At 51.3% G+C, this 70,016-nt stretch overlaps 2 protein-coding genes across 5 annotated transcripts; one reads left to right on the top strand and one right to left on the bottom strand.

The window, feature by feature from the left end:
• Window positions 1-23,225: 23,225 nt before the first annotated feature.
• Window positions 23,226-32,408, bottom strand: UBXN10 (UBX domain protein 10). Of its 3 annotated transcripts, none has more exons than XM_052656828.1 (2): window positions 32,321-32,408; window positions 23,226-26,251 (listed from the first exon to the last, which is right to left on the bottom strand). In XM_052656828.1, the coding sequence occupies exon 2, from the start codon at window positions 26,234-26,236 to the stop codon at window positions 25,391-25,393; it is 846 nt and encodes a 281-aa protein (XP_052512788.1). In that variant the 5' UTR covers window positions 26,237-26,251; window positions 32,321-32,408; the 3' UTR covers window positions 23,226-25,390. The 3 variants fall into 3 exon arrangements, with proteins under 3 accessions (XP_052512788.1, XP_052512782.1, XP_052512794.1); XM_052656822.1 differs by lacking the exon at window positions 32,321-32,408 and adding an exon at window positions 31,052-31,115; XM_052656834.1 differs by lacking the exon at window positions 32,321-32,408 and adding an exon at window positions 30,714-30,809.
• On the top strand, window positions 30,567-57,181 carry PLA2G2C (phospholipase A2 group IIC). Of its 2 annotated transcripts, XM_052656843.1 has the most exons (5): window positions 30,567-30,822; window positions 41,075-41,190; window positions 43,999-44,143; window positions 46,047-46,150; window positions 55,637-57,181. In XM_052656843.1, exons 1-5 carry the CDS (start codon window positions 30,587-30,589, stop codon window positions 55,801-55,803), a joined length of 768 nt encoding a protein of 255 aa, XP_052512803.1. In that variant the 5' UTR covers window positions 30,567-30,586; the 3' UTR covers window positions 55,804-57,181. The 2 variants fall into 2 exon arrangements, with proteins under 2 accessions (XP_052512803.1, XP_052512811.1); XM_052656851.1 differs by lacking the exon at window positions 41,075-41,190.
• The last annotated feature ends 12,835 nt before the right edge of the window (window positions 57,182-70,016 follow it).

Raw genomic sequence — 70,016 nt, forward strand, 5'->3', positions numbered from 1 at the left:
GAAAAGCATCTCAGTGAGGCTGAGAAAGGGAATCTTTAAAAATAACTCAGAAACAGTCACACTTGATGGAAATTCTGACCTTTGGGCAGAGAACTTGAAAAGGATTTTAAAGCAGAAACACATTTTTAGGGATATACAGGAAGATTTTTAGAAGTCAAAAGACCCTGGTCTATTTAGGGAACTGCTACTGGTATTTCTCAACCATCAGAGCAAAACTAAGAACATTCTAAATAAGAAAGAAAAATTCCCCCCAAACGCACAAATGCCACAAACCAAACCATCTTTGGATCTGTTCCTTATACTCTAATATTTGCTCACACATACACACAAAATTTAACGTAGCTTTAGATACATTTATTCAGCTTTCTTCCCACAAAAAGCTGTATTTTTACTTATATTGTACAATACTGTATTATTTAATGTATTCAGAGAAGGATTTACTGACTACACTTAAAAACATGGTTATTCTGGCACACTTGTTGACTTGAAATATCTGACCTCTTAAAAAAAAGAAAACAAAAAACCATTGAGATTGTCGCAGAAAGGGAAAATATGTCAGTCTTGTCGTGTTTGACTTGAATAGACATGAGGAAAGGTGCCAGTCCCAGGTCGCCTGGACCCACACCACTTGGGAACTCCGTGGCAGGGATTCTGCGGCAGGGGGCACTTGACCTTAAGGTTCTTCCTGAAGCTTCTGAGCCTTTGTTTTGTGTGGCTGACATTCCAGAAAGCTTATCTGTAAACGGAGCTCCAGCACAGAGCCTGCACCATAATCTTCCGGGGACTTGTCCTGGTGAAATCCGGGTCCACGTAGCAACACAGGTTTCCGAGGGCAGGAGCTGTCTTAGGAGCCTGCCTGGCTTGTGCAACCTGAGCCCGGGCGCCATCCCTTAAATCACGTTGCTTTTTTGAAGTGTAAGCTCATGACCGTTTCCTGCTCTCCCTGATTCAACCTGCCGAGCCAGATCGCACCACCTCTCTCTGGTCTTGGAAGAGCGAACCCCGTCCCCGCCCCGCCCTCGCCATCGCTGTGCTGGGCCAAGAGGAACCGCTGAACAAATACCCGCCAGATTGCCGCAGGCCCCGGCCAGCTGCAGTTGGAGACACATCGCCATCTAGTGGAGAAACAAAAGAAATCCGTCCCCCGCTTAAAAAAAAAAAAAATCAGCAGAGCATCCTTGAAGTACACCAAAGAAATCAGTTGCCCTCATTTGATACCAAAGGAGCCTGGAAATCAGAGAAGGAAATGGGCTTCCCGAATGTCACACAGCCGGCTCGTGGCAGCATCGACCCTGCAGAATCTCATCACCGGAGCCTTGGTTCAGCATTCTTTGCACTACCCAGCAAAGAAACCGGAAGATAAAAGAGCTTCCAGTTTCGGTGGAGCATTTCAGACCTCTTCCAGGGTGCAGGTGAACACACGTAGGGGCCGATGTCTGATGAGCAGGCGTGGTTTTTTACTGTCCTAGAGAATGCCTTGGCTGGGCTCCTAACAAATTCAATCTCCCCGCCCCCTCCACCGCCCACAGACCCACCAAGAATTCAGCGCAAGATCAGACCATGCCCATGGCACGAGGTTACGGAGCAGAAGATGCCACAGGTCACCTGCGCCCAGAGGGAAGAGACTAGAAAGGGCCTGCGGGTTGTCAGGCCTTCCCCAGAGGCTCAGCGGTAAAGAATCCGCCTGCAGTGCAGGAGCCTCAGCAGGTGCAGGTTCGATCCTTGGTGGGGAAGTTCCCCTGGAGGAGGGTATGTTAGCCCACTCGAGTATTCTTGCCTGCAGAACCTTATGGACAGAGGAGCCTGGCGGGCCACAGTCCATGGGGTTGCAAAGAGCTGGACACGACTGAGTGACTTAGCAAGCATGCATGTGGGCTGCCAGTCGCCTTTCCACTGCGTTTTTAGAGCTAAGGAAAAATGTGCACCTTCTTTCCAGGTCCCGCAGATCCCAGAAGAGAAGTGGGAGTGGAAATGGGGTGCAGCACCCCTGTTTCTCGCCCTCCAGAGACTTCTGTGAGGAGCTGCACAATGTGTGGGCTTCTCAGCCGGTCTGCCGCGAAAAGGCAACCAGATTGGGTAGACTGTGGAGGGGAAATGCAGGCACATTATTCAGTGTCAGCTTGCGGGGTGGAAAGAAAGGTGAGAGCCGCTGCCTAGCTTCATTCCCTCGAAATAAAGTCCTAAATCCTGACTTGAAACACATGGCTGTGCTTTGAGGTAGATCTCGAGCCTAGTTCCTCGTGGATACCCTAAAACAGCTAAAGAATTTCTGGGTCGCGTTCTCTTCCTCTGAGCCTGGGCCTCCCCTTGACTCCTGGGTCATCGCTTCCGCAGGAAGGACGAGCGCATCTTGTCTTAAATCCTAGGGCGCTGGCAGAGCCTTCAGCTGTCAGTGCGGCTGTGAAGGCCATGCTGTTAACCTCCGCGCTCACTCTGCATTTAATTTCTCTGAAGCTGATTAGGGTAAGAGGAACCTTTTTCATTTGTTTTTCTAACCCAGGGAATCTGACTCAGGGACTTTTGTGGACTGGAATGTCCTGAACTGGCCAAGATTTGATAAAACCTTCGGTGCCCAGGGCCCTTGGTGAGTCACTGTGCGGCCTCACACGGCCTGGCTTACCCCAGGCGAGAACACCTAAGTTCCCTGGATGACGGAACAGCCTCTGAGGCCAAGTGCCGAAGCCTGTCCTGCAGCCCTTGAAGAGAAAGTCCAGCCCCCAGCAAGGTCCTGCCTTCACCTGCTTCTATCTCTGCCCTAGCCTCACTGTCCTGCTGCCCCAAAGGCACCGTCCTCTGAAGTGTGTGGTCACACCTGGGCTGTGTGGCAGTGTCCAGGAGTCTGCTGAAATGTAGAAGTCTTGCTTTATAGGCCAACGCATTCTTAGGAATGCTTCCCTCATGGGTTCAGCTGGTAAAGAATCCAGCTGCAATGCAGGAGACCTGGATTCGATCCCTGGGTTGGGAAGATGTCCTGGAGAAGGGAAAGGCTACCCACTCCAGCATTCTGGCGTGGAGAATTCCATGGACTGTACAGTCCATGGGGTCACAAAGCGTCAGACACAACGGAGCGAATTTCACTTTCACTTTCATCCCTGGGAAAGGGGCTACTGAGAGTACTTTATGATGGAGCTATTTCCCATGGGGACACTGTTATAATTGGGTGTGCTTCTGAGCAGGGACCTGGTACCGCACGAATCACCGAGATATCCAGCTGCAAGGCGTAAAAGCCAGTATGTCCCCAAGCCTCTGTAGTCATCCATCAGAGGACAGCCTCTGACAAGTCCTCCCCTCTGGATGCTGGCAGGGCCCCCAGCTCATTACTCGGTGCTCCTGAACTGAGCTGCCCCTCCCAGCACACACGCCCGGGTCCCTTTATCTCCTCTCCGGGCTTTGATCTCCATCCTTCAGTCGCTTCACACCGTCCGGCTCTCCTTTTCTCACCAAACGCCCTTAACTGAAAAACCTCCGAGCTCAGTTCACAGTCTCCTCTGCCCTCCTTCGCCACCAGCCCCGACAGTGACACCATCGTTGCTGTGACAAGCAGCCCCCAGATCACCCTAACAGCCCCCCTCTCCATGTTATTGATCCTGGACCGTGATTAGCACGTAAAGAAGCCCCCTGGTGGCTCAGAGGTTAAAGCGTCTGCCTCCAATGCGGGAGACCTGGGTTCGATCCCTGGGTCGGGAAGATCCCCTGGAGAAGGAAATGGCAACCCATTCCAGTATTCTTACCTGGAGAATCCCACGGACGGAGGAGCCTGGTAGGCTACAGTCCACGGGGTCACAAAGAGTCGGACACGACTGAGCAACTTCATCACCACCACCACCATATAATGCACTTCCAGGTCACTCAGCTTTAAGAGAAAAGTATAGCTAAATGGGCCATTCATTTACTCTGAAAATATTTATCGATTTCTTTCTATGAGCCAGACACTTTCCAAGGCACTCAGATATAGCTGTGAATAAAGCAGATACAAACCCACAGACAGCTTGAGAGGGGAAGGCATAAAGGCATCTGTCTAATGACTGGAAAGACCATTCATTGGCTTGGGAGCTGGGAAGTCTGAGGAGCCGGTCCAGATGCTTCCACCTACCGGCTAAGTCGCTTCTCCGCCTCTGGTTCCGGCTCCTCACCGGAGTCCTTCCCAGCGACCCTGCAGGGGCGCTTTGATCTGTGGCCCTGCTTCCACTGTGTCTTTGGCTTCCCAACTCCCCTGACTCTCCTTAAGCGGGGTCATCGTTCCTGCCAAGCTCCCCATTCTTCCCTCGTAGCCCTTTCCTGCTTTGACTCCATTTTGCTCTTCAGAAAGAAAGAAAGGAGAGCGCCCCTGCATCGGGTTACCCGGCCTGCCTTCCCATCTCATCCCCGCTGCAGCCTCCCTTCTGGGTTTCCCTGGGCTCATACATAGCTTTGAGCAACAGTCAAGTGACCCCTTCTTCAAAGAGGGCTGTTGCAGGAGGGTGCCCCTTTGGGGTCATGGCAGTGCCTTTGGGGGGCGTCTGTTCCCCCTAGACTCCCTCAGGGTAGCCAGTGGACTGACCCCAGAGCGGGGTTCTGTATGGTTGCTGCAACAGAACCACTGCAAACCAATCAACCGGCTGGAAACCGGAGAACAGCCGGTGGCCGGAGAACAGGCTCCCCGTGGTAAACAATTACTTGTGTAGGCAGGGGCGGCGATGTAGGTCAGCTCCCAGCCGGGAAGTCGTTTTCCAAGAGCAAAATGCCAGTCCCTTCTGGAGGCAGAATCTAGGTAAAGGGTTGCTTTCTATCTTTGGGCAGATGACCACCTGGTTGCCCTGCAACTGCCCTTGGTTTTGGAGACAGCTGGGCTTGACATCTACCTCCCTGCCAAGAGGAAGTGGCTCAGGAGCCGTCTAACCTTGACCTTCTTGTGGACGGTCATGAAACGGGAGGGGGGGGCCTCCATCCTGCTCTATGCACCGGGTCCAGGTGGGGGCGCCTGGATCATACTCCCATCTCCTGAGGACACGGGATGTTTTCTGGCACGAATGTGGGAGATTCTTTCTCATTTGTTTCTGAGTGCTCACCCTTGTAAAGATTTGCCAGTTTCAAATGAGTATTTGGGGAACTCAGAAATTAAGATCGACATCCAAGCTCTAAGGACTCTCCTGGCAGGGATTTGGTCAAGCAGAACGGGAGGCTCTGGGGCTCCTGTTGAGTCCCGTAAGCCCCTCGGTTCAAGTGACCTTCAACCTCTGTGACCTTTAACCTCTTCACATGGCATGGACACAGGCTTTGACAGGATACAACACGCTACCATACTTATTCTCTCCCTTTGGTTCCAGAGAACAGTTCTGGAAAGTGGGCCGGGGAGGTGGTAACATCTTCACTTTGTAGAGAAGGAAATGGCTCAAAAAGGCTCCAGGCAAATGGCATTATTTTGTTCTTTTTTATCCTGGGTAATACTCCAGTGTGTATGTGTACTGTATCTCTATCCAGTCCTCTGCTGATGGACATTTAGGTGGCTTCCGTGTCCTGGCTATTGTAAATAGTGCTGCAATGAACACCGGGGTGAATATATGCTTTCAAATTATGACTTTCTCTGGATATACGCCCAAGAGTGAGATTTCTGGGTCATATGGCAGTTCTACTGTTAGTTTTTAAGGAACCTCCATACTGTTCTCCATCAGCTCAGTTCAGTCGCTTAGTCGTGTCCGACTCTTTGCAACCCCATGGACTGCAGCACGCCAGGCCTCCCTGTCCATCACCAGCTCCTGGAGTTTGCTCAAACTCATGTCCATAGAGTCAGTGGTGCCATTCAACCATCTTATCCTCTGTTGTCCCCTTCTCCTCCTGCCTTCAGTCTTTCCCAGCATCAGGGTCTTTTCAAATGAGTCAGTTCTTCACATCAGGTGTCCAAAGGATTGGAGTTTCAGCTTTAGCATCAGTCCTTCCAGTGAATATTCAGGACTGATTTCCCTTAGGATGGACTGGTTGGATCTCCTTGCAGTCCAAGGAACTCTCAAGAGTCTTCTCCAACACCACAGTTCAAAAGCATCAATTCTTCGGTGCTCAGTTTTCTTTATGGTCCAAGTCTCACATCCATACACGACTACTGGAAAAACCATAGCTTTGACTAGACGGACCTTTGTTGGTGAAGCAATGTCTCTGCTTTTTAATAAGCTGTCTAGGTTGGTCATAACTTTTATTCCAAAGAGCAAGCGTCTTTTAATTTCATGGCTGCAGTCACCATCTGCAGTGATTTTGGAGCCCCCCAAAAGTTTGTACGCAGGTCAAAAAGCAACAGTTAGAACTGTTCTCCGTAGTGGCTATACTAGTTTGCACTCCCACCAGCAGTGTGGGAGGGTTCTCTTTTCCCCACACCCTTTCCAGCATTTAGTTTGTAGATTTTTTTATGATGGCCATTTGTGGCAACATGGATGAATCTGAGATTGTCATACTGAGTGAAGTAAGCCAGACACAGAAAGACAAATATCATGTATCACTTACGTGTGTCACTTACGTGTGCTTAGTCACTCACTCAGTTGTATCAGACTGTTTGTGACCCCGTGGACTGCAGCCCGCCAGGCTCTCTGTCCATGGGATTCTCCAGGCAAGAATACTGGAGTGGGCTGCCATGCTCTCCTCCAGGGGATCTTCCCAGGGATCGAAGCCAGGTCTCCTGCATTGCAGGCAGTTTCTTCACCATCTGAGCCACCAGGGAAGCCCAAGAATACTGGAGTGGGTAGCCTATCCCTTCCCCAGGGGAACTTCCCGACCCAGGAATCCAATTGGGGTCTCTTGCTTTGCAGGTGGATTCTTTACCAACTGAGCTACCTGAGAAGCCCTATATTGCTTCTATGTGAGATCTGAAAAGGGGGGATACAAATGAACTTATTTACAAGACAGAAGCAGAGTCACAGCTGTAGAAAACAACCTTATGGTCGCCAGGGAACAAGGGAGAGGGAGGGGTAAATTGGGATTGACATACGCTCATTGCTACACATAAAACAGGTGACTAAAAGAGCCTGCTGGATAGCACAGGGAACTCGACTGAGTACTCTCTAATGGCCTGTACGGGGAAAGAATCCTTTTCTTAGAAAGCGAACATATGCACACGTGTGACTGACCCAGTCTGCCGTTCACTTGAGACTGACACAACATGTGAGCCAGCTGTTTGTTGTCGGTGTTGTTCTATCTCTCCGTCACGGCCTGCAGCCCACCAGGCTCCTCCGTCCATGGAATGGCCCAGGCGAGAACACTGGAGTGGGTGGCTGCTTCCTTCTCCAGGGGATCTTCCTGGATCAGGGATCGAACTTGTGTCTGCTGCATTGGCAGGCAGATTCTTTACCACTGAGCCACCAGGGAAGCCTCCCTTTTTTTTTTAAAAAAAAAAAAAAAGGCTCTGGGCTGCTATGTGACAGTCAAGCTCGGAGGTGTGGGGTCTCCTGCTGAGGCTGGAGTCTTTGCATCACCCCGTAGCGTGTGGGGTGTCTCCTGATAGCCCGGGTCAGTTCAGCAGTGGGACTCACGAAAGCATATGTCTGCGGTCTCTTCCCACCTTATTCGGGAAACTCTTTAGGTTTATTAGTAACTCAGAGGGGCTGTCCCGGCACATTTCTCGATAGGCCAGGGCCACAGAACCCTGATGGGCATTTTTCCAGGCAGTTCCCGACTCTGCTTCAATAAGACCAGAGCAAAACCGGATCCCCTAAGCATCCCAAGTTTCCCAGGGAAGCAACAGTTACCATGTGCTAGGAGCTTCGGAGGCTCTGCTCCCTGGTCCCCCCTCTGCTGCAGTGACGCCCGGAGGCTGTTTTCCTCTCTGCCACGCTCTGTCTTCTGACTTACGAGGAAGTGTTGACCAAACCCCAAGACCTTCCCCTTCTCCCCTTCTCAGGCATGGCTCTGGACAATCTCTGGCAAACAGCCCTAGTGAGGCTCTGATCTTCTGCTGGCCTTTTCATAGAAGAACAAAGAACCGTCATCCTCAACTTAGCAACACAAACCTCCATCCCTGAAAAGCACCTGTCAACAGCTAATCCTGAAGCCTTCCTTCAAATGGCACAGGAGGAAATTAGCCAATACAGTTGTCTGGAATCCTGATTCTGGTTCTCTTTGCCAGCTGAGCTGTCTTCCTGAGAGAATCACACTGGAATCCTGCTTGGACTCATCTCTGAGCAGCTGGACCAGCTGTAGCTCACACCGGCGTCCTCCAACACTGCTCCATGCAGTAAACTCTCTGATGAGACCATTCGCCCCCCAGCCCCTCTCTAGGGGCTTGTTACAGAGGGGTGAGATTGTTAGGGGCGAAGAAATTCGTTGTGTGCCTGTAGGAATCTAATGTCTTTTTAAAACGAAGAATTGAGAAGTGTAACTAATGGGCACACTGGAAAAGCCGCAGACCACCTCATTAAAGCTCAGAGCCGTGGCCCAGATCGGGCAGAAGGAAAACATTCTCAGGGAAAGGCTACCCCATCCATTACTGAAGAACTTAAAAGGAAAAGTGTGATAGGTTTTCAGCAGACATTTTGATAGACAGAAAGCGTTCACCAGGGGCCTTAAAAATAGCCCCGATTTCTGGTGGGGTGTGGAGAGGATGAGAGGGGTGTGGAGAAGATGAGAGAGGTGAGGAGGAAGGAAGAGGCTTCTGATGATGTACCCTGGACATCAAAGAGCTGCTAGTTTGGGATTTCTGGGTTCAGATGATTCCAAACTGTCTCCCTCTTCTCGGCAAGGACCCTCCTGTCATGCTGGCGTTCGCTGACTCTTCTGGAGCCACCCCTCTGGGGTTGTCATGAGGTTGAAAGAGAGACTCTGCACAAAGCTTGCACCTGAGAGCCTGGCACGCTGCCAGTGACTAGGGTGTTTGTTGTCTAGGAGATTCATGACATCCTCATTTAGGGAGGCAATGTGTCCCTCTCTGTGGCCCCTCTCAGGAGGGGCCAGGGAGGGCGGCTGCCCACGGCTCCCACAGAGGGCCCCAGCCCCCTCAGCCTGGTGTGTCAGGGGCCAGGGTGACTGCAGCGATGGTGCTGGACGAAGCCCAGCCTGCAGGGTGATGAGCTGCCTGCTGGGGTCTATTTCACGGCAGCCTGGCCCTCCTCTGAGCACCCTGGGGGTCCAGGTTGCCCTCAGGCAGCATTGCTGGCCCACCAGCATGGTTAATAGAACAGAGCCCCCGCTGTCCTCTGTGAAGGGGCTCGTCGACTGCCGAGTGCTGGGAGCCAACCCACTCTATGCGGCAACAGCCTTAGCTCAGGCCCTCCAAGTAGACCTCCCCGTCTCACCCTCCTCCACCCTTCACACAGCCACCAAGAGGCCTGTCTAGAATCAACTTCTGATTTGAGTCATGATACACTCTTCTTTGATGTGAAGAGCTGACTCATTGGAAAAGACTCTGATGCTGGGAAAGATTGAAGGCAGGAGGAGAAGGGGATGACAGAGGATGAGATGGCTGGATGGCATCACCGACAAGATGGACATGAGTCTGAGTAAACTCCGGGAATTGGTGATGGACAGGGAGGCCTGGCATGCTGTGGTTCATGGGGTCACAAAGAGTCAGACACAACTGAATGACTGAACCAAACTGAACTGAACTGAACGCTCCTCTTTGGGGATTCCTTGGCGGCTCAGCAGTAAAGAATCTGGCTACAATGCAGGAGACATGGTTTCGATCCCTGCGTCAGGGAGACAGACCCCCTGGAGGAGGGCACAGCAACCTCCTCTAGAATTCTCACTTACAGAACCCCACGGGCGGAGGAGACTGGCGGGCTACAGAAGGAGGGGTAGGGGACAGCCTGCCAGGCAGTGGGATGAGTTTGGAGCCAGGAAGGGCCTGCCCTGCGTGATGATGAGTGCAGAGGACCCAGGCTGGGGTCACACAGAGTCAGATACGCCTGAAGCGACTGAGCATGCACACATGCATGCTCCTCTCTGAAAATCTCTGCAGGCTCCCCTTTGACCTCCAAGGGTCAAGTGGTCAAGTGCACATGGCTGTCAGGGCCCCTTGACAATCACCCCACATGACATCCCCCAAGAAAGACACAGCCCGGGTCCCCTACACTCATCATTCACGCAGGGCAGGCCCTTCCTGGCTCCAAACTCATCCCACTGCCTGGCAGGCTGTCCCCTACCCGCTCCTCTCTGCCTGGAACCTCCTGTTTCATCATTTAAAACTCAGCTGCAAGGTGAGCCCCATCTACGTGGTCTCCTCTGACGTTCTCAAGCAGAAGTTCGCACACTCCTTGACCACCAGGAGCCTCCTGCCTGGTGAAGGCCTAGATGTTTCCTGTTATTCAAGGGCCAGCCCCTGCCCCCCGACCCCCAACTTCTGTGCGGGGCTTGGGTATCTCTGAAGAGTGCAGCCTGGCCTTGAGAAACGTCACACACTTTCCATTTCAGCCTCCTTAGGAGACTTAGGGTAAACATTTACCCCAAATATTGTCCTAGGCATGAGAATTGTGTAATGGAAGATTAGAGGATATTAAATGCCATTAAAAGGTCTCATCGTTCCTGAGATAACGACGCAGAGAATCACTGGGACCTAGGACCGCAATGTGCTCTGAGCTGTGGTGGCTTCCCGGGTAGTTAAAGAGTGGTTAAAGAACCCGCCTGCCAATGCAGGGAACATAAGAGACACAGGTTCGATCCCTGGGTTAGGAAGATCCCCTGGAGGAGGAAATGGCAACCCACTGCTGTAGTCTTGCCTGGGAAATCCCATAAACAGAGGGTCTTGGCAGGCTATAGTCCCTGGGGTCACACAGAGTTGGCACGGCTGAGCACACACACACACACACAACTCCGGCAGGAGTTCTCAACTGGAGGTGGGAGTGAAGGCATCCTGGGCTTCGCTGACACAGACTGGATGCTGCACCCAATCCTCCCACCCCTTTACCTGCTATGACCTGCCCTAGTCACTGAGTATCAGTCACCCGAGTGCTGGGCAGTCACACCTCCTTTCTGGATCTCCACTTCCCCATCTGTGAAAGGGAGCAGATGACGCTGACCTCAGAGGAATACCCTGAAGATCAATGAGAATCTGCCTACGAGGTTCTTGTACTGTGCTTAGTTGCTCAGTCATGTTGGGGTCTCTGAGACCCCAACTGTAGCCCGCCAGGCTCCTCTGTTCATGCGGATCCTCCAGGCAAGAATACTGGAGTGGGTTGCCATTCCCTGCTCCCGGGGATCTTCCCGACCCAGGAATCCTACCCGGGTCTCCTGCATTGCAGGTGGATTCTCTACCAGCTGAGCTACCAGGGTTCTCAGCAGACACTAAGAACAAGTGAGCCCCACTCTCCTGCCGCTTTCTTGCGTCAGCTAGAAATTCTCCCTGGGTCCCACAGGCGCCCATGGGAGGGAGTCCTCAGTTGTGGCACAAGGAAACGCTGAGGCCAGAGGGTGGGACGCCCCGGGGCAAAATGCAGCCCCCTCTCCTCTTCTTTCTACAGCTTAGGGAGAAGCTCAGACGCTGCATGGCAAGGGGCTCTGTAGCTCTCACTCATGTCTGTGACCGGGGGTTAGGGGAGGAGGTGGCCCTGGTGTGCCCGCTGACTTCCTCGTGGGGTGTACACCGGTCTGGGATGGGATGAGGCGCTCTTCCAGGAAGTACACCAGGTGGCGCTGTGGAGTAACCAGAGGGCCGGGAAGGGCCGGAAGCCCAACCAGGCCGAGATGCTGGGGAGGGCGGGGGGGACAGGGAGCCCTTGAAGGCCCACGTGCCATCGGGCACAGGCGCCTTGCACAGGCGCCTCTGACTCATTTGAGCACCAGCCAGAGCACTTCTATCTGTGTTCCTTGCAGAGTTGTTGACAAGAGTGGTTGACAGTGTGCCTCGTTCAATTCTAGGTGCTTTGTGTGAATGTGTGTGTTAGCCGTTCAGGCGTGTCTGACTCTTTGTGACCCCATGAACTGTAGCCTGCCAGCCTCCTCTGCCCATGGGATTCTCCAGGCAGGAATACTGGAGTGGGTTGCCATGCCCTCCTCCGGGGGATCTTCCTGACCCAGGGGTCCAATCCAGGTCTCCTGCATTGCAGGCGGACTCTTTACCATCTGAGCCACCAGGGGAGCTTCAGGTGTGTTACCTGGCAATTCTCACAACCCTGGGAGCTAAACACACAAACCACTCCAGCGAGAAACACTGGCAGCTGAAGCACAGAGAGGCGAAATGTTGCCCAGGTGACCTGGTCATAGGTGGGAGGCAGAGAATTGAGCCTGGGTGGCCTGACCTCCTCACACAAAGAACTGACTTTGCTCAACAGCTTAGATACTTTTCAGGTTACCTCCAGTGGCTTGAGGGTAAAGCAGCAACCCTGGCCTAGAGAAGATACCACAGGAGGCTGAAGATTCCACCTCCTCATGGATGACAGACCTTTAGGTTGCCATTTTCAAGAAGCCCAAACCCAGTGTGCCTGGCATGTGCTCTTGGCCTGTAGGGCTTGCGTTCGCTTCTTCCCAAAATGTTTACCAGCCAGGCAGCGGGTGCCAGGGGTACAGACAGGCAAGTTCCCAGTCCTTGTGAACTTTATACTGGGGTTGGGAAAACAGCTAACAAGCAAATCCATAAATAAGAAAATTTCAGAAAGTAAAAGAAAAAAAAGAAAAGAAAAGCAAGTTGGGATCTTCCTGGTGGCCCAGATGGTAAAGAATCTGCCTTCAATGCAGGAGACCCAAGTTCAATCACTTTGCCAACAAAGGTCTGTATAGTCAAAGCTATGGTTTTTCCACTAGTCATGTACAGATACGAGAGTTGGACCATAAGGAAGGATGAGTGCCAAAGAATTGATGCTTTCAGATTGTGGTGCTGGAGGAGACTTTTGAGAATCCCTTGAACAGCAAAGAGATCAAACCTGTCAATCTTAAAGGAAATCAATCCTGAATATGCATTGGAAGGGCTGATACTGAAGCTGAAGATCCAATACTTTGGCCACCCGATGCAAATAGCTGCCTCCTTGGAAAGACTGTGATGCTGGGAAAGATTGAGGGCAGGAGGAGAAGGGGATGACAGAGGATAAGATGGTTGAATGGCAATGGACGTAAAAGTGTGTTAGTCACTCAGTCGTGTCCAACTCTTTGTGACCCCGTGGACTGTAGCCCGCCAGGCTCCTCTGTCCATCGGATTTCCCAGGCAAGAATACTGGAGTGGGTTGCCATTTCCTTCTCCAGGGAATCTTCTCAACCCAGGGATCGAACCCAGGTCTCCTGCACTGCAGGTGGATTCTTTACTCTGGGACATGAATTTGAGCACACTTCAGAAGTTGGTGGTGGACAGGGCAGCCTGGAGTGCTGCAGTCCACGCGGTCGCAAAGAGTCAGACATAACTGAGCGACTGAACAACACAGCAGGTTAGCGGGACGGAGATTGAACAGTGGCTGGAGGAGGGGGAGGGGAAAGAGACTGATCAGGTCAGGGCAGTAAGATCGTTCTGCATGAAGTCTGCACCGCACATTTCCAAGTTCTGTGATCTCCTTCCGGAGGAGGAAAGGTCATCTGACTTGGACAGCACCCTCGTATAACCACCTCTCCTGGCATAACATCAGTTTAGGCACAGGTTAAACAAGAGAAGACTTGTTTTCCAAGTGCCAGAGGTTCTGGAGCTTGGGCAGGCCGTCTGTGCACCTCACTTGCTCACCTGGCCCCAGGTGTAAATGGCGCAGAAACGCAGGCCCATTTGGGCTGGAGAGCTGGCCGGGTCAGAGGGCTCTGTGGTAGTTGTTGAAGTTGAACCTCAGTTTTGAGCATTTTGCCGGAAGGAGCCTCTTCATGCTTACAGCTTGGCACGAGTTCTCACTCTCAGCCAAATTTCCAGCTATGAGCAATAAAGACCCAGCCCCTGCGGGCTGCAGAACCGAAGAACTGAAGGACTACTGAGAGATTGCCCAGCCTCTGCCTTCAGACAGGGAAGGTGGAAATCCTCCTGGTCCCAAGGCACTATTTCTCTTCTTGAATGTGTCTAAAGGCAGAGGTCATAGAGGGCCCCCAAATGCAGTCACCCCCCGCCACCCCCGTGTCCTCAGGGTCACACTCGGTCTCCGGTTCCAGTGTTTCCATTCAGAAATGTGCTCTCCAAAAGGAACCTGAGCAAAGGTCATGAAGTACTGGATTCCTTATCTGATATCCAGCGGCTATCTCCCCTGCAGACTGAGCTTCTGTTCTTGTGAAAATGGGAAGCATTTTGAGAACAGGAACCTCCCTGTCTTCACCCCTAAGAATGTATTATCTTGATTAAGGTAATGAAGGACGTGCTCTGAAATACGTGGATGTGGGCCAAAGCAGATGGACGGAATTGATCTGTGTTTGCCAGCTCTCGCCAGCACACTGCAGGGATTTTGCAGGCCACGCCAAGCTCCTGGGGGATGGCACAATGGAGACGTGTCACTGGGAACAGGCTGAAGGGCTTGGGTGACCCAATGACCTGAGCCAGTTCTACCCCTTTGCTGCCGAATAGGTGTTTTGTTTCGAAGGCAAGATCTTTTAAGGCAGTTTCATTTCCGAGATGTTGACAGCTACCATGGGCAGCTCCATTGCTAAGTACACAGAGGAACACAGGATGTAAGCTTTGTGGGCCAGTTTTCTTTTTAACATACTTTTTTGTATCGGGGTATAGCCGATTAACAATGTTGTGATGGTTTCAGTTGAATAGCAAGAGGACTCAGCTGTTTATATCCATGTATCCACTCTCCCCCAAACTCCCATCCAGGCTGCCACATATCATTGAGCAGAGTTGCCTGTGCTATAGAGTAGGACCTTGTTGGTCATCCGTTTTAAATATAGCAGGGTGTACACGTCCACCAGTCATGGGCCAGTTTCTAAGTCAGAGAGCCCAGCTGTGCACTGGTTCTGGAACATTGCTCCTCCCTTGGCTGGTTCTCTCCTTCCGGGCCCTTGGAGCCTCCAGAAGCTTCCCCCACCCTCCATCTGTGATTCCATCGTGTTCTTCAGTGCATTCATTAACCCCCGCAAGTGCTTCCTGAGTGCCTACTGTGTGCCAGGCGCTGCTTAGATGGTCATGCTGATCCGGTGATACGACAGTTTTCTGTGCATCGATTGGCCTTCCTCAGTGCAGCGTTGGGGGGGTTGGGTGGGTTGGGTGGGCGGCTTCCTGAGGACTGTGAGCACATCTTCATTCTTGTGTCCCCCAGTCCCTGGAACAAAGCTGCTGCTCCGTAAATGTCTGTGGAGCAAATGAAGAGAGAAATGGCAACAGTATAAGAGGGGTAGGTCCTAAAACAGAAATGAGCATTTATCTCTATTTTTACGGGTGTCAAAACATTCTCAATAAATGCTGCCTCATCTGATTCTTCACCGCAGCCCCTTGAAATGCACTTGTCTTCATCTGCGGTGGGAAGGCGGCGGCTCGGGTGGAGCGTGAGCGTCTCAGCAGGAGGGGACTTTAGGTGTCAGATCCTGTGGTCTTTCTACCCTTATGGGAGTGCTGGGGGGAGGGGAATATGGAGAGATCGCTCTCCATGGAGAACTGCAGAGAGGGCTGGGTCCAAGGCTGCAGGGGGAGGGAGGAGGAAGCCCCCTGCCAAGGTTCGGTGGCGAGTCACTGAGTCCCTGGTCTGGCCCGCGGAGATGGTGCTGAAGAGAATCAGAGACCACAGGTGTTGGGAGGCACCTTGGAATGACACAGCCAAGCAGCTCGCAGCCTGGGGACCCTTACCATTCCCTGGGGCTGCTTCTAAAAGGGTCCTTCCCAGGCTGCATCCCCAGAAGATCTGGGGCTGCTGGGACCTCCTTTAAAAGTCCGTTCGCCTACTGGGTGCAGCCGTAGAGTTCAAAGCCGCTTGGGAGGTGGCGTGGCTGTGCTGAGTCAAAGGCTCGTTGGGGGTGGTCTGAACCGCGCCCAGAGCCTGCAGCCTCTCCTAGCTGCACACCCCCTTACTCTTGGACGCACTGGGCCTCCCTCTCCTCGGACACCCAGGGGCAGGTTGCCTCTGAGTCTGTATGTCGATTTGGTCTCTCTTGAGCACTGAGCTCACCCCTGAACTTCCTGGAAGCGGAACTGAGGAATCTAGACAGGCTGGTGCCAGATGCCGTGGCTGGTGGGGTACTGGGGGGAGGATGGCAGGGGCGTAGGCCAGCATGCCCAGCCAGGACCGCATCCGGGAGCATTTCCGGCTAGTTCCTCGACTGTCCCCTCCATGGCCCCTCTCCAGGATGGACGGCAGTGGGGGCAGATGGGAGCTGGTTTCCTGCGCTCCCACACTGGCCTTTGCTGCCTCCACCCTCTTTCTAAAACCCAGATTAAAAGGAGTTAGACGACTGTGGCGGGGTGGTCACTCATGCCTTTGGCCAGGCTCCTGGGCAGCTGAACAGGGAGACCTCCTTGCAAGACCATTAGTCACAGAATCGATAAGGATGTTTTCTGCCACTCTGGTGCTTAGTTGGTTTCAGACCACAGTCAAAGGAGATAAATGACAGGTATGATACTTACCACATGTGGTTCTTAAAAATCTACATGCCTCTTCCCACTAGGCTGGAAATTCCCTAGGAGCAAAGACCCGCCTGATCCACCCCTGTGCTCCTTGTCTGCTCTGTCTACGTGTCCGGTCTGTTGGCTCAATGAGAAGACATGCATTTAACCAAGATTTGAGTCATAAAAACCCAACATGAATGTAGTTTAGGTCACGACTCTCTCTCCATATATCGAAAAGTACAATGTTTCTGTCACCAGAAATGCACGTATCAACAAATATGAATATTAAGAACAAATTTCTCTCTCAGACCTCCCCCATCAGTCCCCACTTTCCTTGGCTGGAAGGAAGTATTGGAATAGGGAATAGTGTCCCAGATTATGACATCAAATTAACTGCACCTTGAATTTTAATTTTAATATTAAAAATATTTTGAAGGACATGTAAAAGGTGTTGCTGCTGCTGCTGCTAAGTCGCTTCAGTCGTGTCCGACTCTGTGTGACCCCATAGACGGCAGCCCACCAGGCTACCCTGTCCCTGGGATTCTCCAGGCAAGAACACTGGAGTGGGTTGCCCTTTCCTTCTCCAATGCATGAAAGTGAAAAGTGAAGTGAAGTCGCTCAGTCATGTCCGACTCTTAGCGACCCCATGGACTGCAGCCCACCAGGCCCCTCCGTCCATGGGATTTTCCAGGCAAGAGTCCTGGAGTGGGGTGCCATTTCTTTCTCTGGTAAAAGGTGTTAAGACTAATCAAAGACATGAAAAATATGTTTTAAAAACTTTTAGGTTCTATTTTCAGCAAAAGTAAATTCGAAAAATCAGTAACTTCAAAACTAAAGAAGCCGCAGTGAAACTGTTAGGTCCTTGTTATATAACCCTTCAAAAAGCAAAGCAGAAAAATGAAGGGTTTTTTTTGCGTATACGTAACTGCAGCAACCTATCCTATTCCTATCAGAGTGGCAGAAGCCTACCTATCAGGGCTTCCCTGACAGCTCAGTTGGTAAAGAATCTGCCTGCAATGCAGGAGGCCCCAGTTCGATTCCTGGGTCGGGAAGATCTGCTGGCAAAGGGAAAGGCTACCCACTCCAGTATTCTTGCGCTTTCCTGGTAGCTCAGCTGGTAAAGAATCAGCAGGTAAAGAATCTGCCCGCAATGCGGGAGATCTGGGTTTGATTCCTGGGTTGGGAAGATCCCCTGGAGAAGGGAATAGCTACCCACTCTAGTATTCTGGCTGGACTGTATAGTCCGTGGGGTCGCAAAGAGTCAGACACGACTGAGCAATTTTCACTTTCACATCCTATTCCTGCAAATCTGTCCTAAAGAAATAATTCAAAAGCTGCAAAAAGCTACACAAAAGAAGATTCCAGCCTTGACTTCTGGATCAAAAACAAAAAAATCCGGCAAAGTGCAAATGTTCCCCCAAAAGGAAATACTTAATAATTTACAGTAGACCAATGCATTGAAATCTTATTCAATCTTGTAATAATTATGAAGACTATAGCAATTTGGAAAAGGAACATAGTTCTGCTGGTTTTGCTGGGTTTACAAATGTTAAAAATATGCCTGTGTGCCTACCGGCAAGAACATAATGTGCAAAGTAATGTAATCTTTGAGAATGAGATAACATATACCAAAATATTAACAATGGGTATCTCTGACTGAAAGGATTATGGATGCTTTTCAGTTTTTCCCTTCAAGTTTCCTATGTGTTTTGTTTTGGAGGGAGAGTATAATGGATTCTGGAGTTAGCCTTTTCAGCCTGGAAAAATCATTTATGGTGATGATACACTCTGAGGGTTAGCATTTACTCTACTACTATCTCGACAATAAAATCAAGCATCACCTCTTTAAAAAGTAAGCGGATTAGATACCCAGAAGCTGACTGCTTCTCACGACATCTGTGGCTACCTCTCTGGTCTCCAACGCGCACCTGGATTGTGGCCGTAACAGCTGCCACTTGATTTCCCATCTTTCGCTCTTGTCTGGTCTCAGCACAGCAGCTGGAGCGCTGGTCTGAGTGCACACGTCGGGTCGACCCTCCCACAGCGCCCTGCGGGGACTCCCGTTGTACCCGGAGGTGCAGCGCCTTAAAGGTCCCACGGGCTCTGTCTCCCCACCCCCAGCTCTGAAAGCTCTACCCACTCCTCCCTCTGGCCACACTGACTGCCCTTCCCTCCAGCAGGCTAGAAACGTTTCCTCCTTGGGACCTGGGCATCCCGCCTGCCGGGAGCAGGCTCCCCGTCCCTGGAGTCCTCACCCCCCACCCCCTGCTCCCAGGAGCATGGCTGATTCATCTCAGGTTTTCTGCCGCTCAGGCGTTGCTTTGTCTGTGAGGTCTGCCCGGACCAACCATCTCCCCCCATGCTCTCCAGATCCCCCTCACCTTGCTCTGCTTTCCATTTTCCATCACCTGTATCCTTCTCTGTCACACTGCTCTGTATATTATTTATTATATATATATTCTTTTCTGTCTCAGGCATTAGAATGCAACCTCCCTCAAGGAAGGAAACTTGGGTTTGCTCTGTTTCCCTCATAGATTTAATACATGCCTGTCTTATAGGTGCCTATAAATATATTCTGAACTACAGCTAATTTAAATAAGATGAGTTCCTGTTAGGAGCTTCATTAAGAAGGTAAAAAGCAGACTTCCCTGGTGGGACAGCATGTGAGAGTCCGCCTGCTAATGCAGGGGACGCAGGTTCGACACCTGGTCCAGGAAGATGCCACATGCCGCAGAGCAGCTAAGCCCGTGGCCACAGCTACCCAAGCCTGCGTGCCTGGGGCCGGTGCCAGCAACGAGAAGCCGCTGCAGTGAGGTGCCTGCGCACTGGAGGGAAGAGTGGCCCCCGCTCGGTGCAACTGGAGAAGGGCCGCGCAGCAACGAAGACCCAGGGCAACAGGAAACAAACAATTTAAAAAAAAAACAAAACAAAAAACGGCGGATAAAACCGAGCTGAGGTCCAGGCCTGAGTTGGAGAAGCTAACAAAGTCTACAGGGTCTGGATCCAGAGTCTTCAGGACACGGCCCATGGAAGTCGGGTCTGGGTTGACCCTGCAGTATCCCTGGGCTGGAGAAAAACCCTGACCAGAAGCCAATGTGTACAGGAAGGAAATGCATGAAGTTTTTTGGATAAAGTGTGTAGAGAATCTCAAAGCTATTAATTGTGTTAATTAAGAGATGCAACTAAAATGTTTGCTTCACTTAATGTACGTTTAACTCAATTACCATCTAACTCTAGGGGTGTGATAACCGGCCAAGGTTACTTTATAAGAAATCCTTGTTTCAGTAAAATAATACATTGTTTATCTAAACCTCTTCCATGCCTCCCTCCCCTGCCTCTGTTCATTCCATTCCTCCAAATCCAACATCCGATTTGGGGTGCATTTCCTCTCAAGAGGGCAGATAAAACTACTGTCTTTGGTGCAATTAACAAAGCTCCTTGTTTCATAATTTCCACGCCCACCTGTTCTTCTGTTCTTTGCAATGAGGAGATCTGTGCTGTAAGGCCTTGGGCCAGCTGATAGCTGCCCCTCTCTGACGTCACCCTCTAGCAGAGAGGTGGGACCGTGTATCTACTCTGGCTGGTGGGTACCACCAACAGACATCCTGTGTCTGCTCCGGCCCCAGCCCACTGTTAACAGGTGTGCCCAACCAGTTGCAGGCAGACTATTCAAAAAACAAGCATCATGGCATCTGGTCCCAACGTGTCATGGAAATAAATGGGGAAACAATGGAGACAGTGACAGATTTTGTTTTCTTGGGATCCAAAATCACTGCAGATGGTGACTGCAGCCATGAAGTTAAAAGACACTTGCTCCTTGAAAGAAAAGCTATGACCAACCTAGACAGCATATAAAAAAGCAGAGACATTACTTTGCCAACATTAGTCAAAACTATGGTTTTTCCAGTAGTCATGTATGGTTGTGAGACTTGGACCATAAAGAAGGCTGAGTACTGAGGAACTGATGCTTTTGAACTATGGTGTTGGAGAAGACTCTTGAGAGTCCCTTGGATAGCAAGGAGATCCAACCAGTCCATCCTAAAGGAAATCAGTCCTGAATATTCATTGGAAGGACTGATGCTGAAGCTGAAGCTCCAATACTTTGGTCACCTGATGTGAAGAGCCAACTCATTAGAAATGACCCTGACGCTGGGTAAGACTGAGGGCAGGAGGAGATGGGGGTGACAGAGGATGAGATGGTTAGATGGCAACACTGACTCAATGGACATGAGTTTGAGCAAGCTCTGGGAGTTGGTGAAGGACAGGAAACCCTGGTGTGCTGAAGTCCATGGGGTCGCAAAGAACTGGACACGGCTGAGCGACTGAACAATAACAAAGTCCACTCAGGTAAATCCCAACTTGTCAAACTATCTTGTCTTTTAAGAAAATGGATTATGTATCCAGAATCCGACCATCTCTCATCAAGTCTATAACTACCACCCTGGCCCAAGCCACCACCATCTCGTCCCTGATTACTAACAACGTCCAGGAGTTGGTCTCTCCTCTTCCACCCCGACCCCTACAGTCTGCTCAACTCCACTGGACCGTGGGACTGAGGCTCGCTCCACTGAACCTATTGGAAGCTGTCATATCAGCTGTTCACCTTCTTGAGATGAGATCTAAGCGTGTCCAAAAATACTTCCAGAGACCTGGGCCGGTGCATCAGCTGTTCAGGGTGGCTGCTGTTTCCTCAAGCGTTTGAAGACAGGGGCACACAGAGGGATGTCAGCCAGGGCTGGTGGAAACGGCCCTCATCAGGAAAGGAAACTGTTGCTCCGCCAGTGTGGACACAAAATAAAACACCCAGCTTCACGTTTGTACTGTGAGCGACCGTCCTGTGCGTTGATGAGCCGGTCACCAAGAGGCTGCTCCTCTCGGGTGCTAACTCCTCCGCAGCGGCCCCCCGCCCTCTCTGCTTCTCTGCTGGAGTTTGGTCGGTTCTGGTTTCAGGGCGAGGGTAAACATGCTCAAAGTCTTAACTTTATTGTGGGGTGTTGCTCCGGTGGGACTAAGAAAACAGATATGCCTGTTATTCTCAGAATGATCTCCAAACTAACGCTGAAGCAAAGTGATCTAGTTTTCTTTGAAATTCTGTTTAAGAGGCATAAAAGATCCACCGACTATATAAAAGGCTCATCTTAAGTATACCTGAACCACAGAGAACTGTGCACCCTTTTATCTCAACTTATGATGAAACCCTTAGTTTAAAAATGCGTAAAGAGAAATTCTTTTGCTTCTTGGGGCAAGGTGGCCTTCTTTGCCATCAGACAAAAGGTTGTAGAGTGTGAACGAAAGCAAAGTCTAGTGTGTGGGAGGCCTTGCTTTTGTCATGCCTGGTATTGAGAGAGATCCATCACTAGTCTTGGAAGTTTTGCAATGGAATCAAGCCTTGTTGTATTTGTGTGTGTGTGTGGGGGGGGGGGGGTGCTCTTGCCTGGAGAATCCCAGGGACAGAGGAGCCTAGTGGGCTGCTGTCTGTGGGGTCGCACAGTCGGACACGACTGAAGCGACTTAGCAGCAGCAGCAGCAGCAGCAGCAGCAGCAGCAGCAGCAGCAGGGGTGGCTGCTGGCCCATGGTCTTGCTCACCTCGCCTCTTCAGCAGGACTGCCCTGGATTTGCGGCTGTGGGCTGGGTCCCTGGGTACTTTCAGGGCAAGGACTGCTGTGTCAGAACCGCCTGCCATCTGTTGGTGAAAATTTTTTGGATTCTACGGGATGAGTCACTTCTTTCTCCTGCTGTTCCTTCTGCTGCCAGGATGAATTTACCTACTGGACTTTATCAGGGGATGTGCTGGAGTGGCTTGGCATGCAATGCTTTGTCCTGTGCGAAGTTCAGGTCCTTGATGAGCGATCGTCCCAGGACCAGTGCTAGAAGAGGTGGGGAGAAGGCTCCCCTGAGTTTCAACAAGACGGAGAGATGACCAGACGCCATCCAGCCTGGCCCTCACCCCAGGGCCCTCCCAGATAGCGTGACAGCTGTTGCCTTCACCTGGCTGGAGTCCACAGTCTAAGGTGGTTCCACATTTTCTTGCCAACGCTGTCATGCTAGGGTGCCATCGTTGGCCAGCAGGCACAGCACAGGGCAAGCCCTGGGTGACTGTTGGTTAAACGAGTAACTCAGGTCTGCCAAAGAGGGGGTCAACTTCAGACCTACCAGGGCCACCAAGAGTTGGGTCCTGGGCTCGGCTTAGCCCGTGGGGCCAGGGCACCTGATGGGCAGTACCACCTACAGAGCCAAGAACTCTGAAATTCTGATGCAGTCTGTTCTTGACAACCTTAAGAGGAGAGTGAGTACTGGAATGATCTGGGGGAGAAATTTAGAAGTCTCTTTCCATACAAACAAGCTTAATGCTTTGATAGGTTTCCCTGCTGGCGTAGTTGGTAAAGAATCTGCCTGCAATGCAAGAGACCCCCTGCAATGCAGGAGATCACGTATGATCCCTGGGTTGGGAAGAGCCCCTGTGGAGAAGGAAATGGCAACCAACTCCATTATTCTGGCCTGGTAAATCCCTTGGACAGAGGCGCTGCGGGCTACAGTTCATGGGGTCGCAAAGAGTTGGACACGACTTAGTGGCTAAACCACCACAATGCTCTGCCATGAGCTGAGATCAGCAGCTTCGGGAAGGGTAGACATCTGGAGCGCCTGGGAAAGAAGACTTGGAACTCACAGCAGAGCCAAGTGCTTTGCCAAGGAGAACACTGCAGACCGGGTCCAGGCAGCTGTCTGTTCGCAAGCCAAGTGTGGTGGCCGAAGTCTTGGGCTGAAACAAGAAGACGCACGTCTCCACCAACTCATCTTCATGTGAACTGACTTTTATTGTTAGTACTGTCGTGTCCTGTCCCCTCTCACACACAAAAAAAGCTCATTAAGGAGTTTCAAATCTAGCTTTATTAACAGATCCCCAAATATACTAAAATATTTCTATGCTTTATGTGTTCCAATTTTTTTCCCACCACCCCAAAATTCTAAGCTAGTAGCAGCAGCAAATCCCTAAGTGCACAACATTCTAACTCCTTTAAGCATGCTCCATTTCACTGCAGTTTGCTAAAGATTTCCTGCCTGGAGAAATTACCAAGTCCCAGGTGGGTGGGATTTTATTCTTACCACAGAGTAGGTGTGATTTCGTGGGAGGCTCTTCCTCCTGATCTTCCTCGGAGATCAGAGGCAGAGTTCTGTGTTCCAGTCCCAGGTGGGAGGCGAAACTCCTGGACTGTGAGTACCAGGCACGAGTTACCTGGCCCCTGGCCCCCATGCAGGATCAGCGGCCGGAGGATGGGGCCAGTGGCGGGGGCCTGACCAAGGCGCTGCCCTCCCTGGCTGACCTTTGCAATCAGAGGAGCGGCTAACCAAAATGGCATTAAGAAATGTTGCAAAACATTCCAAAATAGCCTATTCTAGAATGATCTGGGTGGCGTGGGATGCAGTTTGGGACAAGGCAAGCCTTCTTCAGAGAAATGATGCTGGTGTTAATCTCCGGGGCTGTGTTATTGATTCGCTGGAAGTAACATTTCCAACTGCAGGCCTTATCTACACGCAAGATGCACCTGTTTTTGGTTTTGCTTTTGCTTTTTTGGCAGCGTGTGGGATCTTAGTCCCCTGACCAGGGACTGAACCCACGCTCCCTGCATTGGAAGCCTGCAGTCTCATCTGCTGGACCACCAGAGACGTGCTGACATGCACTTGCTGCGATACGTCTAGAAGCCCTGCCTTCTCTGTGTACCTAGCAAGCGGGGGTGCTTATCAGTACTCAGGGCTTCCTGACAGCACGGCTCTGGGAGGACAAGTGTTCCCCACTCTGAAGGGCGATTTGGCCATAAAGGGGGTCCAGATGCGACATGGGAGCCTTGCTGAGCTCACCATATGAGGAAACTTTGGCAGATTTCCACGTCAGCACTTCCGAGCTGGAAAAACAAGGCTCAGGGGTCTGCCACACAGCTGCAGGCATCATGCTGATTGACCGGACATTTACTTGGGCACGTGGTCTCAGCACAGGTGCAGCAAAGCAACACCAAACCCAGGTGCCCTCTCCCTCCAGGGGATTCTAATTCAGAGAACGCGGGCACCTGTGTTACCTCCAGGGCGCCTTTGCGCTTGAAGTTGGGAGCCCCTGAAACTGGGGGATAAAACAGCGTATCCACACCTAGATCAGCCAAGGGGGCCTTTCCTACAAACTTGTGCAGACTTGTGGGCTTTTGTGTCATTTAAAAGCAAACGATACCACCACTGGCAAATGCCAAGGATGGCAGATGCTGCTGGCTTTTCTCAGTTTGGGGGAAATCTTGTGCACAGAGAGCAGCTTCCAAAAATTGTAAACCTGGTCAGACTCTGTCAAAAATATAAAGTGGCCCCTGGCTACTCGCTGCTTATGGAAGGGATTTATTTTCCAGCTCTTGGACTCTCGGAAAGTTGGTGTGCTGGGGGATCTGTATTAGCAAAAGACCTATTCTTTCCCCTGAAACCACCTCACACAAACGGTAATCCCCGAGAACTCGGGCCACCCGAGACTGGCAGGGGGCTGCTCCCCAAACAAAGTCAACTGCCTGCTTCTTAAAGATGCCTGCAAGGAACACAAATGCCAGTGCAGTACTTCCTCAACCCTGGTTATTTAACAGACCAGAATCCTCTCTGGGAAGTGTTTAATCCTGCATCAAATACAGAAAGGCGAACCACTGGCTTCCAGCGAGTGCAAGTTCATTGCAAAGGCAACCAGGTGCTCCAGGAAGGACCTGAGCAGCAAAGGAGGGCTGAGCTCTTCAGGGAGCAGCCTCGGTCACTTGCCAGTTCACTCCAGCGCTGGGGGGAACTGAACAACAGGAAGAGAATCTTCTTAACGCATTTGGTGCATGTGTAGATTTCACGGCTCTGAAGAAGCTTGGAGGGCGGGCATCCCAAGAGCCACAGGTGCACCAGGTCTATATGGCACCTAGAAGCAAGCTGCCAGGGAGGCTGTGGCACCCATGCATGCACCTCGCTGAGACACCCAGGACCCCAGTCTGATGGCTGCAGACTCAGGACCAACCTTCCCCCTCTTCCTGGGAGATGCCCAGCACCGACTTGTTGGGGATTCCACAGTCCTGCAGAGACTTGCTGAGGTCAGAGAAACGTCTCCTGGGCACCTCCATCGTCTCAACGGCGCAGTGTTGGTAGGTGGCCTTGTTCTTGTGTTCGGCCACAGCCACGACGGTCTGCAAGTCATCAGTTGGCCGGAAGTGGCGGACGAACCTTCGGCCTGAGGGTGAGCGGATGGCGAGCAGCAGCCTTGGCTCTTCATCTGATGGCTCTTTCAGGTCTCCGGCCCTGGAGGAGGTCTGTCTCTCGGTCCGCACGAGGACTCTCCTCTCTGGGGAACAGGTTTGAGCCTGGGGATCTTTTTCACCCACCTTCGTGGTGCAGGCCTCCTTCTGGGAAAGAGCCTGGGCGCTGCTGAGCCGCAGGGAGCCGGCCTTCTTAGCGACAGTCTCCAGGGCGCCCTCCTCCAGGGTCCTTCTGTTGATGGAAGGGAGGACTGGGTATTTATTGAGGGAAGAGGACGCCCCAAAGGGCGCCTGCTGCAGCAGCTCTGGGATCTCACTGGGGGCTCCCTGATCTGGAGATCCGGGGGTGCAGGCTCCGGGTTTCTGGCTGCTCGGCGACTCGCAGGGAATGGCCGGAGGTAGAGAAGCTGGGGCGCGGCCGGAACAACCCTCTGTGCCCAGGTGCTTGTGCAGCCTTGGCCGAGTACGTCCCTTGGCGGACTTGGGCCTCGTGACATGCATGTTTAGTGAGTCTGGCTGCCAAAGGAAGCTGTCGGTCGCCGTGCTGCCAACAGGGCTGCATTCAGGGGGGGCTATAGTCACAGGGGCTTCGGTGGCCATAGCTTCTCAACAGCCCTAAGGAAGCAGGAGAAAAGAGGAGGCCGTGGTTAAATGTTCTGGGACTTCTGGACCTGAGCCGTCCCACTCTGCACGGGCCAGCATAAGGACCAGCCACAGTGGGGGCAGGGGGAGGGGTGGTACAGAGCAGCTTCTCTCTAGAAGCTGCAAGTCATTCATTCATGCACTCCAGGCATTGGAACGTATCAGTGAACCCAAGTCCCTGCAACTCAAAATATTACAGTGAGAAGAGGCTGGTGTTAAACCCACAGCAAACATCTTTTGAAAGAGTAGCAACTGGTATGGCAAAAGCAAAGGTGCCGCACCAGAGAGTGACTGGGCGGTCCGGTGGCTCAGCGGTGAGGAGCCCGCCTGGGAAGCCTGCGAAGGAGGCCTGCAGGAGATTGCCTACGAAGCAGGAGTGCCCAGATGCTCAGCCATGTCTGACTCTCCAATCCCAGGGACTGCAGCCAGCCAGGCTCCTCTGTCCATGGGATTCTCCAGGCAAGAATACTGGAATGGGCTGCCATGCCCTTCTCCAGGGGATCTTCCCCACCCAGGGATAGAACCCAGGTCTCCCACATTGCAGGTGGATTCTTGACTGTCTGAGCCACCAGGGGCTCCCTTTGTTCCAAAGAGGGCAAGGAATCCTGTTCGGTTGCCCAGCCAGGAAACCACGCTCAGCTTCACTTAAGATTTGAAAGCTAGACCCACAAGCGGCGTGCACTCCTTACAGAGGAGGGGCCCAGTCCTCGCTGAGGAAGAGCCCCTCTCTGCCACCCCGGTTTTCCCTCCCTTTATCCTTTCCTCCCTCTTTTCCCATCTCCTCAGAGCTTCTTTTCATTCAACCTTGTGTGGCTCGGTGCACCTCACTTCATGCAATGACCCTCTGCTGCCCTCAGTCACCAGGCTAGGCGAGGAGAGGAGACCCCACTGCTGGTCCACTCACTGGCCAGAACTCAGGGAGGACTCAGCTTCCAGACCGGGGCCGGCAGTCCCTTTCCATAAATGGCTGGAGAGTAAATATTTTCGGCTCTGTGGGCCACAGTCTGTCGCAGCTACTCATCTCTGCCCGTGTAGTGTGAAAGCCGCCATCGACAGTGTGGAAATGAACGGGAGTGGCTTTGCTCCAAGAAAACTGCCTTTCTGGACACTGGCATTTGAATTTCGTACCCTTTTTCATGTGGCACGGAAGAGTCTTCTATTTTTCTCAACCATTAAACACGGTTGTTAGCTCATGCTCAGTCGTGTCCGACTCTGTGCAGCCCCACGGACTGCAGGCCCGTCGTGCTCCTCTGTCCGTGGGAATTCTCCAGGCGAGGATACTGGAGTGGGCTGCCTTGCCCTCCTCCAGGGGATCTTCTCGACCCAGAACAAACTCAGGTCTCCCGCCTTGCAGGCAGATTTGTTACCGTCTGAGCCACCAGGGAAGCCCTGTTAGTTCGTGAGCCACACAGAATGTGGGGACTCTCCCTGGTGGTCCAGTGATTACAAATCCACCTTGCAATGCAGGGGACGTGGGTTTCATCCCTGCTTGGGGATCCGTGGAGCAACTAAGCCTGCGTGCTGTAACCAGTCTGTGCACTGCATCAAAGGTCCCACGTGATGCAACTGAGACCAGACACAGCCAGATAAGTAAACAAATATTTAAAAAAAAAAAAGAAAGGAAGAGTGCTGCCCCAAGGCCATCAAGCAGCCTGAGAAACAGAACCCAGGTCCGTAATACCCAATTCTCAAGGGCCAAGCTTGGCCTCTCCCCCACCACTGATCACGTTCTGTTTCTTCAGTAGCTGTTGACATTTCTGGTACATTGCTTTCTTTATCTACAGAAGTAGCTGCATGACCTTGAAAACATTATGTACCTAGCTCTAAACCTCAGTCTCTTTGTCTGCAACAGGAGGACAGTAATATGCAGCAGAGTAGGGAAGGCCATAAAAACCAGACTTGTAAAAGCTTAGGCTTTTCTGCTTTTGGCTTCCTCTTTGTTTAGTGCTTTCAATTATTTAAGGTCCAAAAGTCTTACCAGCTGCCTCAGAGTTCTTTTCCAGGAGGTCCTCCGGTGGGTCCACTCGGGCCCCATGTCTACCCCCCTCACTGCTCAGAAATGCCAGAAGGTGGACTCCAACGAGCTACTGCTTATGAAACTGTCTCCAAAAAAGTGTTCTAATGTGTCCCTTCTTCTCCCACATTTTATTTATTTATTTGTGGGCACGCCACAAGGTGTGTGGGATCCTAATTCTCTGACCACAGATCGAACCTGGGCCCTCAGCAGTGAAAGCACAGTGTCCTAACTGCTGGGCCACCAAGAAGTCCTCCCAGTCCCACACTTTAATCGTATACTTATCTCTCATTGACTTACTCCAAGCTACCTTCATCACACAACCCTGAGTGACTCAACTCAAAGCCTCTTAGTTCTGCACCCCAATATTCCCATTCTGTGCATACTACTATCCCTGCCTAATCTGAGGGTGTATGGCCTTCCTCGCTACTAAAACCACAGCTAAAACAAACATGCAACATTCCTATGTATTCCTTAAGTCCTACTCAGCTCAAAGTCTGCTCTGTCTTAACTGCAAGGCCCTGTGTGTACTCCACTCTGCTCACAGCCTGAGCCTTTCCACTCTCCCAAGTTCCCACTTCGTCTTTCACACTCAATCTGGCTGCTGGGGAGTTTGGGAGCCTTCTCAGCATTAAAAAAAAAAAAAGCCTGCCCAACTCCTTGTTAATTTAATCTATTTTCTGATCAACTGTGAAGAATGTGGGGTTTTTTCCCCTTTAATTTTAAAGCCTTTCACTTGTAATTAAGCAGCTCTGCACCTGAAGTCAGGGCGGCATGGGAAGGTCAGAATTGCCCAACTGTTCTGCCAAAGAGAAGCTCAACTGGGAAGCCGACTCCCCCTCTCTGCCCACCCTCCCCCCCTCGAGGAAGGGCTATTAATTCGCCACAGCTTCTACAGAATTATCACAGACTTGGCTTCTAACTCCCACACATGCCTGGGGAAGGTTTAACTGTCAGTAAGTTTGGTAACTTAGAAACCTCTTCCTTAACAACTTTGATGAGGAAAGTCATGTGTTCTCGCAGGCTCTCTGCTGGATTATTTTTAACAGTAAAACTTGACTGTGTGCATGCACTTTCTATACCTTTTGGTGCTATATAATTATCCATGTTCAGGGGGTGTCATAGTCAAGACACCCTGGTCATAAGATAACATGACTTTGAGCTATCTCAGAGGGGAAAAAATCCTCAATTATGACTAATTCCTCTAAGCCCACTCATGGTTATTTAGAGATTAACACCTCCTTCAGGTAAAAGCGTTCCATCGAACCTGCTTTCATAACCCTCTGCCTCCTCGCGAGTGCAGGGACCATCTGCTACATGGAGGGAACACCAACTCTCCCCAGCTTCTCCTGCAGGGAGAGGGGAGGTGGGGGAAACAGGTGTCTGGGGACCTGGGCCAGCGGTGCCCTTCGATTCTCACCTTGGGTCTCACGCTCTACCTGGGAGGCTTCTGCCACAGCCATCGTCAGCCCTGCTAGGCTCAGCTCACCACCTCTAGGCCTGGCACACTCTCAACCACAAAGTGATTTTTGACAGGATCTAGGCGTAGGCTTCTGCCAAGCTGCCAGCTGAATAGGCAAGTGGCCTGTTTACTTAAAACATAATAGCTGTACCCAGAGGCCTGCTAGGAGTCAGAAAACAAACATTGATAACCGTTCCCAAGGAACCACCAAAGGACAGGTGCCCATTTCTTAGGATTAATTACCAAATCAGCTGGAAAGAAGGAGAATTTTGACTGGAGAAGCTAAAGTCATATTCCTGCTTCCCAAAGGCCCCGACCTCCCCACAGCGGGTCAAACCACCCTATATCACTTACAACCCAAATCTAAGCCTACGATAAATGCAAGAAAATAATAAGCACCCACATACCATCTGCTGTTATATACCAAGGATACATACATTTGTTTTGAATTGGTCTTCTAAAAATGTTTATCAGTTAATACTCTCCCTTGCCAACCCCCACCCCTCCCTGTGAGGCTTTCAGGATGAAAACACTCAGAAGAAGCAGGAGAGGACAGCTGGCCTGAAAATGAGAACTCTTTGGTACCATTCCCAGTTCTGCCCGGGACTAATGATTAGAATACACTGTCCTGCGCAGAGAGCCAAGTTCAAAAGGGGGGGCGTGGAGAAACTGGACCACAAGGCCACCAAGTGATCAAAGATTTGGAAAAGGAATTGGGGATGATTCCAACAGCAGTGAGGAGCGGTGATCAGGGGTTGGTGGAGGGGAAGAGCTCAATTCTTTTCCAAGTACAGGCAGCTCCAGAAGGAAGCAAGCTTGGGCAGCAGGAGCAATGTGGGAGGAGGGGCAAGAAAGAGCCTCTAGAAAGTGCCAATTGACTTGGATGACAGAGCACTGGTCTGGGGGAGGCTCAGAGCTGGTTCCGGCCTCTGCCAGAGTCACAGGACGTCCGCCTGTACCTCTCAGTCTGCGTCCGGTCTGTACTGCCCAGCCAGGAGGACATGGCCCAACGGTTTCCAAGGCCCCTCGGCTTCAGCAGAGCCCGGAAACCGTCCCATTCCGGCAACGGTGAGCTCTGGCCAGCTGGGCTGGCTTTGCCCCTGGGGAGTAGCCCCTTCCCTCCTGGAACCCCAGCCTGTCTCCCGGGGTTCGCCCCTGGGCTCTGCTCTGGGGAGGCCTTCCCCGGGGTGGGGGAACCGACGAGCCCTGCGGGGCTCGAGTCTGGCCCCTCCAGGCCCCCGGGGAGGCAGAGGACAGACCCTGGGGCCCGCCCAGCGGCCCAGCCGGCCGCGCTCACCTCCCGGCGCAGCTCCATCTGCGGTCGGGGGCAGGGCCCAGCCCGCGGGTAAACAGCCCGGGTCTCCCGGGCAACCACGCGGGTGGGCGGCCACGTGCTTCCGGCCTGACCGGAACAGCCGGAGAGGGCGGGGCGGGGCTGGGCGCGGTGGCGGGGAGGGGGTTGTCCCTGGGAGACTTGGGGTTGGGACCCGTGCCTGGCCTCCCCTGCCTCCTCTCTTCACTCGTCGCTTGCCTGGCCGCTCATCTCCTGCGGGGAGAGGGCACCCGGCGAGGGGAGCCCTGGCCTAGGGCTGGGAGCGGCCTCCTGCCTGCCTCAGACCCTTTTTGTGAGCAGCGGCTTAGGCCCGGACCCTCCTCAGTGTCCCGGGTTTTCAGACGAAGCTGCTGAACTGGCTGATTCTTGGGAACCCGCGAATCCCAGCCGCTGTTGTAAGGGCGTCTGTTTGGGTCTGGTACCGCTTGTCCGCCTAATGTATGCGCCTTATCTCAGCGCAGCCTGCCAACAGCTGCCTTTTGACCTCCTTTCCCCATCAGCCTGCCGCTCCCAGGCCACATCCAAAACCCTCCTGTAACTACATCTGCAGCCGGCTGGCCCTCCTGACCGCTCCTTCTGCTTTGGTTAACTCCAGCCACTTCTACCATGCTTGTCTTCCAACACCTTCCAGAGGCCGGTTCGTCGCCTTTCCTGCTTTCTCCCCTTCAACCTGCGTCTTCCCTACCCTGGCGAATCCAAGCTCCGTTGCCTCAGCTGTTCCCTCGCCAGAGCCCGTGCCCTGTGCTGCGGTCTTTCCATCGCTCCCACCGGATGAAACCCCAGCCAGTCCACCCACACCAAGGTCCTGAAGAAATCCGGACGGGCGGTGATGTCACGGACATGTGCGGCCTCCAACCTCACCCGGACCCTCAGCCTTAACACGGAAATCCTTCCAGCTCAGTTCTGACTCCTTTCTTCTCACTGGCTGTTTCAAACCTTGTCCTCTCTCCTGGAATCTCTCACCTGTCCCTGTTCCTCCTCCTGCTCAGAAGATAACCTTTCTCCCTCTTCAGAGAGAAAATAGAAGCCGTCAGATGGAAGCTTCCTCAGCTCTCTGCCCTCAGAGCCGCAGACTCGCCTACTTCTGTCTCCTTGCTTTTCTCTCTCCCTCCGGTTCCAGTGAGAGGGGACCCATCCTCTGATTCTAAGACCAACGGCTGCTCCAGGGCTGCCCTGAAGCCTGCACCCTGTCCACGGGGCCCCACCCATCCACAGCCTCCCCACACTCCAGACCTTCGCTCCTGCTGGCTCCTCTGCCTGGAACGTTCTTCACTCTCCGCAACCCTTCATCCCCTTCCTTTGCCTCATGCCCACCTATTCTTCAAATCCCAACTTAATAGATGAACATATTCTTCCAAGATGGAACTAAGGGAGCCTCAGAAGGAGTTCTCCCTGGACTCTTTAGTCTGCCAGGCCCTGTTCTAGACTCTTGAAATTCCAAAGGAATGACTAGTGACTGTATCATCCGAGGACTTGGTGGCTCAGACAGTAAAGAATCTGTTCGCAATGCAGGTGACCCGGGTTCGATCCCAGAGTTGGGAAGATCCCCTGGAGGAGGGCGTGACAACCCACCCCAGTATTCTTGCCTGGGGAATTCCATGGACAGAGAAACCTGGCGGGTTACAAGCCACAGGGTCACAAGGAGTCAGATACAACTGAGCAACTAACACTTTCACACAGATTGTTAGACGATCGTGTTAGGAGACATTCAAGAGCCGTATATCATCAGAAGAAGGAGTTCAGATTCACTGTGTAGCCTGATGGCAATACATTTGCTACTGTGGCTAGCTCAGATACGTGGACCCAGGACTCTAATGGAGCGCGGCCCTGACCCTCCGGCAAGGTGTTCACACTTGGCTGAGAAGACAAGTCGCACAGCCATAAGGAGTTACAAAGCAGATCCTTCTCGGCACAGTCTGAGCCAAGGCTGGAAGAGCAGCACGGGCCGGACGTGGTTATGAGACAAGTGACTGGCAGGGACGGGAGGTTCTCCGGGGGCCTGAGGAAGGGGGTTGTTTCACCAGAGGTGTCTCTTCCCATCTCAGAAAAGAAGCACCCATTCTGCGGGAGCAGCTGGAGAGGGGCCTAGGCTGGGCAGGCTTCCTGCGCGGGTCACCCCCTCACCCGCCCTGCACACCCAAGGAGGCACCTCAGGACCCACGAGGGTGCAGAAGGTGGAGGTTTTTGGAGCTGATGGTTCTGCAGCTCTGTGCTGCTGGCTTGTTTCTTGTAAATGATTCTGTCAGAAAATATCTAAGCCAGGCTCTTCAGCCCTGCAACGCCCACCCCAAAAAAGATGAAAGTGGATTCTTCATCAGCTATTTTAATATCACCTAAGGATTATGCAATCCTTTGGAAAATCAAATTGGCTTCTCACCCCGTTTGTGTGTGTGAGTGAGTGTGTTTGTGGGTGTGGATGTATCCCCATGTGGGCACACAGGGAAATGGTGCTTATGCCTGGGGTCTGTTTCATCTTTAGCGGCCTGTGCCTTTTGCTCCAAGGGGCTGTGGAATGCACAGCTCTGGGGGCGCGGGGAGGCTGCAGGGAAGGGAAGCAGAGGAGGCCGGCCAGCCAGTTGCTGTGTCTGCCTGCTTTTTAAAGAGAAGGCTGACTCTGTGCCTTTGTCTCGCCTCCTTCTTTGAAGAGGATGCCTTTAAAGGATGAACCCTGTAATTCCGGGTCTCTGGCACACATACAAGGTGGATTCTCAGTAAACAGGGCCATGGATCACTGCCCTGTGGGGTGCCTGTGGACTCACCTCCTTTCCAGCCCGGGGTCTCTCTGCTTCCCAGCCCTCTTCCTGGGCTCCAGCCAGCTTGTTCCCCAAATGCACCCTCAGCTTTTTCATCTTCAGGGTCTTCATGCCTGCCTGCCCGGACCTTGGTCCCTTCCTTGAAGTTAATCCAAATTCACTGACCCTTTGAGACTCTTCTTAAAAATCACCACTTTCTTGAAGCCTTTCCTGACCATACCCGCCCCCCACACCGTCCTGTGCTTTCTCTAATCCCTTTCAGTCCAGTGGAACCTGCCAGAGATGGCACCATGGACTTTACTAGGTCAGCTCTTCTGATCTTCATCACTCTCCTCCTTACCAATGTAGTTGCAAAAAACAATTGAGCCTCAGCGCCCCCCCAAGTTAATGATTGGCAGAGAAGTGTTAGAACCCCAGTTTGGCTGATTCCAAAGCCCATTGTGTACCCTGCGCCTCTTCTCACCCCTGGCGCCCCACCTGGCACTTGCCCTGTACCCGCCTCTTGTGCTGGAAGAGAGGTGGCAGGTGTGACCTCTGGGGTCAAGGCTTGAGTCTGAATTCCAGCTCTACCACTTGCTAGCTGGCCACCTTGGGTAAATGCTTTAACTTCTGTGGACCTCAGTTTCACATCTTAGAGTGAGATGATAAGAATTGGATTGTTGTGAGGCTGAGATGAGATAATGCGTGTACAGGTCTTAGCACAGTGTGTGGCCGGTAGTAAATGCTCGGTGAGAGTTAAGTCCATTGCGCTGTTGTTCTCGGTTCATAGGGCACCTCCCCTTCAGGCGGTTATGAGCTCCCTGTGGGCAGGAAGTTGCCTGCGTCTATGTCCGCTGCTTTGTGGTGGGAGCGTAGCAAATGAGAATTAGAGTAAGGGCAGTGGTGATGTTGATTGCACAGCTGACGTTTCTACGAGAGATCCTGCACGCTGCCCATTGGTATCCCCCCTGAGGGTATGTGGCTTGAAGTGGAAATAACCTCTCCCAGGGCTGGGCTGAAGGCAGGAGCTTCAGTTTCTTAGCAGCTTGTCCCCAGAGACCAATTGGCCTTTTCGTTTGTTTGTTTTTCAACTAGAGACTTGGGGATTTTGGCGTCTGTGCCCCCGTGGCCCAGTCTGTCTGTCCTCAGTCTCATTCGACAAGTCTATTGAGATCACAGCCTTGAAGCAGAAGGTCAGCTGGGCGGGTCTTTTGGTAAAGAGGCCAAGAGACTGGCACAGTTAGTCTTGCCTCCTGATGAATCAGCTTCCTGAGGGCACTGCAAGAGAAGTTTCTAGAGAATGAAATTTGCCCCTTGAAGTACTGTAGCTGGTGTTTTTTAAAAATATTATCTCTGCCATATGGTTGGAAAATATCCAAAAATGTATCGCCTACTTCCCAGTGTTCTTCAGCAAAGCATACCAGGCATGGTAACTCACCTTGGCTACTGTTGACCAAGTGCTTTCACCATCGGGAGCTTGCTGAGTCTTGCCGGCAGTCCGTGGGGGGCCAGCTTATTGTCTCCGCCCCACAGATGAAGACGCTGAGGCTCGGGGGAGCTTCAGCGGCTCTGCCAAGAAGTGGCCGACTCTGCACAATGCAACGTTTACCCGGGGCTTGCAAGGCATTAACTACACCCCAGGTGAAACACTGTTGACGTGACTGCAGCCATCTGCCCCGCGCTCACAGCCCCAGGTTCACGGGCTCGGTCAGTTATCCTTTTAATCATTCCTCCGTCTCCCCTGCCTCCTGCTAAGAGCGGCCGCTCCTTTTGTCATGCCCGTCCTACTTCTGCGTCTGAGAAAAAGAGGCTGATTCTCCTGCCAGAATTTTGTCGACCGTAAGAACCTTGTGCCGTGTGCTTGGATGCTCAGGGCTGTCTTCAGTTTTGTTTTCTCAGCCGTGTTTTGGATTGTTAGAGGGCTTGGCTCAGTGACCCGCGGGTCAGCAAGAGAACGGCTAAGGGGGTTCGGGGTGCTGAGTTTGGAGTCAGACACACCTGGGGAGTTCCCTGATGATCAGATGCAGGGGCCCTGGGGTCGATCCCTGGCTGGGGAACTAAGAGCCCATAAGCCTCATAATGTGGCAGACAAAAGATAGCAGACTGAGACGCCCTTGGATTAAGCCCTGGCTCTGCCAGTGTGCAGGGCAACACACCTAACCTCTGCCAGTCTCCGTCCCATCGCCCATGCACTGCGGTGGACCATCTGCGCCAGGCTTAGCCCCATTCTGGTCCTCCATGGTTGCAGCTTTGCTTTTATTTATGAGACTTGAAGCATGGTAGGACTCGGACCGTTCATTCATTCGATCCTCAAATATTGATTACTGCACATCTCTCCACGTCTACTTTTCTTTATCAGAAAAACAAAGATAATGGTAGTACTTATCTAGCTGAGGACTAGATATGAGGACTTAATGTGTAAATATATGTGAAGTGCTCAGAATTGTGCCACGTGGAAAGTAAACGTGATACACGTTAGCCATCTTTTTTAGTACTAGCTGGTGCCAGGCACAGGGCTAGCTGGACTCCAGATGAACAGCATAATGGTGACCCTTACGGACCTTGCAGGCTCCTTCCTCCTTCTGTTCTCCATGGGGAGAAAAAACCGAGCAATGTTTTATCACTGTCCACGGAAGATGAATTGATGGGTTGGAGAGAGAGTTGCTCTTAGGGACCCGCCTGCCCACGGCTCCCTCCGTCTCCCCCTTCATCAAGTCTCTATGCCTCTGATCCTGTGCTCTTGGCTTTGGTTCAGATCCCCCGTAAACGATTAGTCAAAGGGAGAGGACCATGTCCGTCTTGCCTAAGTTGTAGCTGTGGAGGTCAGTGTCTGTGGAAAAGCTCTGTAGCCTTCAAAGGGCCTCATGGGCAAGAGGTCTAGGCAGTGGGCGCCCAGCGAGGCGGAAGGAGCGCTGGATTTGGAGTTGGGACGTAGGCTTGTCCTGCCCCCCCGCCCCCCGCACCCCGCAACTTGGTAAGCCGCGTGGGTCTCTTTCAGGCCATGTCTCCCCTCTGAGTTGGCGTCTCAACTGTCAAGTGAAGAAGTGATAGGTCCTGGAAGGGTTGCAGTGAGGAGTAAACAGATGCAGAAAACAAACGAGGTCATTCAAGGCCCCCCTAAATGCCTCCTTCCTTTCGGAGTTGAGTCCAGAGCTCCCTTCTCTGAGCTCGAAAGCGTTTATTTACTCAGCCACTAGAGGGCACACACATCACTCTCGTAGGCTGGCCTCCCTGGACCCAGGCTCAGGCGGAGGGGTGCAGCCCCGGGAGGCTCCCTGGAGAGAACACCTGTGCAAAAGTGGACGCCGCAGAGTTGGGGAGCGGGAGAAGCTGACACCTGGAGGCAGCTGCTGAGGCCACAAGTGGTCCCCCAGGGCGCTCAGGGCCTGGGCTGGCCTTTCAGAGATGTCCGGGAGGAGACAAGGGGGCCGCCCTTTATTTATTTTTTTATTGAAGTATAGTTGACATACAGTATCATGTTAATTTCAGGAGCCCACTGTCGTGGCTGATGAAACATGCTGTGCAATGGTGACCGTGATAAAGTCTGTTAACCATCTGTCACCACACGAAATTATCACAGCGTTATTAACTATAGTCCTTATGCTGTGTGTTACATCCCCATGCCATTTGATACCTGGAAGTCCATGCCTCTCAATGCCCTCACCTCCTTCGCCCAACCCCACCTCCCTTCCCTGTGGAAACCACCTGTCTGTTCTCTGTATCTATGACTGTTTCTGTTCATTTGTTTTCTGTTTCAGATACCACATATAGCTGGAATCATATGGCACTTGTCTTTCTCTGTATGACATTTCACTTGGCCTAATATCTTCTAGGCCCATCCATGTTGTTGCAAATGGCAAACAATTTAGTTTTTTATGGCTGGGTAGTATTTCATTCTGGAGAAGGAAATGGCAACCCACTCCAGTATTCTCGCTTGGAAAACCCTATGGACAGAGGAGCCTGGAGGGCCTCAGTCCATAGGGTTGCAAAGAGTTGGACATGACGTAGCAACTGAACAATATTTCATTATATATACATGTTAAGGAATGCTTAGGTTGCTTCATATCTTGGCTATTGTAAATAATGCTGCAGTGGATATAAAGGTCATATGTCTTTTCAGATTAGTGTTTCTGTTTTCTTTGGATAACTACCCAGAAGTGGAGTAGTTGGATCATATGGTAGTGAGGCAAGGAGATCCAACCAGTCCATCCTAAAGGAAATCAGTCCTGAATATTCATTGGAAGGACTGATGCTGAAGCTGTAACTCCAATACTTTGGCCACCTGATGCGGAGAACTGACTCATTGGAAAAGACCCTGATGATGGGAAAGGTTGAAGGCAGGAGGAGAAGGGGATGAAAGAGGATGAGATGGTTGGATGGCATCACCGACTCAATGGACATGAGTTTGAATAAACTCCGGAAGTCGGTGATAGACAGGGAAGCTTGGCGTGTTGCAGTCCGTGGGGTCAAAAAGAGTCAGACACGACTGAGACTCGTTTGAGATTCAGATTGAGATTGGTTGAGATTGAGACACGACTGAACTGAACTGAACTGATGGTAGTTCTATTTTTAACATTTTGAGAAACCTCCACACTGTTTGGCTACACCAATTTACGTTCCCGTCAGCAGTGCCCAAGAATTCCCTTTTCTCAACGTCCTGGGGACTTGGTCCTTTAAATCATCACCTCCAGGGGCTACTCTTTCCATCATGGCCGGGTAGGGTCACAACCTTGGAGCAGACAGGGGCAGATCCCAGCGAGTGAGTGAGAGTGTCAGAGCAGCTGATATCCCATCCCTAAAGAGGGGGCCTGCCAGAGACTGTGCCAAGCATTCAGGAAGCAATGGAGAGCCAAGCAGACTCTCTTCCCATGGGGTGCTTTTGATCCAGATATGGTCTGTACCTATTTGGTTTCTAACCAGCTTGGAGGCCCTCCTGGGGCCACAATCTTGTCTCCTTAGAGGAAGGTATGTGTGTGCTAAGTTGCTTCAGTCATGTCCGACTCTGAGACCCCATGGATTATAGCCCTCCAGGCTCCTCTGTCCATGGGATTCTCCAGGCAAGGATACTGGAGTGGGTTGCCATTTCCTCCTCCAGGGGATCTTCCTGACCCAGGGATCAAAACCAGGCCTCCTACATTGCAGGTGGATTCTTTACCGCTGAGCCACCAGGGAATAGTTGATGCTTATTAAGAGCCTGTACTATCTCATCGCCAGAAATGCACCCAGGTCCCTTTCTTCTTCTCACCAAAGTGTCATCACTCGCTCTTTTGAAAAATATGAGTCCCTTCATCATGGGCTAAACCATCACACAGTTATTTTTTTTTTCACACTCAAAAGAAACAAAGGAAGTCAGCCTGTAAGATGGAACCTAATTTAAAAACATTGCAGCATCTGAGCTGAAGGCTGGCTGGGACCAGGCCCGGTCACAGCCCAGCCTCTCATCATCTACCAGAATCTTGCCAGTGAGGGCAAAAGTAGCAAATTCTCCCAGAATGCTCGAGCAGGACGCTTGGTTTTGAAATTTTCTTGGGAAACTTTGCCACAGGACTCCATGTGAGGACATGGGACCCTGAGCCCACATCCTGCTCTGTCATCCTGGGAGACATGTGCCGGTTATGGCTACCATTACCATTGCTAATGAACTTCCCAGGTGGCTCAGAGGTGAAGAATCTGCCTGCCAATGCACGAGACGCAGGTTCGACCCCTAGGTCTGGGAGACCCCCCTGGGAGTGGGGATGGCAACCGACTCCGGTATTCTAACCAGGAAAATCCCGTGGACAGAGGAGATTGGCAGGCTACAGTCCATGGGGTTGCTGAGTCATGCGTGACTGAGCAGGTACGCATGCACCGTTGCTAATAGTAACAAGAAGGGTGTGGTCACCTGGTACAGCATTTTACAGTGCCAATCTGTTTTACTTGCTTTATTTAGTTGATCTGCACAAGTCTATGCAGTAGGGGGCTTTGTGAGCAGGAGGAAGTTGTCCAAACTCATGGGCCTCAGTTTCTCCATCTCGAAACTGATAATAGAGTTTCTCAGGTTATTGTGAGGATTAAATAATGTAACACATCTCAAGCCCTTAAGGAAAATAGCACCTGGCATCTACTAGTTTGTTTTTATTTCTTCTGTACAAAGAATTTACTTTATTGGAAATAAATAGGTGTGATAAGTGATCTGCGAAGTGTTTTTTCTTTTTTTTATTGAGGTATAATTCATTTACAATGCTGTGTTAGTTTCAGGTGACGGCAGAATGACTTGGGTATGTGTTAGTCGCTCAGTCGTGTCTGACTCTGTGTGACCCCATGGACTGTAGCAACCCCAGGCTCTGTCCATGGGATTCTCCAGGCAAGAATCCTGGAGTGGGTAGCCATTCCCTTCTGCAGGGCATCTTCCCGACCCAGGGATTGAACCTGGGTCTCCTGCACTGCAGGCAGACGCTTTACCATCTGAGCCGCCAGGGAAGCCCCGTCTAGTTAGGCATCTATCTGTTCTTTTTCAGATTCTTCCCCCATGTAGGTCATTAGAGTGCTGAGTAGAGTTCCCTGTGCCGTGTGGTAGGTCCTTGTTGGTTGTCTATTTTATTTACGATAGTGTGTGCCTGTTAATCCCAAACTCCTGATTTGTCCATCCACCCCCCACTTCCCTCTTTGGTAGTCATTAGTTTGTTTCCTATGAATATGAGTCTATTTCTGTTTTGCAAATAAGTTCATTTGTATAATTTTTTTAAGATTCCAACTAATTTCTTAATAAATGTTTGAAATGATTGATAGGGAATTTTAGTCTCTTTAGGAGAGGAAACTGGGATTCAGAGGAGCTAAGTTTATGGATAAGTTACTTGGTCATCAAGGAAGGAAAACCCAGGGGGACTGCCATGTAAATGAGGCCAGACTTTCCCACACTGGGCCAGACTTTCCCACACTGGATTTCCATCACGAGCCGTATAGCATTGCCTGTCAACTTGGCACCACAGGAAATACTGACTCTTCAAAAGAAAACTAAACAAGGGTGAAGGCTTAGTGTTACCAGAGAAAGAAATTTTAAAAAAAAGAAAACTTGGACTTTTCAAACAATTGAACCATTCTTATCTTTATATTTAGGTCTAAATACCTGAGGGGGAATCATATTCAGAGGTGATTAGGTTTAAAAAGGTCTCTTTGCTTGGAGCCCCCCACTGAGGGCTTTTGAAGACCTGCGCTGTAGTTGTGGGTTTCAGTACCACGTAGCGTTCCTCATTTTGGTCATTGTCTCCCCAAATAGGACTTCAGCGGGCAGAGCCCTCGGAAACAGAGGACGGTGTGGTTGTGGCGCCTTGGGCCGCCTGAGCTCCTCGGGAATGAAGGTCTTCGGGGTTATCGTGGTCTTTGCTTCCTGCTGTAAGTAGTTACAGCGGGGCGAGCTCCAAGGTGTCTGTGTCTGGGGCGACCCCTCCTCAGGTGGCGTCAGGTGAGGGGAATCAGTTGTCGCTCAAAGGGGAATCTGGAGTGAAGTGGGCCCCCACCGAAGTCCTCCTTCTGCGGCTTCTGCACAAAGCACTCAGCCCAGTGCTGGGATCTCACAGAACATTTAGCAAATCAAAGGTTGCTAAGCTTTTGCTAAGAAAGAGGACATCCGGCCACTGTTGTATCACACACATACCTTTCAGGAGTCTTTGGGTGCTGGTTGCCCTTATTTACTTATGTTTAAATTAACTTTTATTGGCATATAGTTGATTTACGATGCTGTGTTGGTTTCCCTGCATAGCATGTGATTATGCATGCATGTACACGTGTTATACCGCATGTACACATGCCCTCTCTCTTGCAGATTCTTTCCCACCCAGGCCGTTGCCGAGTGTGGAGTGGAGTTCGCTGTGCTAGAGTAGGCTCTTTTTAGTCATGTGTTTTATATGCAGTGGCGTGTCTGTGTCAGCCCCAGTCTCCCGATTTATCCCTCTCCTCTGGCCTCCCTGGTAACCCTAGTTTGTTTTCTGCATCTTAAGTTGCCTTCATTTAAAGCCGTATGGATTCCAGAACAAAAGCGTGGATATATATCTAGCTAGTTTCAGTTCAGTTCAGTGGCTCAATCGTGTCCGACTCTTTGCGACCCCATGAATCGCAGCACGCCAGGCCTCCCTGTCCATCACCAACTCCCGGAGTTCACTCAGACTCACGTCCATCGAGTCAGGGATGCCATCCAGCCATCTCATCTAGCTAGTTTAGGAATGATTAATTCTCCTCAGAAAGGCATTCTTACGGTGACCTATGGAATAATGGGTAATTATAAGTCATTGCTTCCAGGAGATCAGATTACAGATCTCTGCAAAGTGAAAGAGAACTTACTGGGAAACAGTGTTGGGTTTGCTGGAAAACTCTCTGACGTGTTGCTTTGATTAGATGAGTGGAGATTTGCCCAAATCCATTTTTCTATCCATTCCAGCTGTGAAACAATCGCTTTTGGGTTCCCAAATCAAAATGTCAAAAATGGGGTCCTGGTTCACTTAGTCAGTGGTGGAAGGCAGTTTTCAAGATCATGATGTTAGAGGCAGGGGATCTGTGTGCAGGAAGGACCACTGCTGCACCCCGCCCCCCGCCCCCCGCTCCATGCGCCCCAGGAGCGGAGTCTCAGTATGGTCCTACCCTCTCTCCAGGTGCTGCTCCGGCAGCAGAGCCTGCCCCTAGGCTTGGGCCCCCGCCGCACTGTGTGGGATCACAAGGCATCCAAAGTCACAGAAAGAGATGGGAGGGCTCCTGGGAAAATCTCCCTAAACCTCCCATTTTGGGTTTTCTTCTTCATGTTTTTATTTTTATTGTAAAACTAAGATTCATTTGTAATTACAATGTGAAATACATTAGTGTGGAGTAACAAGATAAAATCCCTTCTCATCTTTCACAGACCCTTATCCATTTCGATGTAAACAGTCTTCAGAGTTTGATATACATCCTTTTAGGCCTGTCTGGGCTTCCCAGGTGGGGCAGTGGTAAAGAATCCACCTGGATACGAAAGAGGAAACGAAAGAGGCGAAGATTTGACCCCTGAGTCCGGAAAATCCCCTGGGATAGGAGACATGGGTTTGACCCCTGGGTCAGGAAGATCCCCTGGAGGAGGAAGTGGCAACCCAGCCCAGTATTCTTACCTAAAGAATCCCATGGACTGGTGGGCTACAGTCCATGGGGTCCCAAAGAGTCAGACATGACTGAGAGATTGACATACACTCAGGCCTTTGAATACATATGTTGCCAACATTTCAATAGAAAATAATATAGGCTTGTTGTAAAAAATATATATAATCAGGCAGCATAAAAGTATTTAAGATAAATGTTGCCTGTTTTTTTCTCCACCTACTTCCTCAGTCCCACTGCCTAGTGATACTGCTATTAAAAGTAGTATGTTTTCAAGACGTCATTTAGTTATTATCTCCCTGTCAGTAGGCATGTGGGTAGTCTCCAATTTTTTGATATCACAAATAATGCTGCAGCAAACATTCCTCTCTCTCTCTCTCTCTCTATATATATATATATATATATATATACTCCTCACTTTCCTGAGCACTTTGTAGAAGTAAAATTGCTAAGTTCTTGTGTGTGTGTGTGTGTGTGTGTGTGCTCATTCATGTCTGACTCTTTGGGACCCCATGGACTATGGGCCGCCAGGCTCTTGTGCCCATGGAATCTCCCAGGCAAGAATACTGCAGTGGGTTGCCATTCCCTCCTCCAGGGGACCTTCTCTAGCCGGGGATGGAACCTGCATCTCTTGCGTCTCCGGCGCTGGCAGGGGGATTCTTTACCACTGTGCTGCCTGTATTTGCTGTTAAAAAAATGAATTGAGGACAGCTTTTTCTGCCTCTTAAGTATTCCATTTCTCCTGTGAGATTGTAAAAGCCGTGGCGATTTTTGCAGGGACTGGCATTTCTGGCTTTGAACCTTTCTTGTTAATGATTAACATCAGACCTGAGGGTGTTTCTGCACGGGATGGTGGTCTTTTACTGTGGGGAGAAGACTGTAGTTGGCAGCATTGTCCCAAACGTCCTGGAAACTGGGTTCTCCTCCTGGGTTAGCAAGAAACTAGCTGTGTGATGCGGCCGACTGATCCTCTTTCGTCCCCATTAAAGGGGCTGGTGTCCAGTTTAGGGGGCTCTGGCTAGGGGATGTGAAAGCAATCTTTCTCATCACGTCTTCCCTTCTTCCATATTTGCTTCTTGTCAGTGATGGCCCCCACGCACAGCAGCTTCTGGCAGTTTCAAAGGATGGTCAAGCACATCACAGGGCGGAGTGCCTTCTTCTCATATTATGGATATGGCTGCTACTGCGGGCTTGGGGGCAAGGGGACCCCCGTGGATAACACTGACAGGTGGGTGCAGAGGCTCTGAGGCTTTCTGTCATTTGATTCGCATCGAAATCCTTTCTTGAAGAGAGAGAGGATGTTCGGACTTGCAAATTGCAAGGAATAAACCAATTTGGGTGAGCCTGAGCAGAAGGACAAAACTGAATGGGACTGGGAGGGAGGTCTTGGGAAGCCTGGGCTGGGGCCAGCTTCCTGCAGTCTGGGGCCTGCAGGAGGTTCGCTGCTCTGCTGCCACCATCTTGAGATGCTGGACAGTGTTTGAATAAGGGGCCCTCTCGTTTTCATGTTGCACCAGGCTTTGCAGATCATATGGTCAGCCCTGCCCAGAGCTCTAGAAACATGTGGGCAACCCAGAGCTCTCAGTCCTCATGGCAAATGCCGTCTTTTCTTGGGCCCTCACGTTTTAGGATTAGCAGTGCAGCAGGACTGACCTGCTGTCGCCCATCCTGAGTCCATTCTGCAGGAAGGAGAGAGAATCTGAATGGCCCAGTTTGGAGAAGTTGTCCATCTGGGTGAGGACACGTGGCACAGACCCGTCTGCCAGGCCTACTTCTCAGGACGGAGAGGGGGGGTGTGAGTTCCCAGAAAAGGTGGAGGTTGGTGTTATCTGGGGAGGGAACAGGGAAGTAGGAAACAGAACGGTCTGTGCATCTTTTTATTTGAAGAAATAAGAAGCAAAATGTTCCTGGCCATGCTCACCGTAGTGTGGATGAATATAGCCCCACAGCAGGGCCTGAATATCACCCCTGGAACTTGAGTCCTCTGGGCTGGGCTCATGAGACCACAGACTGTTCCAGCCAGGAAGACCCCAGAGCCCCGGAGGAAGCCCGACACTGACGAAATGCCTGGCACGCGCTGAGCCCTGGGACTGGCGGTCTGCGCCCAGGGCCCAGCTGACTCCTCCTAGCACATGGTCGAGGCCAGGCCACCATCTCCATTTCACAGGGGACAGTGGTGAGGAGCCCACTGAACAAAGCCGCAGAGCCGGGAGACCTTCAGCCTCTTGAGCGGCGGAGTCAGGATTTGCACCAGAGTTTCTTTGTTTCAACGTCCAGGCCCTTTAACGCTCTGTGCGTCCCCTTCCAAGTCCTAAGGCTGATGAGCATTCCAACACTGTTAGCCAAAGATGACAACCAGGAGCCCACGTGTGGATGCAGATGGTGACGGCGGAAGACTGAGCGTCCAGCCCAGCGGATCGGCCAGTCCCCGTCTCTGCATTCCTGCCGCTCTGACTTCGCTGGGGAGGCGGGCGGGGGCCATCCCCAGCTGTTTTCTCTCCTCCAATATTGCCCCTGCTCCATCTACCCCATTGCCGCTGCACCAGCTCTCAGCCTCAAGAGAGCAGAGACTGAAGGATGACATCTGACGTGCTGACCTTTGTCTGCTCAGAGCCTCTCCCAGGGCTGGGCACGTAGTTGGTGCTCAGTTATTAATTGAAGGCGAAAGGAGAAGAGAGCGGCAGAGCGTGAGATGGGTGGATGGCATCACTGACTCGATGGACATGAACTTGGGCAAACTCCGGGAGTTGGTGATGGACAGGGAAGCCTGGCATGCTGCGGTCCGCAGGGTCGCAAAGAGTCAGACACGACGTAGTGACTGAACAACAACGGCGAGTCATTAAATGAATGAATACATCACAGGAGCCTAGATTTTGGGGAAATTCACCTCTGAACCTTGTTTCCTCCCACACAGAATGGGAACAAGGAATGCACCCCTAGGGTCACTATGAGGAGCTCATGTGCCAGCAGTAGGTAGAGAAGGGGTCTTTCTCTGATTTTTAACACCACCAGGAAGTCACCTCCCTGCCTTCCGCATATTGTCATCCGGGAAGGAGGCAGGTGAGTCCTTTCCCGCCTTCTCCCAGAGCCGTCCTCAGGAAAGCCCCCGTCTCCCTCCGTCTGGCCCGCAGGTGCTGCCTGGCCCATGACTGCTGCTACGAGAGGGCGAAGCACCTTGGCTGCCAGCCCGTATTGAATGGCTACCAGTTCCGTGTGGTCAACGGGACCGTGGTCTGTGAGTAGTCCTCTCTGCACAGAATGTCCTTGAACCTGGGCCTTTCTTAAAGTTCAGCCTCGTAGACCCAGAGAACTTTGGGAAAAGGAGCTTTTTTTTCCCCCCAAGTGCTTTGGGATGGAGAGTGGCAATTCTGAGCATCTGTGCTTCCTGAGAGCGCAGCCCTGGTCCTCCCGGTCCCCCCACCTCGTCCCTGCTCACAGCTGTGCCCCCAGCTCCCTCCCCTGGAGTGCGGGTTTCAGCCCACAGTCCCCGCCACCCACCCAGGGTCCCTCCTGGGCTCAATAAGTAGTTGTTGACCGAAGATTACACTGAATCTTGCGGCTGCGCTTGGCAGCTGTTGCTATTGAGAAGCTTCTCCCCAATGTCTGTTGTGTGTTAACAAAGCGGCTCGGCTGTCTTTCAGTTGAACAAATATTTGTGAAGAGGGTTGCGTGCCGAGCTCTGGGGTAGCTGCCGTGAATGGGGGGGCAGGGTAGGGAGCCCACCTGGCCTCGAGGCCGTTCAGGGAAGAGGACAAAGGACAGTGTGGGCCAGCGCTGAGTGTCCCGCGGGGAGGGGCTCCAATTTCTCAGAGCGCGATCCGGGGCGGCTGGGGGTGGGTAGGGCAGGCTGGATCTAAAGCGCGAGCTCACTTGCAGGCAGCAGGCCACAGGCTGGTCTCACATGCCGTTCAGTTCGGCAGGGCGGGTGGTCCGAACGCCCCTTCGAGTGTGTGACTCACCTTCCGCTCGGCCCTGTGGAGTCGCGGGAACCACTGTCCTCTCTTGCGTGTTTACTCAGAGCTGTGAATGTGTCTTGGAGATCACCTGCCCCCTCCCGAGGCGGGGACACCACCTCCCTTGCCTTCATGTCCCAGCGCCCCCCACCCAGAGCTCAGGCTCCGGACGCACAGAGTCAGGCTGGCTTGGTGGGCCTGGTTCTGGTGCCGGGAAGCCGGAAGCGAGTGGGAGGCCCAGCCTCAGCGGAGTCTGCTGTTCTGCTCTCCCCTCTTCCGGCCGACTGTTGACGGGGAAGGGACGCCTTTTTCCCATGTGAGCGCAAGAAGCCTTCCTGACCACCCTCCAGCCTAAAGCAAAGTGTCTCCACTGTGAGGCCCCTATGGGGCGGGATCACAGTCTGGGGCATGGGGGGTAAGGGGGGACTGGAGGAGGAGGATCTCAGAGATGGCTTGCTTCCCCAAGTGGTGGCAACGAGTTTCTCGTCCCTCCCGACCCCACGTGTTGGGGGTGGGGGTGGGAAAGGGGGCGAGCCCGTCTGTCGCTTGGTGGGGAAGGGGCACACAGAAAAGCTGCCCTGACTCCTCTCCATCTGGCTGGTGGTCTTGGCTTCGCGTGGTTTCTTCTCATCTCTTTTCACCTTGACCTTGACCTCTGTCATGTCAGGTGTCACCGTAGAGTGGTTGAAAAGGCATCCCTTGGAGAGAAGATACGCTCTAAGAGCTCTTTCCCACGTAAATCACAGGGACTGAAGAGGGAAGGGAACAGAGCTCTGAAGAGGGAGCAGGTTTTCAGTAGGTGCAAAGGCCCTTCCTGCACTGTGGTCCCATGCCCCAGACCAAGCCCTCTGCTCCTGTGGGCCTGGGTCCTCTGCACCCGGAGCAGCTTCTTTAGCAACCCTCCTCACCTTCCACCGTGGGGACCAGAGCCACATCCAGGGGCCCTGGGAGATGGAGGAAGGTGACCCGGGAGCAGAGGCTGGAGCCCCAGCAGGTGGCATGGGAAGTGTTGCCTGCTTGGCACGTCATGCTGGGTGGCGGTGGGAGGTGAAGGCAGGGTCTCGGAGCTGGACTGGAATGTTTGTGGCCTGGGCTGTGCTTTCCACAGATGCTGGCCCCTGCCAAGCAGCAGTGGCCAGTTGCGCTTGAAGCTTGGCCAGGGATCCCAGAGTCCAGCACCTGTCTAAGAGAGTCAGCGAGGAGGGACATTTACCCATCCTCACCAGGGCACTAGCAACCCCTTCTGCAGCTGACCTACCCAGTGAGTACCAGGCTGATCCCCTGTTGTTCCCACCCCCACCTTTGTTCAGGCGCTCAGTCTTGTCCGACTCTTTGCGACCCCATGGACTGCAGCACGCCAGGCCTGCGACCCCATGGACTGCAGCACGCCAGGCCTCCCTGTCCTTCACCATCTCCCAGAGTTTAGTCAAACTCATGTCCATCGAGTCAGTGATGCCATCCAACCATCTCATCCTCTGTCATCCCCTTCTCCCATCTGCAATCTTGCCCAGCATCAGCGTCTTTTCCAGTGAGTTGGCTCTTTGCATCAGGTGGCCAGAGTATTGGAGCTTCAGCTTGCCAAGTCCCTATTTCCAGGAACAGGGCTGGAAGCTGGACGACCTGGCTCCTAATCCTGGGTCTGTTGCTGGTGTGCTGAGACCCCGAGTGAACCCCAAGCATATCCATTCCCTTGCCTAGTATTAACTGAGTACCCACCGGGTGCCCATGCAGGGCCGGTGCTGTGCCAGGGCCAGGGGCACAGAGCGAGGCAGCCCAGGGCCCTGCTGCCAGTGCTCTTGGAGGCCAGCCCAACCAACCCCTCGCTGCGGTGATGTGGAGCCTGAGGCCCAGAGGCAGGGAAGGGCTGACCCAGGCTCCAGGAAAACTCAGTCTCATGTGTCTTGAGACTGGTGCTCGGGAACACACTGCTGGCCGGAGTCTTCTCGGCCTGAGTTTCTGCATCCGTAAAGCAGGTGCACTCACCATAGCTGAAGTCCATCGGCAGCTGAAGGAGGCTTGGCACTCAGCTCTTTGAATCCACTGGAAGCCTCTGAGGTGGGCACTGTCCTTCCCGTTATCGAGGAAGACCCTGAGGCTCAGACAGGGAAGTGAGATGGCCAAGGCCACACAGCCGGGGAAAGAACCGCTGAGACTCAGACCAGGTCATCCGACCCCAGGGGTGCTCCTGCCTCTCACCGCCCTCCCTACTGGCATGAGACTGCTGGAAGGGCTGGCCTTGGGGGCTCACACAGATGCAAGTCTTGTTGTCCAAAGCATGCCTGTCAGAATGTTCTGCTCCAGCCCAGGGGGCAAAGGAAAGCTGAAGGAGCTTGACCTCTGCAGTGCCCCCAGATCTTCCTGTTCCAGTTCCGTGCACCTCGCTGCAAGGCCTAGAGACAGCAAATAGTTTGGAGTCAGGCAGAGCTGGGCCTGAATCCCAGCTTCCCCTTTTCCAGCTGGATTGCACGACCACCCTGGGCCTTAGTCTCCTCCTCTGTAAAGTATTAATCAGTACTTCCTAAGGTCTCTAAGGTCACTGGAGAAGGCAACGGCAACCCACTCCAGTAATCTTGCCTGGAAAATCCCATGGATATAGGAGCCTGGCAGGTACAGTCCACGGGGTCGCAAAGAGTCAGACACGACTGAGTGACGTCACCAAGGTCACTAAAGAATTGACTGAAGTAACCCAACGCAGGGACCTCCCAGATGGCACCAATGGGAAGTCACCCACCTGCCAGGTCAGGAGATGCAAGAGACTTCCCCTTCCTGGGGAAGAGCCCCTGGAGAAAGGAATGGCAACCTGCTCCAGGATTCCTGCCTGGAAAATTCTATGGGCAGAGGAGCCTGGCAGGCTACAGTCCATGGGGTCACAAGAGACTGACCACTCCCCAACTCGGAGGTCTGACCCAGAGCGGGTGCGTAATTAACACCTTTCCTTTTAGAAGTTGGGATTTCTTCTGTTTTTTAACCCGTTTCCTTTTTCCCTTTACTTCGTAGGAAAGCACTGGGATTTTCTTTATTACTGTTGAGAGATTTCTTGGAAGCATCTCCTCTGCATTGGTCTCTCCTTGAACTAATATCATTAACCCCTTATAGGATGAACGCTCTCCCTCCCACCCCCACCACGATTCCCAGTTACACTGCAGTTCAAAGAACTGCCCTGCAAGGGTTAATCACCTCCCAAGCCTCCCAGTTCTGAAATCTGGCACCCAAGCCTAGTTCTAGGTTGCTTAGCAACCAGTGGCTGCTCCTGGATGTGGTTGGTGTGAGCAGAGAAGGGAAAGGAGAAAAACAGCCTGGTCTGTCCATGTCTCAAAATGTCAGTGGGAGAGCAGTGCAGAGAAAGGCCTGGAACCCAAGCCCTGGGGCCAACTTGCCGAGTGGTGACGGCTGCCCTCAGGCGACCGGGAAGCTCGTTAGTGCTCTGTTGAGCGGGCTTGCGTAAGCACTTGGAATTCGTGAGGGATTTTAAGTGGTGATGCCCCCCACCTCCACCCACGTGTGCCCGCATCTGTTGGGCAGGGAGGGGCCCGGCCGTGGTTCCAGAGCCAGAGTTCCAGCCCGAGGCCCCTCTGTCACCTGCATCTCTGAGCCTGTGACTCTGCCCTCTGCCCAAGGCGGAGGGCGAACCAGGTAACCACTGGAGTTTGTAGTTTGCAAAGATCTTTCTCCTTTGTTGAGTTTACTGCTCACAACAACACCTCCACTCACTGACGCATCACCCTTTTCCCTTCCTAGAATCTGGCTCAACCTGCCATCATCTCATCTTGCTCAGTTATTTGTTTACTTATGGATCAACTCTCCCCTCAACTGGAGCCTGAGCTCCAGGAGATTGGGGAGCAGTTGTTGGGGGTGGGGTGCATGCATGCTCAGTCGCGTCTGACTCTTTTGCAACCCCGTGGACTGTAGCCGCCCCCAGGCTCCTCTGTCCCTTCAATTTCCCAGGCAAGAATACTGGAGTGAGATGCCATTTCCTCCTCCAGGGGATCTTCTAGACTCAGGGATCAAACCCATGTCTTCTGCATTGCAGGTAGATTCTTTACCTCTGAGCCCCCTGGGGAGCCCCAGAGCGGGGGTGGGTGCTCAGTCTCATGTGCAGTTGTGGGGTCCACTCGCTCAGACCTGTCCCCCTGCTTCCTGGATGAAGGCCGGGCATGTGTTAGAAACTCAGTATCTGTTTGATGAGCGAATGAGTAAAGACATTCATGAAATAGTCTGTACATGAACCTGTACCCTCATTTGAAAGCCTAGGGAAGAGATTCAGAGAGCAACAACTTCAGCGAGATGCCAGAGCTTGCAAGCGGCAGATCTGGACCCAGAGCCTGACTCGCCATTTCTTGGGATGGGGGCTGTTTACCACCCTGCGGGCCGTGTCTGAGTCCAGCCAGCGAGGCGGCAGGGTACGGTGATGGAGCCCTTACCGCATGTTTGGCGCCGAAGATCTGCAAGAAAGAGACAAACTCCATGACTGGAAGGAGCTTGTGTGCAGGCAGGGAGACAGTCCATGAAATATTCAGAAAGAAAGATACACTCGGGTAGCGACAAGTGCTGTTACACCTCTAAAATAAGGCCACTCACTATGGAATGAGGGCGGCAGTGGGGGGTGGGTGGCTCCTTCAGGTGTGGAGGAAGGCCTCTCGGCGGGCAGGGTGGGGGTGTGGCATCTAGCCGGAGGAGGGTAGGGGGTGCCTGTCCTACGGGAAATGAGTCTGGCAAGGCCTGGCCATAGGGTGAGGGGCTCTCCTGCTCCTTTAGTTGCAGGGGGGAGCCTTCAAGCAGACGGTGATCAGCTCAAATTTTCCTTTAGAAAGACGACTCTGGCCCCTGCCCAGAGAAGCTGGGGAGCAAGGGAAGAGAGAGGGGCAGCCGCTGGTGGGCTGTTTCCGTTGCACTGGGGAGAAGTGGCCGTCATGTGGCTCGGGAGCTGGGGCGGAGTGTCAGACGCTGGTCGTGCTTGGGAGGTGAACTGACAGAACCTGCTGTCGGGGTCGGTGTGAGGCTTGGAGGCGAGGGAGGCTGACTCTGACATCGTGGGTCTGAGCATCCGGGAGTAACCGTGTGTCTATGAGCTTGTGTGCATAGAGGCGCACAGATTCTGTGGTCACAGCAAGAGCCTGGATGAGCCATGCTGGGTTTGAGATGCACAGTGGACTCTCAGGGGCGGGGGGAGGGGGTGTGGTCATGTGGACACACGCATATTGGTGTCTGGAGCTCAAAGGGCTGCAGGGAGAACTGGGGAGTCCCTGCGGGCAGAAGTGAGGAGTGGGCAGTGCTCAGGCGGCACTCAGAGCCCTGAGCCTTAGAGCAGGAGCACCCAAGGAGAGAGGCCAGAGACCAGGGCAGAGGTGCAGACACGGAGCGGCCTGGTAGGCAGCCTAGGTTAGCCCACGCAGGAGCGCAGACCTTCCCGGCTCATTGGTGGAAGTGTGTGCTTGCGTGCGTGCCAAGTTGCTTCAGCCATGTCCAACTCTTTGCAACCCATGGGCTGTAGCCCCCCGGGCTCCTCTGTCCATGGGATTCTCCAGGCAAGAATACTGGGGTGCCCCCCATCCCCCCCACCAGGACATCTTCCCAACTCAGGGATGGAACCTACGCCTCTGATGTCTCTTGCACTGGCACAAGGGTTCTTTACCACTAGCGCTGCCGAGGAAGCCCGGGTGGAAGTATTTCAGTCTGTTTCGTGGAAATGAGAAAGCATCAGTTCCGTTCTTCATGTCTCGGTTTCTCCATCAACAAACGGAAGGAGGCAGGATCTGGGTTTGGGCTTGTTGTTAAAAGATGATTCGCGTGGCATTTCTTGGCCCAGGGCTGCCTCTCTAGCCAGTGACAGGCCTGACTCTACTACGGCTGTGGGATGTCCACAGCGATAGACCGCTGCTCTGTGTCAGTCCCCAAGGCCTGGGGACCGGGTCAGTCATTAGACAGAGCTGATCGTCAGGAGAAAATTTACGCTTCGTGCTTTGGAAGGGACCAGAAGACAAAGCAAGAAAGGGACATGGTGAGAAAGGAAGAGGGAGGCTTGCTGAAAGGAGACGGGAAAGAAAAGGAGACCAAGAGAGAAACAGAGAGAGAGAAGGGGGAGAAAGAGGAAGGCGTGGGAAACGTGACTCCCTTCCAGTTTCCAGAGAGGCAGCACCCGGGTGATTGACAGCTCGAGGCACTAGGCCCTTTGGGAGGAAAGCAAGGTTGGATGGGCTGGAGCCCTGCACCCAAGTAGCCCCACTGCGTGCAGCAGCCACACGGCCCGGGGGCCCCTACCCGGTGGCTGCCTGGGCAGGGAATCCAGGGGGCAGCTGGGCACAGCAGAGGTGAGAGACCTGGGCATGGATGGGATGGGGGCTCTCGGGGAGACCCAGGGGAGTTGGGGCCCTGTGGGTGTCATAGAAGTGTCACAGATGTGCGAGGGCAAAGGTGATCCAGGCACCAGGAGCAGCAGAAACGGCAGGAACCATCCCTGGTGCATTTTCTGAGGGTGAGTGGAGAGCTACCGAGGCGTGGGCTGGGTGTCAACATGTCTTGAGAAGCCCAGGCTCCATCGAGCTGGGGGAGGACAGCTGCCTGCAGGAATCGTGGACTTCAGAGAGGGAGAAGGAAAACAAACAGACTATAGCCAGCACTGGCCCAGCTTCAGAGGGGCCTTCCTCTTCCAACATGTGCAGCATCGTCATAATAACAGCGTCAATGGAGGCCTCTGTGTTCCGGGCGTATCCAGACCTCTCCATCTGTAAGAACAATGAAAATCCTCACAATGCCTGAAGTAGACGGCATTGTTTATTTTTGACGCTACTGTTTTTATCACCGTTTTATAAATGGTACTGAAACTAACTTGCCCAAGGCCAACACATCAGGGGATCTGGCTGCCTCACTTCCTTACCCCAAACCCTCAAAAAAGAATAGAGTTATCTAGAAGGAGGCTGCCTTAGATATCCCCCATGCCAGGTGTCCTCCACCTCCAGGATCTAATAATGCATGATGATCTGAGGTGGAGCAGATGTAATAGGAATGGAAATAAAGTGCACAACAAGTGTGATGCCCTCGAATCATCCTGAAACCATCCCTTCCTCCCCCACCCCCAGTCCGTGGAAAAATTGTCTTCCATAAAACTGGTCGCTGGTGCCAGAGAGATTGGGAATCATAGTCATGTATGGATGTGAGAGTTGGACTATAAGGAAAGCTGAGCACCAAAGAATTGATGCTTTGAACTGTGGTGTTGGAGAAGGCTCTTGAGAATCCCCTGGACTGCAAGGAGATCCAACCAGTCCATCCTAAAGGAAATCAGTCCTGGGTGTTCATTGGAAGGACTGATGCTGCAACAGGTCCTTTGGCCACCTGATGAACTGACTCATTTGAAAAGACCGTGATGCTCACACAAGCTCACGCACACACACACACACACACACACACACACACACACACACACACACACACACAGCACCACAGCGCAGATAACTCTGACTGCTAAATAAAAGATCCCCACCTAGTGGTCATTTGGCCACAGTGCAGACACTCCATTCCAAAGGCCCATTAACGTTTCCTTCATTCACTGAAGGACTGTTAGTTGAGCACGTACTCTGTGCCAGCATTTGTTCTGCATCCTGGGGACACTGGGAGGGACAAGACAGAAAAAGCCTCAGTCTCACATAGCTTACACTTTGTCAAGGAGAGACAGACACAAACAAGTAACAAGAGGAGTGAGAGATGTGAGAAGTACGGGGTATCAAACAGACGGGGATGCGAGGGAAAGTGGCTGGAGAGGTTTAGCTGGAGTGGTTGGGGGGAGCCTCTCTGAACAGAGGAAATCTGACCAAGACCCAGAGGTAGGATGCCTCCAGCCACTCAAAGATCCTGGAGAGAAGTGTTTCAGACAAAGAAACTAGCAAGTGTAAGTGCAAAGGCCTGGGACAAGACCAACCAGAGCACGTGACCCAGAGAGGCCAGTGTTCCTGGAGCAGAGGGAAGGTGAGAGTGCAGGGCTGTGGGGGTGGAGAGGTGGGCAGCGGCCCCGTTACGGCAAGCCCATGGCAAGGACTTGGGAAGTCTTGGTTCAAATAGAAACCACAGCAGGGCTTTCAGCAAGAGTGAACCTCGTCCATTCCGAGACAGTCCCTGTTTACTTCCTTCCATTAGGGCGGGAGAGCTGGTGATGGCAGGGGCTGGGGTCATGGCCAAGAAGATGGGGAGAAGAGGGCAAAGCATGAAATATTTTAACGCAGAGACATCCATGGAACTTTGGGTGGATGGAGTGTGGAAGTGAAAGGAAGGCAGGAACCAAGGTTGGGTGCTAGCTTTCTGGCTTGGGTTGGAGGTGGTACCAATTCTTAAGCTGAGAGTATGGGTGGAGGGCCAGATCAGTGGGTAGGGCAGGGGCACTTACTTCAAGGGCTTCCTTTGGGGCATCTTATACTGGAGATGCTACTGATTTCCACTTGAGATGCCAGGTAGGCTGCTGGAAATAGGAGCTGAGTTCTGGGAAGATGGGCTCTGTGTCCTTGCCCTGGGAGCTGCTTGGGGGCACTAACTCAGTGCTCCCCCCACCCACGGGCAGCCCACACCTGCCCCTTCTCCTGTTTCTTTCCAGGTGTCTCTTCAGGGCCTGTCCAGCTGTGATGGTGGAAGGGCTTGAGATGAAGGAGAAGGACTCCCAGTTCCTTTTTCCTTTCAATTTTCAACCCTTGACCCCTTGCCGCGAGCTCCCAGTTCTCCCCAACCTTAGAACCACACCCTGGGGGTGGCTGGAAGCCCCCCCGTGACCCTCTGTCTCCCTGCAGGTGAATGTGCCCTTGGTCCTGGCGTCAGCTGCCTCTGTGGGCTGCGGGCCTGCGAGTGTGACACTCAGTCTGCCTACTGCTTCAAAGAGAACCTGCCCACCTACGAGAAGAACTTCAAGCAGCTCTCCAGCCGGCCCCACTGCGGCAAGCACAAACTCCAGTGCTAGCGAGGCCACAGGGTCCCTGGTCAGGCCCAGGGTACTCCTTTGTCACTTGGCATCAGAGGGCTGGAGATCAAAAGTGCAAAAGACAGAATCTGGGCCTTCAATTGAGGGAGACAGACCATAAATATAAATAAACGATATGTTCCAACCACAGTAAGTGCTAAGAAGCTATAAAACAAAGTGACGAGGTAGAGAGATGTCCCGTACCCCCATCCCAGGAAGATTCCGAAAGGGGAGATGGCCCTGGCATCTGCCTTAAGCGCCCCCTTCATCCCCACCCCAAGATCGGGATGCTGGGCAGACTTGGGTACCAGACCCACATCCCAGATCCAGCTGGAGCCAAGGTCTTGGGCACATGCCAAGGCCCCGAGAGGTGCACCTGGACTCTTTTCTCGTTTTGCTGGAGTTCTGCCTTCTGAAAACCTCAAGGTAGGAAAACATCGGTGCCGTTCTCACCTCTCAGGAGACAGAGCCTGGGAACATCCACGCCCACGGCTGCCACCGGATGTCACGGCCAGGAAGACGCCAAGGCATTGGAGAGAGAGTGGGGGCAGGCGAGTCAGGGGTATCCAAGGTTGCTGGTCACGTTTAGAAGCCCCTGATCACGAGGCATAAATACTAATAAATATTAAAGTGAACCAGTCTGGGCGGACTCTGATCATTCTGACACCCAGCTTGTAGGGGAGATTGCAAAAATGACCACAACTGGAGATTTCCCCGGGATCCAGTGGTTAAGACTCTGCCTCTCAATGTGGGGAATGTGGGTTCGATCCCTGGTCAGGGAACTAAGATCCCAAAAGCCACAGGGTAATTAAGCCCATGTGCCGCAACTAAGACCGGAGGAAGCCAAATCGTTAAAAAATAATAATAAAGAAGACTCTGGTTAAAAAAAGCCACCGCTGTTCTCACCTCTCTGTATCCTCACCTCTCAGTCTGTTGTTCAATTGCTTAGTTACCTCCGACTCTCTGTGACCCCATGGGGTGCAGCGTGCCAGGCTTCTTTGTCCTAATGCTCAGCTTTTCCCATCAAGAGGTAGAGTCTGTTTCTCCCGCACTGTGAATCTGAGCTCTGAACTGATCTTGTGACTTAGTATGGTCCATAAAACATGATGAAAGCGGTGGTCCACCAGTTCCCCTTCGAGGACTCAGGATGCCCAGTGCACACCCTCTTTCAGAACTCTGCCACTGCCAAGAGAAAAAGCCCAGGGCAGCCTGCAGGAGGAGGGAGGTCAGGGTCAGGGTCATCCACCCAGCTGTCTGGGCTGAGACCTCAGACCTATGAGAGTGCTCGGCAAGGATCAGCAAAGCCAGCTCACAGATGACCACAGACCCAGAGAACCTCAGTGAAGCCAAAAGAACCGCCCAGCTGAGCTCTGGCGAAGCCACCACCTTGCGGAAGTACAAGCTAAATAAAGGCCCTGTTTACATTAAGTTTCGGTGTGGTTTGTCATGCGGTCTAACTCACTGATGTACTTGGTCCTCAGTCCCTGAGGCTCAGCACTGTGACACGCCTGGAGGCACCAGTAACAGTGTGGCGTGCCCGTGCCCCTGCCCCTTACCTGAGGGCTTGGGAGGAGAAGCGCAGGTGCTGACTGATGGGGAGACAGTGGCAGACTTTATCTTTAGGGGCTCCAAAATCACTGCAGATGCCGACTGCAGCCATGAAATTAAAAGAAGCTTGCTCCTTGGAAGAAAAGCTATGACCAACCTAGACAGCATATTAGAAAGCAGAGACATTACTTTGCCGACAAAGGTCCATCTAGTCAAGGCTATGGTTTTTCCAGTAGTCATGTATGGTTGTGAGAGTTGGACTATAAAGAAAGCTGAGCACCGAAGAATTGATGCTTTTGAACTGTGGTGTTGGAGAAGACTCTTGAGAGTCCCTTGGACTGCAAGGAGATCCAACCAGTCCATCCTAAAGGAAATCAGTCCTAAGTGTTCATTGGAAGGACTGATGTTGAAACTGAAACTCCAGTACTTTGGCCACCTGATGTGAAGAACTGACTCATTTGAAAAGACCGTGATGCTGCAAAAGATTGAGGGTGGGAGGAGAAGGGGACAACAGAGGATGAGATGGTTAGATGGCATCACCGACTCAGTGGACTTGAGTTTGAGTAAACTCCAGGAGCTGGTGATGGACAGGGAGGCCTGGCGTGCTGCAGTCCGTGGGGTCGCAGAGAGTCGGACACGACTGAGCGACTGAACTGAACTGAACTGAAAAATCCCCAATTGACTGAGGCTCAAGGCCGCACAGGTAACACGTGGAAGGACAGTGACTTGAGCCCAGCTGACTCTTCTCGCCCTAAGGTTCCCGCCGCAGGCTCATTCCAGAAAGAATCCAGTTCCGGAGAGACCAGGGGGAAGGGTGCTGGAGGAGGCAGCTCCGGGATTTATGCTCTCGCCCTGGAGGGAAGCCGAGCTTCTGGTTTTGGTTATTGTTTGTTTTTAGTCACTAAGTCGTGTCCAACTCTTTGCGACTTCATGGACTGTATAGCCTGCCAGGCTCCCCTGTCCCTGGGGTTTCCCAGGCAAGAATACTGAGTGGGTTGCCATTTCCTCCTCCCAGAGATCTTCCTGACCCAGGGATTGAACCAATGTCAACTGCATTGCCAGACGGATTCTTTCCCGCCGAGCCACCAGGGATCAAGCCGCTAAGTTGCTGTGTGGTTTCATTCATTCACGCATTCACTCAATGCCCAAGTGTCCAGTGTGCCAAGTGAGACAGGGCTGAATGCTGGGGGTTCAGTGGGAATAGGAGGCCTCCCTCCCCCTGACACCTGAAGCTCACAGCTGAGCTGGAGAGGTGAAGAGTGGGGCACCCAGATGCAGGCACACCTGCGGGTACCCCATCCAGACCTGCTGGGTGAGCAGAGACTTCTAGACCTGAACGTGAGTTGGGAGTAGGGCAGGCAAGGCAGAGAGAAGGGAGAGGGCATGAGGCAGAGGGAATGAGCCAAAGCCGGAAGGAGATAAGCGGGGAGGCTGAGGCCGGGAGGCCAGGGATGAAGATGCAGGCAGGAGTGGAGATGGAGGGGGTGGGAGGCAGTGAGCGAGGGGGCTAGGGAGAGGGCCAGGGTCTCCTGTGAAGGGCCCTGGAGTGAGGACCATCACACACAAGCCCCCTTCCTCTTTCTGGGCCCCAGGCTCCTTATCATAATGAAGAACCAGCATTTGTGTACACCTGACCCTTCCTGAAGCCCCTTTTCACCTGTCCTCGTGTTGTTGGTCAGCAGCAGAATCTCAGGACATATTCATCCCCATTTCATAGATGGAAACAGAGGGTCTGAGCCAGCACGTGGGGCTGAAATGGGAACCCATGTCTTCCGATTCTAACTTTCTTGTTCCCCATCCCCTTTCTCACAATGAGGGGTTGTCAACGGGTTGCTCTCTGAGGCTGAGGTTCTGGAGTTGGGGTTCAAACCCTGCTTCTGTTTAACTTTCTTGTTCCCCATCCCCTTTCTCACAATGAGGGGTTGTCAACGGGTTGCTCTCTGAGGCTGAGGTTCTGGAGTTGGGGTTCAAACCCTGCTTCTGTTACATGACCTTGAGTAACTAACTTGGCTTCTCTGGGCCTGTCTCCTCCTTCTAGAAACAAAGCTACGAATGGCCCCCACCTCATAGGGTTGCGAGGAGATTTAGCTGAGTTGGCACACACAGAGCTCTGAGCCCAGTGCCAGCTGGAGTAAGTGCTTGCTACACGTTGCTCTACTCCCTGGGCCCCAGCATCCTGAGACCCCAAACCGCCAGCCTGGGGGCGAGAGCGCAGCAGGGTTCCAAGCTGGTGCACACACCCCTGCCTCCCCATGAGCAGCTTTGCTGGTTGTCACAGCTGGCGGCATCAGCTGCTCGTTAGAAGCCGTAGCCAGGGAAGCTGACAGCAGTGTTGCCGTGCCAGCCTCCGGGGAGGACAGGGCTGCCTCCCTGCGTTCACAGCCGGCCCTGAGCGTGGAGAGCTGGGCAGGCTGGGTGAGGTCAGAGACGGGCAGGCGTTGGGTGCCTGGCCGTGGATCCAGGGTGCCAAGCTACCTCCTTCCTTTTCCGGCTGCCTCTCCCTCATCCTTCCCCTCCCCGACCCCCAGCAGCCTTGTGCAGAGAGCCAGATTTTCTGTCTAAACCACAGCTTTGCTCTGCAGGTTTCCATTTGCCAGAGAAGGTCACAGGCCATCCATCCCCACCAGCATCTTCCTTCCTTCCACCTGACACCCTTTGCTGACCTGGCCATCGGGACCTCTCCCAACACGCAGCCCAGGGCCCCAGTCTCCAGCGCTGCCTTTCCAGTCTCGACACCAGGCCTTGTGCTAGGAGCATTCACCTCCGTGGCCTCGTGTGGTTCTCAGACCCCACGATGCTCGTCATTATTACCCTCATTTTACAGAAAGGGGAGATGGAGACTGGGAGGGTTGGGTGACTAGCCCAAGGCCAAGTGGCCCTTGAACGGCAGAGCCCGCGTCGAGCCTGGCCTGCTCCTTGTGAGATGTGGTGTTGATGGCGATGATAAGGTGCAGTGACAGTGACGATTTCCTAGTGCTCTCTTGGGCATTGCCAGCTTGGGCAGCATCTCTCACTTTGGGTTCAGACCCAGAGGGGCAACAGGTGTGGAGCAAAGCCTACAAGGTAACCGATTGCGATCCATTGTCTTCCCTGGTGGCTCAGACGGTAAAGAATCCAGCTGCAAGGCAGGAAACCCGGGTTCGGACCCTGGGTATCAGGAAGATCCCCTGGAGAAGGGAATGGCTACCTACGGCAGTATTTGTGCCTGGAGAATTCCGTGGACAGAGGAACCTGGCGGGTAACAGTGCATCCGGTCATAGTCTGACCCAACTGAGCTATTAACATCATCATCTATCATGACCACTAGGTGTCACCCAAGCTCTAGAAAAGCCTTGACGGCCACTCCCCGGAAGGGTCTGAAAAACGGGAGTGAAAATGGAAGGCTGACCCAGCTCCGGGCAGAGATGATGTAGAAAATCGGACGAAAGTTAAAGTTCTGAAAGTAGATTTTGTTAACTATCGCAACAAGGGGAGACAGTATAGAACTGGGCTCAGCTTTTCTTCTTCTTCTTTTCCCATTTATTTGGCTGTACAGGCCTTAGCTGCGGCAGGCAGGAGCTGCAGTCTCAGCTGGGCATATAGGGCTCTTTAGCTGTGGCATGTGGGATCTAGTTCTCCGTCCAGGGGTCGAACCCAGGCCCCCTGCGTTGGGACCGTGAAGTCTTAGCCACTGGACCACCGGTGGAAGTCCCTGGGCTCAGTTATTAACAGAACAAAGAAAAAGTGGGGATTCCTAACTAAGGAGAAGGGTGGGGGGAATCAGTAGATACAAACTTGCTAAGAGAGTAGAGGGATTTTACTAAACTGACCTAGCAGGATTCTTGCTAAAGACAGGTCATGGTGATCAGATATCACCTGTTAACTGGGGCGGGGTGGGGGGGGGGGGCGGAGGAGGGGAGGTCGGGTGAGAAATTTGATCAGATATTGAGGAAAAGTGGGAATCTTCACTAAACTGATATAGCATGATTCTTGCTAAAACCCTTTCCAGTATTCCTGCCTGGACATTGCCCTGGACAGAGGAGCCTGGTGGGCTATAATCCATAGGGTCACACAGAGTCAGACATGACTGAAGACACTTACCTTGCATGCATCGCTAAGACACAGGAATGATGCAGAGATGGACGCAGAAGCCCGCAGGTGGAGGGCGAGTTGAGAAAAGGTCTCAGAGGAGCTTGACTGAAGTTTGCTTGAGGAGAGAGTCTTTGCCATTCCCTCCTCTTGTTCAGGGAAGGAGGAGATCTTCTTTCTCCTGAACCATATGAGTTCTGAGAAATGGAATATTTCCTGCCAGATCAGTAAACAAAGGATGTCTGCCGGGGTCCAGCCCCAGTGGATCCATGGTGATTTGAAGGGGAGACGGATAGGCAAGGAAAACGTATGTATTTAGAAAATATAAGATTAGATTAGGAAGAAATAGTATAGTAGGAAATTTAGGTGGAGAAAAAGAGGCTGAATAACTTGGTTTACGGGGAAAACCAATAAAACCTCGAGACAAGAGGTTTGCACCATCTACGTTAGGCCACCGGCGCCCACTTGAATATCGAAGGGTGCCTCGCCTTAGGCTCCCTTTCGCATGGATCTTAGCAGCCAGGGCAAGTAAGTAGACGTGGGGAGCCTCCCCACTCCAGATGGGAATTCAGCTGAAAAAGGGGAGAAAAGAACGACATGGGGAAGCCCAGCATCGGTGCAAGACTCCAAAAATTTTATTTTTCAAAGTCAGTTTATATACTCCAAGTTGTACATAAAAAAATAGTGGAATATGCAGAGTTATGCAGGGGCAGCAGTCCTGACCCTCATTGAGACAAACAAGGCTTTCTTTTGGCATACCCTCCTGTATACAAAAGGTCTCACGTGGTTTTACATTATCTTCTGGCCAAGAGGCCTGTTAACATTTTTATGGCTCTCTTCCTGGATAATTGTCTATCAACCAGAAAACTCCTTTTCCCTAGAGGTGTTTTTTCTTTACTCTGCATCACCCTCAAAGTACTAAATAAAGTTACATTCCTGTAGAACAAAGGTGCAGTGGGTTATAACAAAGAAAGCACTTAACTCAAAGATCTAATGTTGCTAATGCCAGGGCTATTATCTGTTTTGCTATATACCAACTATCTCTACAAATAAAAGATGTGAAAATTTGGCAGCAAGTATTGGCTCAACAAATGAAACCTTTCATCAGTCCTATTCTAATGATTTTGACTCCTCGGAAGACCCTACATTCCCAGGATATTTTAAGCTTCCTGTGCTTCCTGTGGTCAGGAGGCCTCAAATGATCACATGCGCAGCTGTACGAGTCCTGCAGGCAGGCTAGAAAGCCATCAGAGGGGTTTTTGGATTGAAACACCCTTTCAAATGCAGAAGACTAAAGCCCAGAGATGACTTTTTCCAGAGTGTGTCAGAAGAGTGGAAAAGCAGAGTACAAAGGCCGGCAGACTTCGGTTTGGGGGTACATGCTCAGGAAATACCAGGGGGAAAACCTGAGATCTGACTCACCTTGCCCATCAGATCTCTGTCACATGACCTTGTCACGAATGGGATTCCTCACGCTGGCTCCCGGCAGATGGCACAGTCATCGGTGATTGCAGCCCCCGAGGATGGTGAGCCGGTGAGCCCTAAGGGAACTCTGAAGGAAAGAATCCCTGCCATCTAGCAGCCTTCAGACTGCAGCCACTCCTGAGGTGAGCCCTGGGGAGACTCAGGGTGTGAAAACACAAGACGCTAGACCCAATAGGTGAGGGACACATGGAAGGAATGATTTCAGTGTGCCCAGACTCTTGCATTTCTACATACATAGAAAGGCACTAAATTCCTTAACTTGGGATACCTGGTTTTCATTCATTTACAAGAAGATTGTGATGTTCCCCACTACCTGCCCTGCAGGGGACTGCCCGTGAAGGGTTAAGTCTTGGGAGCTGCTCGGCAGATATGCAGAGCCTTAGGCACGTTCCTAAGCTCCCTGTCCCGCCACCCTCAAGAATTTTTATAGCCCTTAAGGCCCCAAGATGTCTTGTTTCTGCAACATGTAAGATAGATAATCTTATAGTGCTCTGTACACAATGGTAAGGGTCTGGTGATTGTATCCTGAGGTTAAAAAATAATCCTGTGCATGTCTTAAGTCACGTATTTTAGCCTATAAATATTGTAGCCTAATAAAGAAAGGCATCAGCCATTTGTGGTCTGATCCTCTCAACCCCATCTTTTGTCTCTATCTCTTATTTTCTTAGCGGGGACACTCCGTTCTCTCCCTGTGCAGGTGCAACTCTTGCTTGTGCTGGCCGCGGCAGGTGGCGCCCAACGTGGGGCAGATCGACAGTTTTCCTTGCCACTACTCTTATTAAGCTGAAAAGAGTGAGTATATAAGTATACAAGTGATTTAAATTAAGGAGGAGTAGTAAGGTATATAGTTGAGAGTATAAATATGGGACAGACGCATAGTCGTCAATTGTTTGCACATATGTTATCTGTAATGTTAAAACACCAGGGAATTACTATTTCCAAACCTAAATTAATCAATTTTCTTTCATTTATTGAAGAAGTTTGCCCTTGGTTCCCCAGAGAAGGCACAGTAAGTTTAGAGACGTGGAAGAAGGTAGGGGAACAAATTCGGACTCATTATACTTTACATGGCCCTGAAAAGGTTCCTGTAGAAACTTTATCTTTTTGGACACTAATTCGTGATTGCTTGGACTTTGATAATGATGAATTAAAACGTTTAGGAAATTTTTTAAAACAGGAAGAAAATCCTCTTCATGTTCCTGATTCGGAGCCCAAGTATGCTGTTCCCGAGGGAATTGAAGGTGACCCTCCATTTTGTAACTTATCGCGTCCTTCGGATAATGATGATTCACTTTCCTCCACAGATGAGGCGGAATTAGACGAAGGAGCTGCTAAATACCATCAAGAAGATTGGGGTTTTTTAGCACAAGAAAAGGGGGCGTTAACATCTAAAGATGAATTGGTTAAATGTTTAAAAAATCTCACTGTTGCTTTACAGAACTCAGGAATTAAGTTTCCTAATAACAATTTAAAATCTGCTTCTGCTCCGCCTCTTCCCCCTGCCTATGCTCCTTCTGTTGTTGCGGGTCTTGATCCCCCTCCAGGGCCTCCTCCTCCTCCGCCATCTGAAATTGTGTCTCCGCTACAAAAGGCATTAAGACAAGCACAACGACTTGGTGAGGTTGTCTCCGATTTTTCTCTTGCTTTTCCTGTCTTTGAACATAACAACGAGCGTTTCTATGAAGCGCTGCCTTTCAAACAATTAAAAGAGTTAAAGATTGCTTGCTCACAATACGGTCCTACCGCTCCATTCACTGTTGCTATGATAGAAAATTTGGGTACTCAGAATCTACCCCCAAATGATTAAAAACAAATAGCTAGAGCTTGTCTTTCGGGGGGAGATTATTTATTGTGGAAATCTGAATATTTTGAACAGTGTGCTCGTATAGCCGATGTTAATCTGCAGCAAGGTATACAAACCTCCAGTGACACCTACAAATATATTGATCATGTTATTATTATTGTTACAGCGGATACAAAACGGAGAGGCTACGGCTTTTTGGGCATACATTCCTGACCCGCCTATGATTCAATCATTAGGATGGGATAAAGAAATAGTACCTGTCTATGTCAACGACACAAGTCTTTTAGGAGGAAAATCAGACACTCATATTTCCCCTCAGCAAGCCAATATCTCCTTTTATGGTCTTACTACGCAATATCCTATGTGCTTTTCTTATCAATTACAACATCCTCACTGTATACAGGTGTCAGCTGATATATCCTATCCTCGAGTGACTATTTCTGGCATTGATGAAAAAACCGAAAAAAGATCACACCGTGACGGAACTGGACCTCTCGACATTCCGTTTTGTGACAAACATCTAAGCATCCGCATAGGAATAGACACTCCTTGGACTTTATGTCGAGCCCGGGTTGCCTCGGTGTACAACATTAACAATGCAAATACCACCTTTTTGTGGGATTGGGCACCTGGGGGAAAACCTGATTTTCCTGAAAATCGAGGACAGCATCCACCCATTCTCTCTGTAAACACTGCTAATGTATATCAAACAGAACTGTGGAAACTTTTGGCTGCCTTTGGTCATGGTAATAGTCTATATTTGCAACCCAATATCAGTGGGAGTAAATATGGTAATGTAGGAGTTACGGGGTTTTTATATCCCCGAGCTTGTGTCCCTTACCCATTCATGCTGATACAAGGCCATATAGAAATAACATTGTCATTGAATATTTATCATTTAAATTGTTCTAATTGCATACTTACCAATTTCATAAGAGGTGTTGCAAAAGGAGAACAAGTTATAATAGTAAAACAACCTGCTTTTGTAATGTTACCAGTTAAAATAACTGAAGCTTGGTATGACGAGACTGCTTTAGAATTGCTACAACTCATTAACACGGCTCTTAGCCGCACTGAAAGAAGTGTGAGCCTGATTGTTCTGGGTATAGTATCTTTAATCACCCTTATAGCAACTGCTGTTACCGCTTCTGTATCTCTAGCACAATCCATTCAAGCTGCTCATACTGTAGATTCCTTGTCATATAACGTTACTAAAGTAATGGGAACACAAGAAGATATAGATAGAAAAATAGAAGATAGATTATCAGCTTTATATGATGTGGTTAGAGTTCTAGGGGAGCAAGTTCAGAGCATTAACTTTCGTATGAAAATTCAATGTCATGCTAATTATAAATGGATTTGTGTTACTAAAAAGGCCTATAATGCATCTGACTTTCCGTGGGATAAGGTGAAGAAACATCTACAAGGAATTTGGTTTAATACTAATGTTTCTCTAGATCTATTGCAATTACATAATGAAATCCTTAATATTGAAAATTCTCCTAAGGCTACTTTAAATATAGCTGATACTGTCAACAATTTTTTACAAAATTTATTTTCTAACTTCCCTAGCCTGCATTCACTGTGGCAAAGCATAATTGCTGTGGGTGTGGTTTTGACTGTTGTACTTATCGTGATTTGTTTGGCTCCTTGTTTTATTCGTAGTATTGTTAAAGAATTTTTACATGTGAAAATTCTGATACATAAAAACATGTTGCAACACCGACATCTTATGGAGCTTTTAAAAAATAATAAAGAGAGGGGAGCTGCGGGGGACTGCCCGTGAAGGGTTAAGTCTTGGGAGCTGCTCGGCAGATATGCAGAGCCTTAGGCACGTTCCTAAGCTCCCTGTCCCGCCACCCTCAAGAATTTTTATAGCCCTTAAGGCCCCAAGATGTCTTGTTTCTGCAACATGTAAGATAGATAATCTTATAGTGCTCTGTACACAATGGTAAGGGTCTGGTGATTGTATCCTGAGGTTAAAAAATAATCCTGTGCATGTCTTAAGTCACGTATTTTAGCCTATAAATATTGTAGCCTAATAAAGAAAGGCATCAGCCATTTGTGGTCTGATCCTCTCAACCCCATCTTTTGTCTCTATCTCTTATTTTCTTAGCGGGGACACTCCGTTCTCTCCCTGTGCAGGTGCAACTCTTGCTTGTGCTGGCCGCGGCACTGCCCTTTGTTGCAAAACTTCAATACAGTCCTAGCTCCTCTCCTTGCATTCTCAGAGCAGATTCTCAAAGCTAGATGAAGCACTGTCTCTCAGACTGCAGTTCTCAGTTCAGTTCAGTCCAGTCGCTCAGTCATGTCCGACTCTTTGTGACCCCATGAACCGCAGCACGCCAGGCCTCCCTGTCCATCACCAGCTCCCAGAGTTCACTCAGACTCACGTCCACTGAGTCAGTGATGCCATCCAGCCATCTCATCCTCTGTCGTCCCCTTCTCCTCCTGCCCCCAATCCCTCCCAGCATCAGAGTCTTTTCCAATGAGTCAACTCTTTGTATGAGGTGCCCAAAGTATTGGAGTTTCAGCTCTAGCATCAGTCCTTCCAAAGAAATCCCAGGGCTGACCTCCTTCAGAATGGACTGGTTGGATCTCCTTGCAGTCCAAGGGACTCTCAAGAGTCTTCTCCAACACCACAGTTCAAAACCATCAATTCTTCGGCACTCAGCCTGCTTCACAGTCCAACTCTCACATCCATACATGACCACCGGAGAAACCACAGCCTTGACTAAACGGACCTTAGTCGGCAAAGTAATGTCTCTGCTTTTGAATATGCTATCTAGGTTGGTCATAACTTTTCTTCCAAGGAGTAAGCGTCTTTTAATTTCATGGCTGCAGTCACCATCTGCACTGATTTTGGAGCCCCAAAAAATAAAGTCTGACACTGTTTTCACTGTTTCCCCATCTATTTCCCATGAAGTGATGGGACCGGATGCCATGATCTTCGTTTTCTGAATGTTGAGCTTTAAGCCAACTTTTTCACTCTCCTCTTTCACTTTCATCAAGAGGCTTTTTAGTTCCTCTTCACTTTCTGCCATAAGGGTGGTGTCATCTGCATATCTGAGATTATTGATATTTCTCCCTGCAGTCTTGATTCAAGCTTGTGCTTCCTCCAGCCCAGTGTTTCTCATGATGTACTCTGCATAGAAGTTAAATAAGCAGGGTGACAATATACGGCCTTGATGTACTCCTTTTCCTATTTGGAACCAGTCTATTGTTCCATGTCCAATTCTAAATGTTGCTTCCCTGACCTGCATATAGGTTTCTCAAGAGGCAGGCTAGGTGGTCTGGTATTCCCATCTCTTCCAGAATTTTCCAGTTTCTTGTGCTCCACACATTCAAAGGCTTTGGCATAGTCAATAAAGCAGAAATAGATGTTTTTCTGGAATTCTCCTGCTTTTTCCATGATCCAATGGATGTTGGCAATTTGATCTCTGGTTCCTCTGCCTTTCTAAAACCAGCTTGAATATCTGGAAGTTCACGGTGCACATATTGTTGAAGCCTGGCGGGGAGAATTTTGAGCATTACTTTACTATCATGTGAGATGAGTGCAATTGTGCAATAGTTTGAGCATTCTTTGGCATTGCCTTTCTTTGGGATTGGAATAAAAACTGACCTTTTCCAGTCCTGTGGCCACTGGTGAGTATTCCAAATTTGCTGGCATATTGAATGCAGCACTTTCACAGCATCATCTTTCAGGATTTGAAACAGCTCAACTGGAATTCCATCACCTCCACTAGCTTTGTTTGTAGTGATGCTTCCTAAGGCCCACTTGACTTCACATTCCAAGATGTCTGGCTCTAGGTAAGTGATCACACCATCTGTGTGGATCACAATAAACTGTGGAAAATTCTGAAAGAGATGGGAATACCTGACCACCTGACCTGCCTCTTGAGAAACCTGTATGCAGGTCAGGAAGCAACAGTTAGAACTGGACACGGAACAACAGACTGGTTCCAAATAGGAAAAGGAGTTTGTCAAGGCTGTATATTGTCACCCTGCTTATTTAACTTATTTGCAGAATACATCTTGAGAAATACTGGACTGGAAGAAACACAAGCTGGAATCAAGATTGCAGGGAGAAATATCAATAACCTCAGATATGCAGATGACACCACCCTTATGGCAGAAAGTGAAGAGGAACTAAAAAGCCTCTTGATGAAAGTGAAAGAGGAGAGTGAAAAAGTTGGCCTAAAGCTCAACATTCAGAAAACGAAGATCATGGCATCCGGTCCCATCACTTCATGGGAAATAGATGGGGAAACAGTGGGAACAGTGTCAGACTTTATTTTTTGGGGCTCCAAAATCAGTGCAGATGGTGACTGCAGCCATGAAATTAAAAGACGCTTACTCCTTGGAAGAAAAGTTATGACCAACCTAGATAGCATATTCAAAAGCAGAGACATTACTTTGCCGACTAAGGTCCGTTTAGTCAAGGCTGTGGTTTTTCCGGTGGTCATGTATGGATGTGAGAGTTGGACTGTGAAGCAGGCTGAGTGCCGAAGAATTGATGGTTTTGAACTGTGGTGTTGGAGAAGACTCTTGAGAGTCCCTTGGACTGCAAGGAGATCCAACCAGTCCATTCTGAAGGAGGTCAGCCCTGGGATTTCTTTGGAAGGACTGATGCTAAAGCTGAAACTCCAGTACTTTGGCCACCTCATGAGAAGAGTTGACTCATTGGAAAAAACTCTGATGCTGGGAGGGATTGGAGGCAGGAGGAGAAGGGGACGACCGAGGATGAGATGGCTGGATGGCATCACTGACTCAGTGGAAGTGAGTCTGAGTGAAGTCCGGGAGATGGTGATGAACAGGGAGGTCTGGCGTGCTGTGATTCATGGGGTCACAAAGAGTCGGACACGACTGAGCGACTGAACTGAACTGAAGATCTTTTTTGTACAGTTCTGTGTATTCTTGCCACCTCTTTTTAATATCTTCTGCTTCTGTCCTACTCCTACCATTTCTGTCCTTTATCGAGCCCATCTTTGCATGAAATATTCCCTTGGTATTTCTAATTTTCTTGAAGAGATCTCTAGTCTTTCCCATTCTATTGTTTTCCTCTATTTCTTTGCATTGATCACTGAGGAAGGCTTTCTCATCTCTCCTTGCTGTTCTTTGGAACTCTGCTTTCAAATGGGTATATCTTTCCTTTTCTCCATTGCTTTTTGCTTCCCTTCTTTTCACAGCAATTTGTAAGCCCTCCTCAGACAGCCATTTTGCTTTTTTGCATTTCTTTTTCTTGGGGATGGCCTTGATTCCTGTCTCCTGTACAGGGTCATGAACCGCTGTCCATAGTTTATCAGGC

This window comes from Budorcas taxicolor, chromosome 2 (genome assembly GCF_023091745.1).
Source record: "Budorcas taxicolor isolate Tak-1 chromosome 2, Takin1.1, whole genome shotgun sequence".
Taxonomy (NCBI): domain Eukaryota; kingdom Metazoa; phylum Chordata; class Mammalia; order Artiodactyla; family Bovidae; genus Budorcas; species Budorcas taxicolor.

What these genes read in the sequence shown, in the direction of transcription:
- UBXN10 (XM_052656828.1), bottom strand. Translation starts at nt 26,236, where the DNA reads ATGGCCACCGAAGCCCCTGTGACTATAGCCCCCCCTGAATGCAGCCCT.
- PLA2G2C (XM_052656843.1), top strand. Translation starts at nt 30,587, where the DNA reads ATGTGGGAGGAGGGGCAAGAAAGAGCCTCTAGAAAGTGCCAATTGACT. An exon ending in ACCGTCCCATTCCGGCAACG is followed by an intron (nt 30,823 to 41,074) that starts GTGAGCTCTGGC and finishes CTCCCCAAATAG; the next exon opens with GACTTCAGCGGGCAGAGCCC. An exon ending in CCCGTGGATAACACTGACAG is followed by an intron (nt 44,144 to 46,046) that starts GTGGGTGCAGAG and finishes TCTGGCCCGCAG; the next exon opens with GTGCTGCCTGGCCCATGACT.